Below are 67728 nucleotides of genomic sequence, written 5' to 3'. Positions count from 1 at the left end.
TTTTCGTCCAGCAGCTGGCCGCCCGCCTTGAGACTAGGCACCTGTTCGATTTCTTCAACAAAGTCGGCCGAGTCAAGGAGGCCCAGATTGTGAAGGACCACGTCTCGGGATGTTTGAAATGGTATGTTTATCTTACTAATTCCAATTCTATTTCAAGCACCCAACTAACGCTTGCGCAGTGTTGGTTACGTCGAATTTTACGACGAGGAGTCTGTCGCGGCCGCAATTGAGCTCACATGCCACAAGCTGAAGGGTGTTCCAATCATTGCGCAACATACGGAAGCCGAGAAGAATTGCCAGGCCCTGAGAGCGGCGTTCCATTCCACCGTCTCTATGTCGGCAACGTTCACTTCAGCATCACCGAGACGGACCTCAACAACGTCTTCACTTGCACAGTGTTGGCTACGTCGAGTTCTACGATGAGGAGTCTGTCGCGGCCGCGATTGAGCTCACAGGCCAGAAGCTGAAGGGCGTTCCAATCGATGATGGCTTCGTGCAGTAAGTAGCCCTGCCTCTGTTCAACTTCCCTCACTAACCATTTAGATTCCGCGATCCTGCCCAAGCCTAAGAACCTCGAGACGATGCACGGATTCGAATTGGCTGGTCGCCCTATCCGCGTCAGCCTCGGCAACGACAAATTCACGCCAGAGTCAACCGCCAACCGTGAGCACCAGGGTCGCAAGCTCACTTGGCTATGGCACATGTACAAGGGCGAAATGAAAGCGGGAACCCGGAGTGTACCAATGGCCAATGCACCTGGGGATCCTGGGAGGAGGATGAGGCTCAGGTGAAGAGCAGTTGAAGGTGCTGGTGGAGCGGTGGTGATGCTGCTGCGTCGTGCCTCAGGAATTTTACAAACTTTAAAAACATCTTCCCATGAATCTACTATGTGATAATGATATGTGTTCCCTTTTCTCCTCGCCTCTAAAACTGCTGGTTCTCCATTTTTTAGAGGTTTAAACCGGCCTGCTAGAGCAGTGGCGAGTGCATTGCTAATCGCGTGCTAGACTCAGCATGGCGCGTCAACAAACTTCCTCACCTCGTTGTCTGTACACCTCACCAATTCCTCTCGCCACTACCTTGATCCCAGCGCCTTCCTCTCCGTACCTGGAAAGCCCTCCGCCCAGGCCAACCCTACGACCCACGACCCACGATTTCGCCGCCTCCACACACGCCCCTTGCGCCGGACGACGCTCTCGTAGCTCATATGGCAGGCGTTTGGGAGAATACAGATCACAACTGTACTGTCGAAGGGGACGAAGCTCACGAGCTCATGGGACTTGCAAGGCTTGCCTATGGCGACCTCCAGAGTAATCTGAGCGCGCTCTATTTTCTTTGGTCATCGCTGATATGCATTCGAGGAAACTTGTAGGCCAGACACTCTTTTGCTCTTGGAACAAGATACACGACACCTCTATAACATCCTTCTCATTTGGTGTAGACGTGGAGACAGTCACGCTGGACCCACACTGGGGTGTGGAAATAAACATATGATCCGGGGACTGCCTCTCCACGGCGCTGAAACGGCCGCTGGAGATGGGCGATACGGATGCAGTTATCGACCCTTTCGTAGCTCGTGTACCTATGGGGGTGAGATACCGACTGCAGCGATCCTATAGAAGATGAGCTAGCCGGCCGTCTCGCGCGGCCTGCAAACACGATCAAGGATGACTCCAGAATGCGGCCAGAGGAACTTGCCCCGGCCAGACCTGGTGGGTGTAAGTTCTCGAAGCGTCCCTTCAGGGTAGGTGGCCATTCCCATATCGACCGCGCCTGCTCCTACCGTGGCCGCTCAGTCTGCCCGCCGCCGCGCTCGATCGACCCGCCCAGTCGGTCAGAGGACTACATCCACCCTGTCAGACAGACTGATAGGTGCGAAAACGAGGATACAGCGGTCACAATCATCGCGGGGTCGTAGAAGCGCCAATCGTTCTGCTTCGCTATGGCATGTCAACGCGGCGGACATGCAAAAAAGCGAGGATTCGAGCCGTCACTTCTGGCTCCTCTACAGCCTCGCACCCCACGGCACCGACCGTGTCAACTACCGCGTATGGAAGAAGCTGTTTAGAGCCTTGAGAGGTAGCCTCGTCTCTAGCTGGCTGTCGGCATCTACTAGCTGGACCTGCCCGGGGACATCACCAGCCTCAGGAACCTACCCAGCGACGACTTCCGGGACTATCAGCGCGGGAACGGGTCTTACATCCCACAAGCTCGCAGGATACTCCTGCAGACCAGGTGTTCGTTTGACCACCGCTAATCTCACTGCCATCGTGGCCCATTCTACATTCGCCGCGACTGAGACCGCTCCTTTCTGTTAGTCCCGAGATCAAGCATATTGTGGAGATGGTGGCACTGGAGATGAAGTTCATGAGACCCTCGTTCGGTATGGTGACCTATTTGGTTAAGGCGAAGACGCACGAGTTCTATTGTTTGTAGACAGACAAAAGACTGCCGCTCTTGGAGAAGTCTGCTTGGCAAGGCTATTAAGCAGCGATATGCCGCCGGCGTTACTGCAGTGATAAAGAGCAGATCGATCGCGATGATGCCATTGCTGAATTCAGGATGGATCGACGAATAATTTGCAGCAACTCGTCGCCGCGATGAAGCTCATGAGCGCAAATCTGGAAGCATTGGCCGCGTTCTTCCCCGTACTCAAAACCGAGCCAGCCGATTGTTTTTCTTTTTCAAATAACCGGCAACTAAATAGAATGGGACCACGCATTCTTTGTCGACAACGTCAAGAACCCCCAAGCCCGAGCCATGGAGTTGCAGTAGCTATACAACTGTAAGACTGCAGGTGAAGCAACTATACAGTTAGACGACCGCAGGTAAGGCAGCTCAAGCTCAGCATCAACTACGACCCGCTGAAGCTCGGCGTCCAAGTGAGGAACAAGGAGGTTGGTCCATCCTACTGCACCCAAGCTACCTGCGACCGCCCGATATCAACCCTCCTACGAGACCAGGTGCTCTGAAGAATTAGGACGTCCCTATTCCTGGACGATCGTCAATCGGAGGGCCCCGAAAGCGTACGTATAATGATCGAGAGCCTAGCGAGCCTCGGGATGGCCGCGACATCCACTACGGCCGCGGTGCTGGCGACAACGGAGTGGTCAAACAAATGCACGGAGGTGGGTTCAACACTCTAATATACCCGACATATCGAACATGCCAAAGCCAAAGCGACTCCTCAAGATAATTTCATCGGCTAGGTAGTCCGTCCATGTCGACTGCGGCTATTCTTACCGCACTCCGGCCCAATCTGCAAACGCCGCGCCAGGGAAGACAGCTGCTGCAAGGAGAACGCCTCTTCATCTAAGCCCTAATTCACCCCGACGTGCGCGCCCTTCACAACGCGATTAGAGAATCTGAAGGGCCTGACGATCTGGGCCGATTCGACACGCTTACAGTCGCGGAGGAGGCACAACAGCGTCAAGAGAACATATGTGGCTGTAAGTTTCTTGAGCCGCTGTGGGGAGTAGCGGACGGGAAGAAGGCTAGAAACAACTATCTCAGAGCGTTCTTACCAGCAACGTAGACTTTTAATCCATGCTCTTCACTTCCAATCGCCTCAGTGAAAGGATGTTCCTCCTTATCTGCATTCGATAGAAAGTGTACTAAACGGACCGAGCGCGCTGGGCTGATATCAACTGCTGAGCAGAAAACTCCCTTTGGCAACTCGCTTCCTATTCTCGATGAAACGACAGCAGTCCACCTTGGCCAGTCCGTGAAAAGTAAATCTTACAAGCTGCGAGTACAACACTACTCGCGTGGTGAGCTTGTCTAGTGGTAGTTCCATCTCAGAGGATAAAGCTTAAGAGCTTCTGAGACAACGGCCTGATGCGAGCCGACAATGCATCATCACCCATCTCGATGAGGTTGATCCATCCACCGTAGGCAATTGCAAAGTCTTCTTAGGTATCAGAAGTTTTCTTACTGTCCCAGTTCGTCCGACACCACTCGCTGACGGCCACCACCCGTCGCCTCAATTATTTGCTTCTGAACTGAAACAGACAATCCAATATGACCCACGTTGTCCAGCCTGTTTCTTACCGACACCAAATGCGTAGGATTCCTTAACGACAAGGTGGCCATGGACACCGCAATTCTCCGTAGCACGCAAACGCCGCATTTCGAAGTTTCCGCTCGTTACGACGACTCTACTCGGCACAACATCATTGCCATCTTTACGTATGGAGTAGATGTGTTCTTACCTCTCCTTTGAAAGCAAACGCTAGCTATTTCAAAATAGAAATCCAACCGAGATATAAATACTAAGCAACAAGAACCGTCCTCCAACGCCACCAGGCTCTTGCGTATAACTATGCAATGGTCCTGCTTTTCAACATCTCAATCACGCCCCCGCGCCCCCATCACCAACGTGAATCTGATAGCTATTGTTCCTTTCACAGTCTGCAGAATGTACCCCGTCGACGTCGAAACAGCGCATACGTAAACTATTCGACATCGTGCAGCGCGCGCGCCAGGGACAGCTCGCATACGCTACCTACTCTCCAAGCCCTCGCCAAATCCCTCCACTCCGCAGCCCCGGGCCAGCTCGTACCATGCACCGCCCAGTTTAGCACCTGTTCCCAGTGCTTCGCAGCATCGCGGTTCATATTAGCCGCCGGTGGCAAGCGCCCTATCTGGCCCGTCGACGCCGCAGAATAACTTCCCCCTAGATCCGTTCCTGCGCAACCGCGCGCCGTCGACGAGCGAGTCGGAGGCGTTTCAGCACTCCCCACCCGGCCACGCTTAGGTGAGAGCATATCCGGACCCATCACAGGTGAAGTGATAGATTAGTGAAGGCTGTTGGAGCTCGTTGCCGCGCCGCCGCCACCCACTCGATCTAGACCTAAGTATCCGAGGGAGAGGTTTCGGCCTCAGCTAAAGTCCTCCAATTTACAGCCTTATAGCACTTAACGAAGTAAGGCTCACGGATAGTATTTAGCTAGATTTTGGAAGCAGCGCACCGGCAGAGTAAGAAAAGGGTTCGTTGGAAGACGGCATTGGCCTTCCTGTAGATTTCCCTGAGATATATAGTAAGCGACCTAAGCCGTGGTGATTTTTGCTATTCTGAAGTGCAGCAACCCTGTTTTCGATTAAGAATTGCGCTATTAACTACAACTTCGGAGCGAGCAGTCCAGAATCCACGATATCTAGTCGGTTTGCTCGGGTTTGCTTTACTGTATAAGCTTGGACGATACCTCCTCTCGTAATCAATCTTTCGCCATCGATTATGCATGCTACCCCAAAATGAGCTCCCATCCCCAGTGCCTGTAACACGGACGCCAAATTGAAAACACGTTAAAAGGGAACTGGAGAGCTGAAAAGGAGGTAAATACAGACAAGAAGGCACAAGAGGTATGCCAGCCGGAAGAGAAGTCTTTCTCGTTCCAGAATGGGAATATTTGGGGTCTGACATCCTGACTCTTTCTCGCGCCCTCGAGGTCGGGCTTCTCGAGCGCGAGATTAAGGAGCACGAGTCGAATGATATTCGAATCGCACAAAGCTACGGTACATAGTTACTCTCTCGGGGAGGACATCTAGTCTATTATAGCCAAGCACGGGAGTCTCTTTGTCCACAAATAAATCTATATAGCAATTACAAGTTGCAGGAGTTGCGATGTGAGTCTCGCAAGCTACAAACTGTCTCTTTGGGCCTGCTTGCCCATATAAGCTCCGGCGATACCAAAGGGAATGCCGCATCCGAAGCTGCTTTGCCATAAGCTGCGGATACTAACGGATCATCCGAGAATTAGATGGAGAAGTAGTCCATGAGACTTAAAGTGGCCCTATATAATCACCCATTTAAGGAGGGTCTCACCGCTACCGTGTCCGAGCACAGAAGGCTTACCAGTGTCTGGCTAGATCAGGCCACCAACTACGAATTCAAGGACTTACGGCTGGCGTTTCCCGGTATGCAGTTTGATTTCTCGGGCTTGCTGGGCCTTCTGTGCTTCCACACCAATTTCAATAAAGACGGCAAGACTAGTGAAGAGCTTATGAAGCAGCACATCGGGAAGTGTAGGGGCTGATCTATCCGGACTCTAGGTGACGGGTCGCGAAAATATCATTTTTGCAATCAATTTAGGAGGAGTGGAACTCTAGGAGAAGCTTAGTTAAGGTCGGACTTCTGGCATTAAATGCTTTTGGCAATAGTGTATTCAAGAGGATAGTAGGCTTCTATGCCAGTAAGGCCCAAAGAAACGCGAATGCTGATTTGTCTACCTGCTAGCACCCCAATGTGACTAGGGAATCTGTCTTATTACGCACGACTTCGTCTAATGGCGTGCTATAAGGCGCCATAGACTTTCACGTAAGGAGAATATACTAATACAACTATTACGCCATTTTAAACCAGGCGGCAGTATTACTATGGGCTCCCCCAGACAGAGCGGCACGATGTCTAGAAAAATGGATAAGGTAGGTTCCAAGTGTATAAACTTCTTTGTACTGTAGATTACGATAGTTTAAAGACTTGGAAATACATGAAGTCGCCCAGCGTGTTTTATTACAGCTTTCTTTACGGAAATTAAAAGCTTGCTGTGACGCAGTCCTAGGTAGTTTCGCTTAAAACGTCAGGGTGGCGGGGTGGAAACTCGTTAGAAGTCTCTACAACCTCACTCTCAGCTTCTACAACCTCACTTTTAGCTCCAGCAACCTCTCGAGCTCATCCATCCATGAGACCGCTTGCGATATGACTATCACTATCTTCCCGCGCCCGAGCCTGGTGCCAGCGACGCTCAACTACCGGCGACACCTGGGCACTCCCGACGCTGGTACGTGCATGGAAGTTGCATTGCGAGGGATTTTTGACTCACATTGGATATAGAATCACGGCCTGCGCCACTTGCATCCTCTTGCGCGCTAGGACGCACCACCAGTACGCATACTCAGGCTACATTACTAGCTACCTCCAAACTAATGGACCACCTAGGCTCCTCTCACACCGTCTTTCGCCGATCAATACACTTGTCACCGGGACACTACAGAAATTCAAGATCGTCCAGATTGGTCGAAAGAAGATGGCACTGGACCACGTCGCCGTAGAACAACCGGACGCTGATGATATGGAAAGAACACGACGTTAGGTCGGTTCTCAGAATCTCAAGCACGGGGCTGCAGAACTTTTCGAAGATGACGGCACCGATCACGACATCCGCTACGACAACGCCTCCATCGACATGCTTTTCGATCGCGCCAGATTGAGGACACTAAGGCGCACGAAGACGACTCTGCAGAGCCGCAGTTCAGTTTCGCCAGAATTGCAGCCGGCCCCTCTGCCTGATGTGTCTGCCAGAGACTCCAGGTTGGACGTGTGCTTGAAGCGCATTGAGAACAAGGTGAAAGCTAGCTGGCAGGCGCATGAGGCCCGTCAAAATGACCAAGACTTCATGACGTTTGAGGATGGAGAGAATTTAGACGCCGAATTCAGAGCTCTTGCCAGTGTCCTTCCAATCGGAGCTCTGGAGAGTGACTTTGGAGAGAGTGAAGAGGATGCTGAGGGTACCTCTTGAGGAGGTGAAGAGCCAGGAAAGTCGACTCGTGAAGAGCCAGTGTGGGCCAATGATCAAGGCGCGCTACTCAAGAACATCGAGGCTCCAGACAAGACACCCCCGGATCCATCAGTCTGGGAGAAGATTCTGGAGGAGCGAGAAGCAACCAGAGCGGCAGAGGTGCTAGCGAGAGCAGAAGCTTTTAGTAGGGGTAAGCGTGCTTGGATGGCTACTATCAGCTACAGTGTCAACGAGCAAGATGTGGAAAGCATATGAGGAAAATTCAACTTTGCTGGGCACACAGCAATCAATACAAAATCTTCAAATTCCTAAGATGGGGTTCTAGAACACTTGCTTGTACGCTAGAAGCTCGCAAAGCTACCAAGTGTCCGTCCCAATTCTAATTTTACATACGTCAATCAGAGGTCGAGGACTCTGATTGTGATGAGTCTAGTGGCTGAGGAAGTTCCTCCAAAAGCTTCATGTAATTATAGTGCCCAAATGCATTGAATGCAGTGTCTCCTGTGGATCGCTAACTATGTCTTCAGCAATTATCTTTCGGAGAGCAGAAATGTACATACATCATGCAATCTCCTTCTCCCTATACTTTAGTTACGGTGCGATATGCGGTATTGTGACCCAGCAACCTCGATGCCACCCCGATATGTAGTTCTCGTTCGTAGACTCCAGGAATCCGATGAATGTTATAATGTATTGCAAGAGTCTTCAATATCAATAATTGACCGGCATGCTGAGCCACTATATATTACGGCTATATCCTTGGTATTCCTGGCACAAGGCTCATTCCGATCATTTTGTAGGTGAATGCTGGCATAGCTCCTGCGTTCTATTTGCCACACAAAAGCCACAGACCCGAAATGACGAGTTCCTTGGCTCTCCGAGTTCGGCGACTCTTGACTTCCACAACTCAGGTTGCAGCACTACAACCTAGGATCAACAACTCATATGCTAGAAAGCTACTCCGAACATCAGCTGTAGAGAACACAGCTGAGATCTCAGCTGTGGAGAGCCCAGCTGAAAACTCAGCTGTGCAGTGTTCAGCTGAACTTACTAGCGCGCCACCCAGGGGGTGGCCCCCCTTCCTTCCCCTAGTATATATACAACTAGCTAGACGTCTATAGAAATCAGAGTTCACATCAATTTCAACCTGAGTCCACATCACCGTTTCACGAGAGCCTTGACCCACACACGACGGCCACCTTCAATCACCTACTCTCTACATGTCGCCCGTCAACTGCCACTCGATAGCACCTGGCCAAGAGAACACGGTGTCGCCATACCTGGGAGTCATGCAACCCTCGCTGTCGGTTAGTCCGAGGAGTCCGTATCAAATTGCATTCCTAGACTAACTTGCCTAGCAGAATCAGAACATGTCTCATGCCGCTCCCCTGGTTCGTCTCCCCTCAGCATCCGTCCATCACCTCCAGACTTACACTCAACCAGGCTCCCAATTTGCTGGTTGCCGCCATGCACGCTTCTGCGGGAGTGAATAGCCCTCCGGTGCGCCCTCTCAATTGCTTTCCACCGACTCTTGAAGCTAATGCTCTTGATAGGATGAGGCGGCATTTCGATTTCTTTCTCTGCCGCGTGAGTTGAGGGATATCGTGTACGAATTCTCGACCACGAACGGAGGTTCTACCCGCGTGCTATGGAAAGCCGGAACGGGCAAGCGCGAGGTCCAACTCGTCAACCTCGAAGACCAGACCGCTATTCATACTTTTCACGGCCTGGCGATGTCCAATCTACAGGCCTCCGAGGAGGCTTCTGAACGATACTTGGCCAAGACCACACCTGAATTCGAGGAACCCGGCCAGTTCAACGTCCTATTCGAACAGCTCGGCGAAGAGCGCGATGGCGGCAAGCCCAAAGCCTACACCCGCTTGTCGTCTATCGCTTTCAGATCCCTCGCGGGACCACAGGCCGTCAAAGTGTTCAGGAATATCCTTGACATGCCGAATATCCGCCGTGTGGTCCTCGTGCCTCGGAGGGTTCCGGACTATATGAACCCGGGCGCCTGAGCATATAACGCTTCGCAGCGGATGTGGATTGACAGGCTTCTCTCATCTCCCCGAGTCTTGAACTTCCTCCTGAAGCTCAAGCAGAAGCGTGCGGAGGACGGCCGTCAGACACATCTCATCTTTGAGGCAAACTGGTTCAACGCTGCTCACGATTACGAAGCCAATCGGCGTAAGTGTCGAATGTTGGCGCCAGCGGGACGACTTGATCCAGATGCAGTTGAGGACGCTGTCGATGCTTTGAACGACTACTGGGATACTGAACTGGCCAATCGCCTATACGACCATATTACCCGCCTTGTCCACGCTAAGACCGACCGGATTCGTGATCTCCGAGCCGGAACTAGTACTCCGCGCATCCAGGCTCATATCCGACGACTTCGTCAACAGCGTAGAAACCTCCGCGACCTGAGGGCCTCTAACGCTTAGTGGCGTGGATCGCCGGTCCGGCTGGTCTAGTAAGTCCTATCCTTGCAGCAGCTACGATACCTACATGGTGGTATAACTACTGACTATCGTATAGCCACGCCGACTACGATTCCCCGGGGGTTCGAGACATCAATTTGTTGGGGCTCGATGGCGGCTTTGACGAGGTGAGAAGGGTGGGAGCGAACCCCAGAGCCATCCATGTTTCGTAGAGACAGAAAAACTATTACAAACCCTTTTGAATCGAGCGAAGGAACCTGGAAACCTGTGCATATTATTGATGTCCCCAACGCTGCTAATATCCTGGCACCGCTTCCACTACATGCCCGTAAAGTAGAGGGCGCCGCCAGTCTGACCGCATGTATCGCGGTAAATACCTCACTAACTTACGGGGCGAGATGCGTCACGATTTCTACTAATTATGCATATACATATCCATTCTACGCCTATACCATAAGTCTATGACCCACGCAGTCTCTATCACAAGCACTAAATTAGCCACAAACATATCCCACGCCATCAGCACTCTCAGGCTTTGTTACTCAATAATGGCTGTACTGCAATGTCGACAATTCTCCGTGTAGCCTAAATGTTGCCTCCGCTCTAGAACAGCATATTCCTACTCTAACTAAGGAACAACAGGTAAGGTCGCTAGATGCATCCTTGCTAAGGCTCCGAAAGCTGACAAAAAAACTAGATCTTCCGCTTCTCCAAAAATGTGGCTTTGGCGGAAGCCTTCTAGGATCCGATATCCTTTCATATGGTTCGTTATATCTGCGCGCATTTATGCTAGAGGTAGGGCTAAAAGGGACAAGCGCAGTGGCTTCAAGACGGACATGGGGCTTTTCGTTTGTCAGGGCCGGACGATGCACTCTGTTTCGAGAAGGCATGTTGCGTTCAAGCGTATGTCAACAGGTATGCCATGAGTAGGTCATGTAGAATTTGGTTCAACGTTACTGGCTAATGTACCTATAGGCTCCAAATCTTGAACAAGAGCGATCTCGTGTGCATATTAGGAAGCCGGATGCAGCCAAACGGCCTGCACCAGGTTTCGAGGAAGTGCTCAGTACGCCTGTGGCGCTTACGAAGTTGCAAATGCAATTCCCTTGATAACACCAACAAGGTCTCAATTTCCACCACCTCCCTCACGAGATCAAAGACAGCATCCACGAGATAGATGCAACAAATGATGGCATCGCCAAAATCTCGTGGAAGGACATAATCCCTCTCGAGGGTCAACTCGTGCAACCAATTACGAATACTTACAGACACTTCGCACGCTGAACCCAGTAGTTGTCACAAGTAATAAGGCCACTGTTATAGCTCCAGACCGTGCTTGTAATCATCAATTACTGGAATTCGAAGGCCCATGCTAATTTACGATCTTCTATTAGAGAGCGGTAGAAAGTGAGAGGGGCATGAACCGAAGAACTGCGACAGCCTCCGCATCATAACTTAGTAGATCGCCATGGACGAAGGATTTCTCGTGCTTTCTAGTAATTTCTAACTGTATGGAAAGTTAAGAAGGTTGTCGAAGCTGCTAAGAAAGCCCTGCATTCAGTCCAATGCATTCAAGAAGCAGAACGAGGCTTAGTTTCGAACTCTTGTCTACGGCCCCATATTCGTAAAGTTTTGAGCAGAACTACGCAGGTACTGAATAAGGATGAAGGACCGACATGTGTTGATTCTAAGGGAAACTGGGATCGCATTTGTAAAGGTAGGGCAGGAAGCAAGCCGGGCTGGTGAGACACGCTGGGCCAGGTGGAACGCGAGACACGGCTAGTACTACATTTCTTTAAACGGCAGATGGATCAGGTAGTGAGGGCACTATTCAAGGTACGAGCGGATGGACTAATGCCTGAAGCTCAATGGTTTGATACGGCGAGGGACGCTGTCAAGTAGAGTTCTATTTGGCACTGAGCTAGCGGTTTTGGATAGAGAGTTTTCAGAGTTCGTGAGGCTGCTGATAGCTTTATTGAATGTTGCTTGTCTACAATTTTTATAGACCACTGGTATGACTGCGCGATTTAGGTAAAACGAAAACTGTATGTGCTTCGAGATGCTGAAATGCTTGTTATTTGCCTTCAATGGAGCTATGTTGCAACATTTGCTATGAAGGAGCACGAACTGAATTCTTCCGTTGCGAAAGATTGATTTGACTGTTGAAGGCCGAAAGGCTGTATCATAATACATGATAACTCCGCGGAGCCTGACCTGATATGTCCGCGAAATAGTACTCATTTGCTCTGCAATGGTATATAATTCCCTACAACAATATAGAAGGTCTACCCCGGGCTTCTTCTGGTCAAAATGCTGGTAATTCAATGGGTATTATAAGAAATAGGGTACTGCTCAGGACTTTCGTGCTCATTGTCAGGCCGCTACAGCCAGACTCCCAGATCTCTTATCAGTAATACGTTTGGATGCCTAGCGCTCCCTATCGGGATCCGCTCTCGGGGATGCTATCTGCTCAGGTATACGTGATACCGAAGATCCACGTGGCTGGCGAGCACGGGCCTGAGGGGTCCCTGGTGCAACTCTTCATGCTCGCGCAATTGGCGCCCGCTTGACTCGCCCACAACACATCACACCCTCGAATATCTTCCGCATCCAGCCTTTGCCTAGTCCTACGGCAAAGAGGCAGACCTCTTTCACTCCAATGGCTTCTTCTGGCATGCACGCAAGTCCACCAAGAACCCCTGGCCCGGCACCGCCGTCCGCACTCGCACCCGCAGCCGGCACGGTTTTGCTGCATAATGGACCGCAGGTCAGAATCCGCGATTTGAAGATGTGTGCAACCTTGAAGCTGACCGTGTCTATAGCCCGGCGCTAGCAACCGCCTTGATCCCGGCCTCGGCCTCCTTGTCGACAGCGTTCGCCGCTATGGCAACGTTATGACTATCCGATGCCGCACTAAATTATCGAGTTGCACAGAGCTCGTCGCGAACAATGACAGCTACGAGCATGATCTACCGACAATGCTACCTAGTACACCAGAAGAACTAGAACAAGCATTCCCGGCTTCATTCATCGAAGCAACAACTTTCGAGTTCGTCGACGATGCAGCATTTAACCTGCTCTTCCGCCACATGGGTGGCCACAGGTTGCGCGGCGAGCGGAAGCTCTGGGATCATATTCGCGCGGTTGCATTCAAGACACTGAGCGGTCGGCATGACCGTGTCGCCTTCTACAATCGCCTGAAGAGCATGTCAAACCTAGAGCGCATCATACTCCTTCCCGCGAAGGTTGTGCGCCAGCGAAATGAGAACCCTTATGCTTTCTGCGAGCAACAGGAGGCATACGTCCAGGAACTGAAGAAGAACCCAACGTTCGGATACCTACTCGTCGAGCTCGCGCTACAGAAAGCGGAGGTTGGACGTCTCACCAAGGTCGTGTGTGAGCCGGGTTGGAAGGATGCGTTCTCCGTGCACGAACGCAATCGGCGTTTCTGCAACGCCCTCGCAGGCACGAACGGTCGCTTGCCCGAGGTGATGGTGGAGCTGTTCGCTCCATATCTCAAGGAACACTTGGACCGTCTGCTAGAGGGCATCGTAGATGACGAAATGGAGCGACAGATTGAGAGTCATCGTCGCGGTATTCAGAACGCGTCCGAGGAGCATCAGAACAAAGTGGAGCGACATACTGAGACTTATCGTCGCGGTATCGAGAATGCGTCCAGGGAGCATCAGAACAAATTCCAACACCACGAAAACCACATCTCCCGGCTCGAAAGCGCCAAGGTGTCAAGGCAGTTCTCCTCCTAGTTCTTCCTAGAAGGCTGAAGCAAGCACAGTCGAAGGGTCAGAGGTGCATTTCGGGCGAGCACGGAAGCAAGTCCCCTTTAAAACACAACACCTTTCTCTACTCTCTTTTCAAAAGGCAGGTCATGCGTGGGTACATGCATATTCTCAAATCGGGTCTGATACATCGATATTGATTCTCGGAGGCTTGGTTCTACTTTTCATTGGGTATTCTGGGCACATTTGGCGGTTGAAATTGGAGTCAGGCGAGATGTCAGATTACACACAGACTACAAAGCTACCTACCTACAATGACTAAACCATGCTCCCAAGCCTAATCACTTTCTTGCCAGATCTTCCAAGCCCGGGTGTAGTTTCAAATGAGGGCCTTGTACTTTGGTGAACCAGTGAGCATTCGCAGGCAAATCATTCATGAGAATCAACCAATCCTTGAAGCTGACAGAGGGACTGTACCGTTTGCGTAGCGTGTTCTCACTATCGTTTCGCCTATACTATAATCGATCAAGCCGAGTCTCGCAAAGCCCTGAGATGAAGGCTTTTTGAAGGTGATCTTAGTGAATTCGGCCAACCTCCACATACGCGCGAGCATCACCTCAAAGTCAGCCCACGGCGCTCTATATACAGCCATCTGATTAGAACGTGCTAACAACTATAGCCTCCCCTTCAAATAACAATGAAGCCCTCCTTTCGCTTTTCCCCTTTGGTGCTGACGAGGATGAAGCCTCAGGAAATGAGTAGATTAGTTCCATAAGACCCATTTGAATGAACCGATAATCTAACAACATGAATGCAGCCCCTGCCCCCTCTCCTCTACATGACGAGTTGGAGAGAAGCTCGACCTACTAGCGAAACGCTGACAATCAGATCATCTGCGTTAAGTAGCACGCAAAGCACGGCTTGGGCGACACCTACTTGAACAATCCGTTCAACGTCTAACTTGTTCAAGACGCAACGGAGGAGAACACCAATAACGGGATATTCGAGCCGGTTCCATCGCACACAATGACCAAACTACTCTGAAATTGAAGCAACCAGAAGGCACATCGCGAGAGGAAGCTCGGGACCACCTTCGTGCGGTGGCATTTCCGGAGCCACCCTGGTATGAGGGTGCGTAGTGATGCGTCGAGCACATGCGGCCGTCAATATGCCTCAACAGGTGCAAGAAGAGAGACTCGATGGAGCAAGTGCGTCCGAACGAACGCAAAAGGCGTACATCAAACAGCTGGCAGGCTATTCGAGATATGACCAGGGCCTGATCTCCCTTGAAAAGCTGAAAATGAAAGACTAGAAGAAGACAGTGGTGGCCTTTGAACTAGACTTCGACGATGCGTTTGTCAATTTCGAGACTTCTCGTCCTTTCTGCGAAGTTTGGAGTCGAAGCGCTAGACGACGACGATAGTCAGTTAGCGACCGAGGCCTTGGAACGGCTGTACATGGAAGAAATGAAGGCGGCTATAGCTCGAGAGATAGCAAGCCTGGTTGAGAAGACGAATTGTGTAATCGGTATTCTCAGGCGGGCCATCATGGACGGCGATGTGCAACTCGGCGTGCTGGAAAAGGTCTAGTAAACGAACGACGAAAGCGAAGTCTGAGCAAAATCCTACAAATTCACCAGCCGCATCAGGAAATTGACTTTTCCAACCACTTGACTGCTTTCCACGTTTTGTCAGAACTTTAGCAATAACTTGAGAGTTCTGCCGAAACAGGTTCGAGAAGAAAGGTGTGGTTGTAGACATTTCCAGTGGAAAACACGAACGCTTGTTCTGTGTAGATGAATCTAGATCGCGCTTCTAGACTCTTTGTCTGTAAGCTTGAGTTGGCGAAGCACGCGCGGGGATCCAAAGTAGGAGAGGGACCTTGTTCCTATCAAGTATAGATTCCATGTCGGCTTCGGGCAACGACGATCATACCAGCTTTCCGGACTCGAATGTCATGCACGTGATCAAGAATCCAAAAATTGCAATCGAAAGAGACTAGTGTTGTATAGCATCCAAAGCATCGGAGTTGTTTCGGAAGAGATGAGCCTCTCCTCCAAAGATTGTTGGATGCGTGGCAATATGATGTGTAAGAAGCGCTACTTCAACGACGGGGCCGGGTTGTCTGTGGTAAAGCATACCAATTTGAGTATTGCTTTAATGCCTTATGTCGAGATCGAATTCACCAACTTCCAAAATCGCGACCGTGAGTCTCTAGTATCTATTCCTGGATGATTCACCACCAACCAAGCTCCTCTTTCTACGCTTGCTAGATGCTTCAAGCATAGTTGTCGTGAAACCTGCTCTATCATGTATCTGAACCCAGTGAAAGCTGCCATTTCAAACCAGGCGCCCTATATAAGTCTACTACTCCACTCATAACTGCCTCTACTTCATCAGAAACAACTTCCACACCCTCACCACCCATACCACCCATACCTCCTACCCCTCCTGCTCTCACATCTGTCCTGGACATCCACGCCTCCCAAGTGTCATCGGCATTCACCACCCCTGCAACTTGACTTCTGGCTCTGCCACCCAGTCTGCTTCAAATATGCAGTCCCCCAACGACAATCAACCGGTTCGTTAACATTCTTCCCAAACAAGTTGTCCTTCATTCGATATACGAATAAAGTCACCAGGTAGCGAAACCACTCGGTTTCAAAGATCTTCCCGGAGAGTTGCGAAATATGGTCTACAGCGAACTTGGAGGTGGAGCTGTCATCAAGTACAGCTACGACGAGGACGAATGGTACCGATATCGGAGACCCCTCATAAGCGAAACTCCCAAGAATCCTGGCGCTAGGACTACGTTGGCAGCACTGATGGACACGGATGCGGACCTTGGAAAAGAGGCTCTAGCCCCGTTCACTCAAAATACCAACCCCGAGTTCAAGGACATCTACCAGATGGCTCACATCTACAACAGAGAGGGTTACTATTCAGACTCCCAGGAACGCCAGCTTAAGAAGAATCTCCGATTCATTGGGTTCCGGAAGTTGGAGTCCTACCTCGTTGCAGAGCTCCGGAGCATGCTTGCAAATATTCCGCTCCTCCGCGAACTAGTCATTCTTCCCTCAAAGGTTCCGAAGAATGACAATTGGAACCCCGACGCTTTCTCCGACCACCAGCGTCGATTCATCCAGCGCATCGTGAAGAGCAAGGAGACCGTTCTCCTCTTCCGAGACCTCAAGGTGGCGCGAGACAATAGTGAGCGGCGGACGAAAGTGACGTTCCGCGCTGACTGGGACGACGCCTTTGAAGAGCACGAGAACAATCGCCCAAAATGCCGTAAACTAGCTGCTAGTGGGGGAAAGCTGACTGTGGAAGTTCGCAAGAGGCAGACGGAGGAGCTGCGCGTCTATTTCGATGAACAGGTCAACGAAGCTCTCAACGTTTTCCTGGATGCGGATATGCAAGCCGACAATGAGCGAATTGCTCGCATGGAAGCGAAGGTCGCTGAGGCGCAAGCGAATCTCGTTGAGGCTCGGCAGGCTCTACAGAAGAACCAGAAGCTCCGAAATTTCAACGCCTAATGAGTTTGTGAGCTTTTCGTTCCTCGTGGCATTCTTGATAGCACACAGCGTTCTTCCGGGAGGTACTCTGGTGATGGCGTGGTCCTGGATTCAGATCCCTTCTCTTTCTTATGTTTGTTGTATTTTTGCCAAATGATAACTACTTATAAATGGTGATCGTCAGTGCTTGTCTCAATAATGTATAAGCCATAGGATCTGGATCCACTCTCTCCTCTACCCGCTTGTGATAGTGACGATACAGCGATTGTATTTTCAGTCTAAGGGCTGGCAATGGGGTGTGAGCAGTCTATCGAGAAGGCACCACGGTAAGGCACGCGGGGGTGCAAAATTGTGTCGTCTCATAGTATAAACTTCTGACTTCACTTTAAATAGTGTGGGTAGATTGTGGTGAGAAATGCCACCGTAACCCTTGAGGCATGCTGCAACTAATGTTTGGTGAAGATATCTGGACGGAGAAAAGCACAAAATTTAATGAAAGGGGTTCCTAACGAAAGCTAACAATGGGACAAAATCTCGAGCGCACAGAGTGTTAGGGCTCAGGTAAGACTAGGATTGACAATGCAATCACAAAGCCATAGTCAATTTATGCGGATACTGGGTGGGAGCAGACCATAGTCAAACTTTATGTGGCCTGGGGTACCTCAACAGTTCTACCCACTCGTCAAAGTACAAAAAATATGAACTATGAACGCGAAAAATAGCAATGTTGCGAATAGTTCCACATCACGACGTCCACTAAAAGCCCAACACAGCGCGAAGACCACTCGACGAGACCCGGATCTTGCTTCAGGTTTACTAATATCAATAGGCCCACTTCATTGATTTAGCAGCTTTCCTCTATGTAACTCTCCACTACCTCCCTCGATCTCTCAGCCTCTGTATTCTTGGACCATGGCCATGAAGATGAATTGTCCTTCCCACTTTGTAAGACTCACTGGCGAACTGATGGCCAAAAGTTGGATAGCGCCAGATGAAGGAACACATCCTAATCGTGATGCACACTCTTTACGTGAGGCTACTAGATATGAGGCGGGCCACGGGGTATGTTTCCATATCAACGCCCCACGCGCGCAGGGCATATGACGTCTTCTGCAAGTCCGCCCTCATATTCCTCCTCACCTCAGCCAGCCGCCTTCACAGACTGATACGACTTCTGCGCGGCACGTGATCGATTGGGCCCCGTCACGCCTCAAGAGGGGCAGTTTCGAGCACATCCGTGCGCAGCTACACCTCGCAGTCTCCTCTTCATTCACCTGCGCCAAATTGCTCGCAGTTCGCCAGCTTCTCCGAATGCCCTGCGCAGCGGTGACATATCGTTGACTGCAGACCGCATTGCCATGGCCTACGGTGCTGTCATCGTGTTAGTCCGATTCTCGAACCCATCCGTTGTCGACTTACCATGTTATTGACGATCCAAGAATCCGAGCACGGAACGAATATGAAGAGGTGGCGGCCGATGAGGTCTGAATCGGCTCTACTACATGACGTGGAGCGTACAGCGTGCCGGGCTAAGGACGCTGCCGTGACGGACGCTGTGGATGCTACAGCCGCAGGAAATCTTGTCGACTTGGTGTCACGGTCACTGACGGCGATACCTGCTTGGAGAGACGTCAGTGTGCTAGATTTCCAGAAGAATAGGCAGTGCGGAAGAAAGAAAACTCCTAGTGTCAGAAGTAGAAATGACAACACCGCCGTATGGCGTATCAGTATGGATTAACATTGCTCATCATACCAAACATTCAAATTTTGGCCGGTTGCATATGGAAGTCTTGCTTGGAGGTGCTTGAGGGAGCATCAGGGATGCCTGGAAAAATACTCGAGTGCTCGGGAGACTTCGAATTGCACGAGCATCCCTAGTCACCGCGAGACACCCCTGGGGTGAATAGGGAGTGGATGCCATACTTCGACCAAAGGGCCTGGCTGTACCGATACCTATTCAGAACACTTATGGGTGGCTGGGAGCATCTATGTGTGCGATATGGCTAGGATTGGGCTAATTTTGACTTACTTTCTATGCCGTCGACGCCTGGCGCCCCTTGGTCCCGTTCCCTGGGCGAGATTTGGCACTATTGCCCGCACAGCCTAATGAAGTGTACTCTGAGGATGGTTACACCTATGGGATCCTCCCCAGCAAGTTTCGTAAGAGGGAGACGCGAATTGCTGGAAATATAGCCTCCGACGCTTCACGGTTCCCGAAACGAGGCTCCCCGCGCCCGGAAGTTGGCTCAGCCACGGCATTATCAACAAGCTATCGACGAACTACGCATACGAGCTAGTTGTATGGACCTATAGGAAACTCCTCGTGCGTTATTGGGTACCTGTTTGTGTTATTGTGGTTGAGTTGTGGTCCGGGAGGGGAGGGCTGTCTCGACCGCTTCTGTGACAACACCACAACACCATCAAAGCTTGGGCTGGCATCGCCAAATTCAGCACATCGCTTCTCTATATCATGCAGTAGATGCTCATCATGTGCATTGGCTTCCTGGGGTGTGTTGTGGTTGTCATATTCAGCATCTGGAGTCACATCTCACGCCTGCATCCAAGGACCATTGATTTAAGTATACTGTAGCCTATGGCTTTGGAATTATTTTTTTTGGCTTTTCTATTTACTTGTCGCAATACCCCGTTCCGGTCGAGCTCATCAAGTCCTGAAGTAATCCAAGTCCGCTTGAGACTCAAAAAGAATCCCTAGCAGTCCTAGCATCAAGACAAGATACTCGCCGATTTTCAACCGTTCCTCCAAAGACAGACCCATTGCAAGAAAGGAAACCGCATACCGAGTCTGGAAAGCCTGAGTAGACTCCCAAGGGCCCGTCCACCCCGTCCAATACCAGCATGCTCGCCAGTGATAGAGAGAAAAGAAATTCATCGTCGGAAAGCTCGTTGAACTTCTCTTCCGGCTCCGATGCAAGTCCAACTCTGGGGGTAGAAAAACCACAGAACAAAAGGAAAAAGGGAATTGAGTCTCGTCGTCGTTGACTCCCAATTAGCCGCCAATGGGTGATGCAAAAAGCAGATGCAAAAGCAGTTTTCTCTCGTGGTCCGTACAAGGTGCAGAAGTCTCTCAAAGCCAAAAGTCGAATCGTGGCAACCGTGGTTGAATAACCAAAGCTGCAGCAAACCCGCTGTCGTTCCTCTCATGTCGTTACGATCCAAGAACACCTCTTGCCCAGTGGTCTGAGCAGCCGTTGCATAGTCATAAGCGTTCAGCCGATTGTCGTAATGCTCGTAAGACTGTGTCTTGTTAGCGGCTGTTGTGGGCTTCTTGGACGTTGGAGCGAGCTTACAGGAAAGACGATCAGGTTTACCACTGCTTAAGCGTCCCAGTAGACCTCGTCGCTATCCCATGCGAGCTCGCTGGCTTCAATGCTGGGCACGTCCGTCATGTCCCAGGGAAACATCTCTGCTAGCTCTTCCTGATCATCGTCGATATCGGCAGGAATGATCTGAGAGTCTGGTCCGAACATGGCAGCGAAGTATGGAGCAGCCCAGGCGGCGCGGGTGTTTGCCTCAGCTCGGATTTGGCGGTTCAATTTGGGTACCTCAATGCGAGCGGGAGTCGTAGCCGGGCTTAGAGATGCTATGAAAGCATCTAGGTCTTCCTCAGTGACTTCAAGGCCTGTCTTCAGTCGCTTATCGGAAGTGTTCTCATCGTCATCGGCTTTCCGCTTCAGGTCCGAGGTCGTAGTGGACATCGTCTCATTGGGTTGGGCTACCATGGTGAACTCTTGGCCAGGTGTAGCCATCGTCTCATTGGATTGGGCTACCATGGTGAACTCTTGGCGAGGTGTAGCTGCGCGCTTCTGATTTCTGGGTGCGATGAGGTCTGGGACGAACCCGATGTCGTGACAGTGTTTGACTAAGTCTTTCGCAGAGTATGTTGTTGTGAAAGCCTTCGGGCCGAAAGACTCGCGAGTGGGGACGCTCGTCCGTGCGAGCATGGGTTTGCCCTCGGGATCGTAGACGAGCGACCATCCAAACTTAGCGAAATATTTGTCCGGCGATGTGATTCCCAAGAGAGGGCACGCAATTGTCAGGAAGCCTTTTAGCGGAACTGCGTCCTTGCCATACTTGTCGCGCAGCTCGGACCAAGCATTCGCAATGAGAGCCCACAAAGCGCGCTCGAAGCTCTCCATCCACAGAACCGCGATGAGTCCGGAAGCAGTCTTCATCTGCAGATGAGCGAGCTCAGGGCAGCGTAAAAACCAGGCTGTTATTGTTAGTGGATGTCTCAACAGTGCGACATAAGGAAACTCACTTCGGCTGGCGATGTAGGCGTTCAACGCCTTCCTAGGCTTGTAGCCTGGGATCATCGGCGGCGGGATGGGCGCTGGCAGGGTTGCGCGGGCAGTGACCGGGTCGGGAACTTGAGGAGCGTCCAGGATGTACTGCATACCTCCTGGTCGGTTGGGCATGTCCTCCCGATGGATGCTGAAGAGCAGTTCAAGCTCCTCAGACGAGAGTCCGGTAAACCACTCGAAGAAGCGGTCTGCAGTGGAGACCTGTCCACGGGCGACAGCGTCGTAAAACATGTTCCAGACAGCGAGGTGGCTCATTGGTGCAAGACAACAAAGAAACTTCAGTCGATGTCTCGGCGTAAAACAAAGACAAAGAACGGCTACTGGTAGGTTAGCAGAAGCGAGGATCTAGGTGAACAGACCACCTTACCTATATTCGGGTGCTACGAGATTGATGAGCCAACTCGGAGGGTGGAAGCAGGAGAGTGGAAGCAGTCGGGTGAGGTTGTTGTTCGGTCGAGGGTTTGAGGACGACAGTCACTCGGGCAACGGCAAGTTAAGTACTCTCGCACCTCCCAGCCCCCGAGCAGAAAACCGCTTCACCGCCGCAACTCGGATGGTTTCCACTCCTGACTTGAGCCACGGGTTCGACTTCGCCGGTCGGTAAAATGAGCGAGAGTCGCCACTCCGCTGTCCTCGGCCCTCTCCGTCTCTTCATGGTTTTGTGACGAAGCATCACGAGTTCTCCCCACCGAGTCACCAACATGCTCCAGTATGAATGGACCAAGACACGTAGCAAGGTAAGCAGCGCCCACCCACACTATGCGAACATCAAGCTTGATAGCCACTTCTTCTATCTCTCATCGCACCCAGCACAGCCAAGTCGATGCCATCCAGCCAATCCTTCTCATTACCGAACTAGGACACCGCACACAGATACTTCTGCGCCATTTATCGTTATCGGGAGGACGTATGTCAGTGCCTCGGGGTTGGGCATCTTGGTTCATAATCCAGGGTCCTGGCTACTACGGTAGGTGGGTCAGGACCGGGTAACTTCGATGTTGTGGTAGGTCTTCTTTACTGTTACTCTTTTCTCTCCATTGCGATGATTACAAATGTTACTCCAAGGTCTTAGTACGACCAACTGCATTCCGGCAGTTCGATCGGCTTTGAATCTGATGAGATTAACACTTGCATCATATGAGCAAGACCCAGCTTTACTTCATCTACGTACACATTACCTCGTTGGACTGCGCTGACTTGTGCTTGCGTACCGCCACAGGTGTCGGAACGAATGAAGGCTGAGTACCTGCAGCGACGAAGACAAACTCGACGGTAGCCACTGCTACACATCAAATTCCTACAGCTCGGAGCTTCACCTCCATCTTCGGCCACCTCCACCTCTCTCTCTCTTGGTGGCTAAGCATCTCGAGTCCTCTCCAACCAGACGCTAGCCAACACTAACATCAATGGACCAGCGCTCGGAGCTAATAGACAGCTCCCACTCGCACCTTGCCACCGTCAAGCTTGACAGCTCCTCCTTCTCGTCCTCATCGTACCCGACCCAGCTGGATCGAGGCCTTCCGGCCAATCCTTCTCATTGCCGATCGATTACACCTCACACAGAGCTTTTCGTTGCATGCGTCGTCTCTGGAAGTAACATCTTGGTGGCTCGGGACGGGGCAACCCCAATACAGTGATTAGGCCCCGTAAGTTTCCTAGCTCGGACTTGCCCCCGCTCGTCTGCTAACCATCCCTCATGTCGGCGGACGAAGACGAGACGACCAGGCAGGCCACCGCCACCGGAGTCTCTTTCCTCGAGGCGAAGCGCATATCCTAAGCATCGACAACGACCTCAGATTGAGTCTAACCATAGTCTTCTATCGTTAAAGTCCAAAGGCAGCGAAAAGGTCAGCTCCCTTATTTCTTTTCTCTATCTTTTGGTTTCTTATGATATCCAATATCGTGCTAACATTCGCCAGTTATAGCTGAGACTTTCTGTTGATACTGTCCCTGGATAAGTCTGAGAGAAAGGCCTCATTGCGTTTGCTCTGCCATATCAGCATGAATCAAGCTGACGTTCCTTGAACAGGCTGGAACTGTGAAGCTTCTACCGCCATCGGCAAAAGACTTGAGCAAAAGTACACTGCGCTGTACTTACCAGCAATACGAGAGAATCCATTTTTTTCGTAGCCGTGGCCACTGCCCGACGAAGATAAACTTGAGAGGCCGGATTTACCATGGTAAGAACCTAGTTTGCTTCGCGAGTGCGTTTATGGTTAGGAATGATTAAAAAACCTGCACCAACATAACCTTCTAAGGGACATGGCTATCAGCTATGAGACCGAGGTCTATAGTTGCTGTGCTCCCACTGAAGACAGTACAGACAAATTCTGATCTAGCACGATCCTTCGTTTTGAATTTTGGAAAAATTTTGAATTCGGCTGACATCATCTCCAATTCAGATAGCGGATCCTCTTTCACAGCGACATTTTATCGCTTTCCGGTTCGAAGATGTAAGATCAGCATTTTCTCTTCCATTTTCTCTCTCTCTTTATGATTACAAAAGGTTTGCGCGAACAGAAATACTCTTGGTGAGATCAAAAGCCTACTTACTATGAAGAAGATCCCGCATTCCATTTTGGCACTCATATCTCTGATATACCAAGCGGACATCTCATGATCAATCTAGGGTCACGTTAGATTTATCAGAACTCCTTCCCAAGAAGGGCAACGATCTCCAAAGAGAAAGAGATATTATACCACATCCCACGGAGATGCCTTGGATCATTGGTCTTTTTGGCGGAGCTGGACTTCTCAAACTACGGTATGGCTCTCCTAGAGGCTTTGTGCGCCGCTAATGATGATATTCGGTCTTTTTGGCACCTTTTCCCAAAGTGTCGGAACGGATTATATCCGAACCATGTAATGAGGCATGTTAAACCCCTTTCTGCTTTAAGCTGCATGGAGTCTGGGCAACTGACATTCCGGCTGTAGGTACCATGATAGTTGCAGGGACCGCGCTCTCGAAAGATCCCATGTTGAGACTTCCTCATAGAACAAAGAGAACGACTGTTCGGTGGCTTTCTGATGCCGTTTGAGGCCAAGCTGAGTTTTGTTCATCAATCCAGGACCGCGAAGTGATAACGTCGAGCGCAGATCTTTTTGTTAAGCGTTTTATGGGAAGCAAAGCTACGGTATCAAAAGGTCAGCTCCTTTTTTTTTTGTTCTTTTCTTGCTTCTAATGATGACACCACGAAAACAACACACAGTTTGATACAGAATCTTCTATGTTGAGAACCATCCCCTATACCGTCTGATTGCTCTTTTTCGTTCATTTTGGCAAACACCTCTTTCTGAATCAAGCTGACCCCAACATGATGATAGGACCGCGAATTTGCAGGAACTTCGTCGAGCGCTTCGGCGATATCTTGCGCAGGATTATGATGAGGCTGACGGACATCGATTTTCCCATGTCGCGGCGAGCCCTCAACGACACCGGCCCGCGGGGAATCAGAGCGGAAAAGTAAGTTTCAGCTCCATTCCCTCGCTGCTTTGACGTTTCCTGTGATTCTATATTTATTAGTCCGAGTGATCGTGCTTTTCAATTATGCATGGTCTTAACTCCTGAGGACAAACATTTTGCCGATATGAGGAACTCCATCAGACCACTTTTACGTACCCATAGGATTTTGAACTCAGCTAACATGATCTCCAGGGGAAAGATGGGCGGCATCGTAAGGCGATAGCGGAACGATTCAGGCTGCGGACTGTGAGAGCCGCCTCCTAAGGATGGAAGAGCCTCCCATTACTGACTTCCTCTTCTAAAACCCGAGCTAACGTCTCCTCGTCCAGCCTATGGGTGGCATAGGAATCGGGCCGTCTGCTGTATCGGCTACCTTTAGTGTGAATGGCATAGAGTAAGAGTCATCCTTGGAAACAACGACCGTAGAATCTCAATCATCGCGGCGATCTATTGGGTGGATTCTTCGTATGACTGAGAAGTAAGTGCATCTTCAATGTCTCTTGCTTCCATTTTCCCTGATGATTACATCAACATACTATCGATTTACCGAACACGTTATGTCGACAACCCTGTCACGTCAAAATGTATGAGGGAATGAATGTGCATGGCCTTGATCACAGTCAGCTGGTGCATGAATCTAGTTAACACTTTTGCATCCAGATCCGTCAACTTAACGAGAGAAGCTTTCAGTCCAATCAGCAGCCGGCATCCTGCCAGTGATGAGCCAAGGCACCACTTACTATTGTACGAAGGACATTGGCAATCTAGTCTTCGGCTATCGTTATGGGCAAGAAACAAGGAAAATGGTTCCAAGGGGGCCGCCTGGGTATTGAGGAATGCGTTTGGGACAATCCTCAAGAACCTTTGAGAGTACGTCGCTGACTACTACATAGGTACTCTTCATTTCTCCGATCGGAATGCGAAAACCTCGTTCCTAGCAATTATCCAGCAGGTGATGTGTTTCCTAGCGGTTGTCTAAATGGGGCGAGCAGGGCCATCGACTAGCGCGTAGACTCAGTACAAGTCTCCTAGTTTTTGAAAGCTTCACATCTCACTCTACCCACAACGATGAACCTAAGTTGAGTCTATACGGCCGGACGTTTCAAGTATCCGTACCGTAGCCGGCTCGTCGTAGAACAAAACCGCCGTCTGGCTCTAGACACAGTGCAAGTCACTGTGTTTAGGCTGGACAAGTGGAACAAATATGCGGACATAAGTAGGCCTTTGGCTGACTTGTCCGTGTTTGCTGCTCATTTAGTTTACGGTTGATCGAAACCGGAAATAGCAATCGACTTTCCTGTTCTGTCATTCTCGTGAAATGGGGACTATAGTTCTGGGGTTTCGGCTCTCGAAGGTAAAGCAATCTTGCAATAGCATCGCCATACGTGATGCCCGGTTCCACGCAAGTTTCCAATAGCGGCTTGGGGAGCTAGGTAGAAAATGAAATTTTGTATACAGCAGAATATACGCGTACGTTCAATGCAGTGCATTTTGTCGTATCGTTAGGCTTGCAAGCTGAAATGATTGGTCCCTTTGACTCACGAACATGCTTTTAAACGATCGTGCATCGAAACACTCGTTAGCGGGCTGGCTGCGGTACGTCTATTGCATTGATTGCTTCCATCTGCTGCTGCGGCGGATTCTTGGGCCTTCCTAGATCGCGTCGTATGCGCTGTCCGCGCCGATGGGGGCCGGCTGCTTCATGCTGGCGTAGTGACGGTCATGCCAAACTAGCCTCTAGCCGCGGCTGTTGACGACTCCGCGCACACTACCGCTCCGTCACCAACCTCAATCCTGGATAGCCTACCTTTAGCATTCGCGCTGTCTTTTCCCTCTGAGCTCCGCAGCGCAATACGTCGCTTCAGTCCACATCCACACGTTGTCTTGCCCGCAAGCCACGCTGATGACAACCTAGAGCGACCGCCCTTGGCTCGACATCGCACATCCGACTAGATCCCCATCGTCATGAGCATCGTATTCACCCTTGCCGGTGATCGAACCGCCTCTGGCAACCCCTACGTATGGCAAAGTCCGCGGCCCGCGTCCAAAACAGCAACGATTGCATAGCTCTGGCCATCCCTCAAATGAAACAACGCGAAAGCCACGCCGAATTATCCAAACGCTCACTCCCGCAGAGCCGGAGGCCTCTCTACTCTTGTCGTCTCCAGTCCCTACACAAGCTCTAGCTACCTGTACGATACTTGATTGCTACGTGTGGCAGCCCAAAGTGGAAAGCATCGATCATATGCGACCTGTAACTCGGAGCTCTGCACTATCTTTTTGGATACAGCGGATTCTACTGGAGCTGTGTTATATCCTTTTTGAGATGGCGGATCATAGATGCAGCAACTTCGCTGTACATCATGGAGAGGGGCGATATTCGGTCGCCACCAAGAATGCCCGCCATGCGCCAGACCCGCAAGCGCGCGACGAGTTCGAGGGAAGCCCAGGGAGTAGAGGTACCAAGTTCAGAGACCAGCACCTATGGCGAACAACGGCGGCTGTTTTCAATCTCATAAGCAGTACCGACTGCTAGCTTAGCGATCTTCTAGGTCTCCCGCTTAGCCAAGCAGCCTGCCTCTACGGAATGCTCCGAATGGCGTCCTGGAACCATTGAGGTTCTACGCCGGCCAAAGTCCGGAAGTTAGTGATGAGAAGCGCCATGCGAACCCGCAGGCTCAAGGAATCGGGGTTTCCGACGACGACTAGGGACGACGTACCCATTGTGAAGCTTCTGATTGCACCTCCTCCAACACCGCTAGCTAATCATATCGCCACCACGCGCGCAATGGCCCGAATACCTCCACCTGCGAAACCACCACTGTCGTCACGCGGAGTTTTGCCGAAACCTGCAGGCACACCATCAATTCTCTCTGCGGTTCCGATTGCAATGTATTCTTCTCGACATCGTAATTTCACCATCTTCGCAATACCTGTCCTCATCTGAGCACAAACGATCCTGCAAAATGCCTCGAGTTCAACTAGAGCTAAAGAAAGTGTGCTTTTAAAGTGATTGAGAGTTTTGCAACGTTAATGCTAACGTCAAAGCGCAGTACCTCGACAAACGTCTCTTCGTCTGGAGAAGTGCTAGCCTGGAGGCTGCCACGTTGACAAGGACGCCTGTAAAGATGTGAAGGGCTTCGTCATTGGACTGGAGGCCATATGCCCAGTCGATCAAGATCAGGGCGCTCTAACGCATTCGAGCGTCTGAAGAGAGAATATGTTCGCTAAGACGGCCGTCCCCGGCGAGTTCAGTCTCCAGGGCAGGTACGAGGTGACTTGTGGACAAGGCTACTTCCCGATGACCGAGACATCTACGCGGGACTAAGCGGCAGACTTTCGTGGGGATCATGACCTTCCAGAAGCAGATGCTACGAGTCGAGGACAAGGGTACTTCCCCATGATGGCGGTATCTACTCCCGATGAAACAGCAGTCTTTCGAGAAGATCATGAACTTCCAGCAGAGCGTTCTACGAGTCTGGGTCGAGCGATTGAGCTGGAAGGCGTGACCACATGTAGTGGAAGAGGTGTCCATGTGTGTGTGAAGGTTGGCGGTGCACCACGGCATAGTGAAAACCAGCAAACTGCACAGCAATGCCTATTGCACTCAACATCTCGTTTGGGCTGTCAAAGACAAGGCTACTTCCCCATGATGGGACTTGGCAACAGATACGATTAAAAGAACAACATGGTGTTGGGACTCGTGGATGGCAGATGGTGCGGGTGGAGTTGGGCGCTCGCTGGGTATATTTAGAGTGCCGCTTTTGCTTCGAGGGCGACATTCTTTTGAGACCTAGGATAGCCTTACTCGATCGTAGTGTAATACAACAGGTTCACGAGGACAACAGCCGCTCTCGCTGTGTTCACGAGTAGGGAAACGATCGAAGTCAATTGGGCAGTAAACGCAAGTTACTAATAGGACGTACTCAACCCAAGGTAAAGGGAACGGGCGGGGGTGAGAGAAGACGAGCAATGCTTTCGCTTCCCACACAGTACATTCATCTTGCGCAAGGGACTCAAATCCACGATTTCCATTATAGCTGGAAAAAGCTGGGAAAGCGAGGCTCGACATTGCTAACAACGAGCGGCTGCGGCGTATCCACTCTGTCCATTCATAGAAGCTCAGCATCCATTACGGCGCAACCCGGCACAGTTTCAGCAGAAGAAGTCCGAAGAATGGGCGATAGACGGTAAGACAACCTCAGCAACGCCATCCACTTTCCGAAGCGCTCCTCAAGGCAGGACTCCAGCAAGCAGAGTGGGTGTGTAAAGTGCAGGTGAAGGAGAATGGGCGTAGGAGCGAACTCAGTGGATAACGGACTGGACGAGCTCATACCTTAGCTATCGAATTGAAAGCGTTATCTACTAGGACCTAATTCAGTGCCTGTTCCTCCAGAATGATGCAGTAGCCCGCTGTGATGCATATTCGCAAAGAAATCCCAGATCCACATGGAGACGGATAGTATGTTCTTGAGGATATTGACCAGCATGCAGTTTCAAAGGAAGCTCTATCTATTCCTCCAAAGCCAAAGTGGAAATATCACCAATTCCCACGAGAAGAGGCATTGGCTTTACTAGGTTTTGCATGATTTATGATCTGCACACGTCTGTACGATCTACAAGCAGTGATATCGCGGAAATATCTGCGGGAGGGACATCAGTGAGCCCTCCGTCGAAAGCCGGGGTGAAACTCAAGCGGCTCATCTCCCGCAATGATTGGCCAATGGTCGTTGAGCACTGATCGCGTGATTGTAACTGCAAGGGCCGACGCTGCTGGCAAGATCGCCGACTTGTTGGGCCACTAGCGTAAGCGAATTTTACGAAGGGTATATCTTTTACGCTCAAGCCCCAGAGGAGAATCAGGGTGGACAGTGGTAACTTCGTCGCTGCAAAGCAACGGAGGGTGAGGATGGATGGTCGAGAGGGAGATCAACAGGCTGTGCGAAACGCAGGTATGGTCCTGGGAGTTGGCGAGTGGTGTCTGCAAATGGCGTATTCCGCAGGACCATGGTGGGAGGTGCAGAGATCCTCACAGCTTGTGGTGCTGATGGCCAACTACTCTCCTTAATGCTGCACACCTACATGTAGGGTATGGTGGAGCTGTCTGTCACGACGCGGCGTTAGTATGCCGGGGCGCAGCAGGAAACAAAAGTTATGTATCATACACTTATAGCTATGGGCGTCATCATCATCAATGTGTCTTAGTCCCTCCATTGATCTCTATTTTGGTAGCTTTTGCACTCCGGCCATCGAACATTTCGGACCGTAGTGTTGATACTCCCGCCCGAGATCAGGCTCCATTTTCCAAGTCGCGATCCAGTCCTGACGCGTGAGTAGATTGAAAGAAATTGTATTTTATGCTCCACTGGGAAAATCCTTATTACTAAGTTGTTACACGTGCCAGCCCCGCGAACAGGCCTTCGGTCAACGCCTTGGGCCACGGCATCGGCAGACTCGAAAACCGCTCAACACACTCTCGTTCATCACAAACCGCACTCTACAGACACCCTAATTACACTGCTTCAATACCACATCCTCGCACACGCGCCAAAAATGCTGCCCCTCGACATACATACCGCCATCGCGCTCATTTTGTTTTTCACGATCGGCATGGTGCTTGCGGTCGCATGTCTGATCCCGCGCCGCTGGCGTGTCTTGTGCTGCGGAGTCGGCCGTCAAGGCCAAGAAGATATCGAGATGGACGACATGGCGTAGAATTAGCATAGTTCGGCACCACCTTCACAAGGTTCGTCTGTTCCAGCACGCCGTAGATTGGTGTAGTTCTTGTTTTCTTCCTCCGCGCCTTGCAACTGTCTGACTCAGGTTGAAAATTGATGTGAACTCTGCTTGTATTGTAGTGGCCGTACGGGCCGAATATATACTAATAGGAAATGGCCCACCCCCTAGGTCTTATCAGCTCAGCTGAATAGAGGCCAGCTGAAAGGAACGAACCCAGCTGAGAGAAACCTGTTGTAGCTGAACAGAGGACCTCGCCACGCTGAGTGCGCGTTAGCAGCAACCAATCAATGAAGAAGAACGAGAATTAAGGAGAGAAAAGAGGGGGAGTGCCTGTACGTAGGTGACCGTGAACCGTATGAGTTGTTGATCCTAGGTTGTAGCTGTTACAACCCGAGTGTCTGGGGTGGTAGGCATAAAGCTGACGATGCGCAGAAAGAGCGAACAGTCGATGCGATTCCGGTGTTCTAGACAGTCTCCGCTCCAAAAAATCCTAATCAACACTCTACAATTCGAGCGGGGTGCTAGGACGCGCAATCGAGACGTCTGGAGATGAGGTTTTGCTGCGGATTTGGAGACAGTGGGCAATCCCTCGGTGGTCTTTCTTGAGCTTCATTTTGTAATAAAACACGGCCTAGTTCAGCTTTTCCTTCTCACACCATGAAATCCGGAGCGAACATCGTAATGTAGCCCGAATTGTGATTCAAGTCTTGCGCTTTTGGTCGTGACCTGCATACTGTCTGCCACCCCTGCGCCTGGCGGTCTCAGACTCAGCATCAGGATCACCGCCGCAGTTCAACCGCGCCATTGTCACCTACACGTCCCACGCATCAGCAACCACAACATATACACCCACCATTAATCGCCTCCACCAGCCGCATTGTCGGATATCTCTCTGCGCCAAATGCCAGAACCTTCCTCCCCGAACCTCCACCCCGATGCGCACGCTCCCGAGGCCGTCCCGACGACGTCTACCAACAAAGAACCAATCACCAGACGGGAAGCTGTGTGGCATCTTCATGGAGCGAGGCGGTCCCTGAGCCATGCGACAGAAGTGGTGTATAACCAGCGGTGCGTGGGAGCTGAAATCCTACGGCTCACACTGTCGCACTTGCCAAACTTCTCCCCATCGGCGCAAGTCATCTCCCGTCATCCTGCGTGGCTTCCAGTTGACTGACGAACGCGTAGGTTCCAAGCCTTCGACAGCCTCCTCTCACTCCTCTCATACCTCCCGCACAAACCGTCCATCGCCTGGCAGCAGAATACAGCAAGAAATAAGATACTTCGAATCAAGCTTCCAAGCGGCCGAGACGCTCTTCCGGGAATGCTATCTATGCGGAGGTCAGGAATGCGCGTATACAGTACCAGGTCATACATGTGGGCACCTGGATATGCCACTGCACTGGTCCGATTCTTGATCGCTTGACACCACCGCAAGGAATAGCCCAGCTAAGAATCGTACAGCTAGTCAGGATAGCCCGATTGCCACCACATCGGCCTTTACGTCCTTAAGAAATATTAAAGCTATGGGTTCAAGCGTCAGCTCGGATGTCTCACTACATGGCTTCCGCTATTGCTCGCCATCACCGCGAGTGGCCCAGCTGGAAGGTGCTCAATCAGCCAAAAGTAGCCTGTTCTTCGCTGGGTCTACGCTCTCGCTAACACGCCCACGATCCCGATTCAAATGGAAAAGGCCATGCTGATATTTATCATCCACCCATCACGCGTTGAAAAGGTTGCCTGGAATTTGGCCCAGGTTTCCAACAAACACGCGCCGCAAATCTGCGGGAAACTTCACACAGCTCGCGCACGTGACCGTATCCTCCATCTTGGGCGCGCTCCCAACTGTCACGCACAGCACAATCCCAAACCAGCCTTCCTCACGACCCTCCTTCGCATGTCAACGCCGCAGACATCGCTGTCACGCACGCCACCGTGGCCTCGACACGCCGCACGCCTCCCGAGACAGGAATCCCGATCGCGCATCCCATCCCCACGAGCACCTCGGTGTCGTACAGCATATTGTCCTTGTCGTTTCGTCCCTTGGCTTGAGCAGGATGGTGGTCGCAATAGGGTATGACAAGCCTCGCCAATCGCGCCGCTGCCGCCCGAGCGATCCCTGAGTCCGGCCCGCGCCGCGCAAAAGCTTATTTCGACCTCACAGTCGCGACAACGTGTCCCCTGTAACTGCGGCGATGGCGGCGATGAGCATGGCGTTTACGGAGAAATTCGGAACGGAAACCTGGGCAAAATCCGAGGCAAATCTGGGCCGGCAGTCTGAAGGGTAAAATTTTGAACTTTAGCGTTGCAGCGCTCCGGCTTGACGGGAATCAGATATCCACTTGGCTAACCAGCTACCTGCTGGTTGAGCCATTCTTCACGGTGGTATCGAGTGGTAAAACGTAGTAACTAAGTGCTAACATACACGTGTTCCTCAACGTATGACTTGCGGAATCCAATGAAAATGTGAATTTGACGTCGACGCCTCAGGAATCAGACAATATTTTGACCGGCCAGCTGCGTGCTTGCTGGGCTACTCCCTACGATGATATCGAGAATGCAAGAGCGGCAAGCAAACGGGAATTCCACCTCGACGCTACGGGAATCACACAGTCTTTTGACTGGCTAGCTACCTGTTCGCTGAGCTACTCCCCATGGTGGTATCGAGGGCGCAAGAATGGAGCTCGAGCAGCCTTATATTCGTTTCCTCAAACCAATAATGCGGAAAATTCAACAAGCGGCTACCTGCTCACTAGGCTGTCCCTCATGGTGGCATCGAGCCCGCAAGAGCGGAGCTCGAGTAGTGGTATCTCCGAGTTCTTAAACTGGCAACCTGCAGTATTCAATAGGAACGAAATCTGACATCGATGCCACAGGAATCAGACATCCTTTTGACGAGCCAGATCCATGCTGGCTGAGCTACTCCCCACGACGGCATTCAGCATGCAAAAGCGGAGCTCTAGCAATCAAATACCATTTTCAAACTGATAACCTGCAATATTTAAAAAAAGACGGGACCTTAGCATCAACGCAACCGGAATCACGCCGCCTTCTGGCTATGCGGATATCTGTGGGCTGAGCTAATCCCCGCGGCGGTATCGAGCATGCAAAGAATGTAGTTCAAATAGTGCTATATATATCATTCGAAGCGTATTACCTCCGCTCTTTAATGAAAATGGGAAGGTCACATCCCCGCAATTGAAATCAGACCGCCGATTGGCTGACCAGCTACGTGCTGGCTGAGCTACTCCTCACAGTGATACAACGCATGCAAGAATGAAGCTCGAGGAGCGATATACCTGTGCTGGAGACTTAGGGAAAGCTTCTAAGATGCGAAATCGTGAAAGGATAGTCTGAATACCAAACATCTGCTTTCTCATTTCTGTCATATTGACCCATATCCTTTCCCGATCTCAAGGACCCCTTACAGTATGAAGACGGCAGAAAACCGATTCGTTTGCCAGGTATTAAATTGGGGCTCTGTTGCTTGTGACATGCATCTTCAATCCGAATGAATGCATCAGAGAACTCCAAACGGCGTCAACTGTGAATCAATCATGATCAAGGTAGCCTACAATTCAGGAATGAAATTCACTTCATAGCAGGCATCACGATGAATAGAAGGATGTGTGAAAGAGAGGGCGAGGACGGTTCTATTCTAGAAGTACGACAATTATACAAAATCAACAAGCCCGAGGGCGCTCCAGACCGTCTTCCGTCCCCCCAAAACACCAGCTCCCATGATGTAAATGTCCCCCTCTCGCCGCACGCCGAGCCCAAAGAACCTATACTTAGCGTTAGTGTACTTGTATTACGGAATGAATGAACGCAGAGCGAAGCTCAGAGTAGAGAATAGCCTTACCAGCGACGCCAACACCCCGATCACCACCCCCAGTACGCCGCGATGGCCTCGAACTTACGCACGAGCTGGTGGCACAGACAGGTTAGCTATTGAGACATATTACGCGCAAGTCCAGGGGCTATTACCTTCTTCATGTGCCAGAGGATGTCCTCCGTCTGGTCGTTCAAATTTTTGAGGGCGGTTTCGCGCGCCTCGACGTTGTTCCACTGCGTCATCTCCCCCAGGGCGTGCGCGTGGTCGACCAGCACGGGCGCCCCTGTCCTGAAGCGGGCGGGGTCGTCTGTTGCCACGATGGCCGAGGATCTGGTGTTGCGGAAGAGTGACATTGTGTGTGTGAATGTGGTTCTTGATGTGGATGTGGCTGTGACGGTCGTTGTTTTGACAGCGAGTAGACAAGCTGGGGTGGAGGCTATGAGTTGCACGCTTTAATTGACCTCATTGTGGGCCCGGAAAAACTCTACACCGTGCGGAGCTATTGTTGCCTTCACCCCATGCTTCACCAGTCACATCTGCTCTTACTGCTGTCCACCCTACGCTACTTCCTTCAACATTTACCCTTCGTTCAAGGTCGCACTATCTGACGAGCAGAGCTCAGTTTAGACGAGATCACCCTCCTCTAGCTTCCCTTGAGCCCTTTCACCGGGCGGTTTGAGCCAGCAGTCATGTATCGTCGCAACTCAGGCCCCAACGGCGAGGTCGTCGAGCGACCTGTCGAGGCTGCGACAAAAGTGCTCTCTCGACCTCAAACCAACACCTATGTTGATTCATCCTTCGGATTCGCAGTCACCTAGTCCCTTCAATGGAAAGCCCGAGCGCTACCGATCCAGATCTCGATCCAGATCTCCGTACAGACATCCGACGACCGCCCGTGAAGAACCTCGTGGAGAAAAGGGACCCCGCCAGAGCAACACCTACCGCGAAGACGGCCGCGTCGACAACCGCCGCTTCAAGATTAGGCACAATGACTGTGGAATAGGCCGCTGGTAGGACGGAGATGATAGCTTTTTCGCAAGGATGGCGATACTCCGACCTTGTCTTGTCATCACCCAGCGCGGTGATGGATGAGGCGTTGTTCAACATCGTACCTTGTCAAAGGGTCACCCACCAACTGGTGCCCCTCTCCTTCCCGATGGAATCTTGGTCTCCGGATTACAAAAGTCGCTGCGTCAACCGGCATCGTCTAAGATACTGAGGGATATGAGCCACCGCCTGGGGAGGTGAAGAGCAAGGGCTACGAGGCTGTTGGAGATTTGTCAGGAGAGGGTTGAAGAGCTGGAACCGGTCGAGCAGGGCTAGAACCAGGGCCTGCCTACACACTTGGCGTGAACCCAGCCGTGTCCGGGCATCACTCGGTACGATACCGAAGGAGGCCTTTTTCAACATCGCGTTGTTTCGTCACAGTCCCATGTGAGAACGATGGCCTTGGAACCGCTGCTTCGCCGATCAAGCCAGGCGAGCCATGAACCTTGGACCCATTGTGCCATCTGCATATGGCCTCGAACCGCTTCTACACCTCGCCGCCTTTCCGCGATCGCTTTACTCTCTTGCCTGACTGTCGCGTTCTGTCGACATCATTGTGCCAAAGATGTTCGCCAAGACTGCTACCCGAAATTGAACGGTCTGTTACCTCTCTTGGACGATTTCTCCCACTCGAAATCGTTTGATTCCACGGCGTCGCCCGTCCACACCAGTGAGCTTTGCCGTCACGTGAAAGACCTTGAGGAACGCCTGGAAGCCACAGCCAAGGAGCACGCCACGATCCAGAACTGGCTGCTCGCGCAATTGGTTGCTCAAAATGGCGTGAAATCGGCCGCCATTCCCGATGTCTCTGCGGGAGACTCCAGATTGGACGCCTGTCTGAAGAGGATGGGAGAGCTTGAAAAGGAGGTGGAGGCCAGACGGAAGGCGCAGGAGGCCCGTCAAAACGACCAAGACTTCATGACGTTTGAAGATGGCGAGAATTTGGACGCAGAATTTTGGGCTCTTGCCAGTTTCCTCCCTATTGGACCTGTGGAGAGTGACTTTGGAGAGAGCGAAGAGGGTGCTGAGGTACCTCTTGAGGAGGTGATGGGCGAAGAAAATAAGACCCCTGAGGAGCCTGGATTGCAGCTTTCTCACGTCAGCAATCCGAATTTCATGATATATCAGGAAGAGGTGGACTTGGAGTCGGAGATCTTTACTTCGCCCTTTGTACCCTAAATTAGGCTCTTCGAGATTAAAGCACATGGTGAAAAAGGAAGGTGCAGGCAGGAGAGGGAAAGAGGATACGCGTTGGGGGCCTGTATCAGAGATAGCTAGCTCAATGATTCATTCGCAGACCTCGTCACTCAAGATATAATAGTAGCCGCCAGGCTCATTAAATCGTGTTAGACCATTCACCTTCTAACATTCGCACTAACCAAGAGCGACGCGGCTTTCCGGGCTGTGAGCATCACACTCCAGATGGATGTGCTTGCGCCACCGTCGATAGTCCGAACACCCAAATCGATGAGTACCTTCAGTTAGGACCCGTAATCCAGAGCGTCCCCTCTTCTCACTCGATTTCTGTGTGATTGGATTGCCTATTCCCCAAAAGCTGCCAATATCCTTACAACGGCCTACCTTTGAGGCGGATCTCCCGGTTGATGGGGCTTCCAGAACAAGGATGGATGCAGTTATGGCTGGTATCCCTGAATGGCGAGCTGGCACTTGGGTTTGACAGAGATCGGGCTAATAGATGCCAAATTTCCGTGCAGGACTTCCGAGAAAATCGTCGACTCTACAATTCTGAGTTCATGGTGGTCATGTGCTTTATATCATCCCCTAGACTATGCGGAATGCTTCTTGACTACCATGACCTGAAATGAGTTTAAGACTACTCCACAAAGGGAACGGCTGAGTAAACGACTCGGAGGGTCGGACGTAAAACGTCGCCGAGAAGATTCGCGTGGAGTAGGACACAGCCTTACATGTGCGCCAGGAGCAAAAGGTTTTGGTCCAGCGGCAGCAAAAGGAGGCCCATGATGAATATGCAGAACTCGATGTGCTCGCGCCCCACACTGCTTATTTTAGAGGTAGACGGCAATGCGCCGCACGAATTAGCAGAGACCAAGTTGAGAAAGAACAATCGAGATATATTACGGGTGTTGAATTCACGGAGAAGCATTCTCTTGGGATATCGAAGCTCACAGGAATGCCATCTCCTGATCAACAAGGAGCACCGGGATGCGGACGACCAAAAGGATGGGTCTTCACCTTTGCACTTCACTTTGGATCCTCAAGTGAGGCCATACTGTCTACGATGCCTTCCGTCCATAACCTTGTGGAAAAATCAGCCCCTACCCTCTACCTCGAAACCCATGGCCTTCGAGGACATAGAGCGAGTCGGAGTGCAACCGGCTCGCTCCTGCCTCGTCCTAGGGCGCAGCATAGAGGGAAACGTCCACTTAAAGCCTCTCTTAGGAAAGGTTAGCCTAAATAGCATTTAGGAAGTAACATCCATTCGTGCTGGTTAGAGCATTTTTGATTTGACCCTCCATTTATTCTTGGTTCTACCAACCGGCCTAGACGAGACATTGTCCAGTGAGACCATCGGGATACACATTGAAAAGCTGGAGGCTCTACTGGTCTGCCGCTTTGAGGACATCCCTATACCCCAGATGTTTGCCTCCAACTCCTCCTACGGGGCCACTACTGTCGCTGCTCGCGCGGTTTGCTTGTATATGTGGTAACGACCCCTTTATACATTCGCCGACCCAACAGCGGCTCCGCGTTAATTGTAGCGCAACCTACAGCCATGTGGTCACAAGTCATGCACCCGATTTGGACCTTGCGTTCTTTCTAGTTTTGTAGCTCGTCGGCACCGTTCTCTATACACAATCAATTTCGCCCGCCAACCGCGGCACTACCAACACAGCGGATGTGAGCAGCCCTGTAGGTTAAACGGTTAAACGGCGTACGCCGGAAGTAGTTCATCAGTAGAACGGATCCCCACCATGTTCTTCTTCGATGGCACCAGTATTTACATTAAGATCGTGCTGTTTCAAATTTCCGACTGTATCAATTCTGCAAACTGGGGGAAGAATAAAACTGAGACACTGCTTGAAGCACGATCAAGACTTTCACTCCCATCCGTTTAAGAATCAAGACGCGTAAGGATCTAGGAAGACCGCGAAGCGTCGCCTTTTTTAGAAACAAATACTGGGCACTACGGGTACTAGTTCAAGCATCTGTTGCGAGATCTTCGTTCATAAGCTCGGACTTGAACGCGGTCGTGGTAGAGGCAGTTCGTGGGTGTCAACGATACGAGAGAATGTTGTCCGATTAGGGGCCTCGTATCCGAAAAGAACACTCCCTCACCTTCCTCACTTGGCGGATTGCTCACTCCGAAGCGATCGTCAACGGCCTCAAACGCGACCTCACCATCGTCGATCTTCCCGCCGTTCTAGACGCTAAACTGGCCGGCTGGCACGATTTCATATATAGGTGCAGATACCATATTGATTAAGCACAATGACTTCATGCTTACTGCCGCAGTCAGGCAAAAATATTAGCTCATTAGCCTCTCATCAGCAGTCAAGAAGTCAAAAGATGATTTCGACATATCCGCCAACGGTGATAACGAAAACATTATACGGTAAAGAAACTCGCCGCACACAAGACTTCTATGATCATTCCCGGTTACACGTTCGGTTTGCTGTTCTTGGGTTTCCAGGGTTCCTGCTCGATGCCATATTGCCTGTTGAAACCATGATAGGCCGCTCAGCGCCCTACCGCCAGAGATTATACCTAGCAGCTGGATAAAATGATATTGAAACATGTTGACGGAGGAAACCAACCTAGGTGTAGATTTCGCCCCGATTCTAACGCTTACCCCGGGCAGAGTCTTGTCTTAATCCAATTCTCAACCCGATCCCGACCTCGCGATACGATGTCGGAGTAGCACATACCCTCCCTCAAGCCGTTCATGTCAAGGCTATCAGACGCTCTCGTTATGTCGACTGCAGCAGGTCAGCGGTGTACGAAGAGACCGGAATTTGAGGTCAAGATGGAGCCCAGAAAGGGACTAAGATTGCCATAAGCTGGCTATTGATGAACCTTATCCCGCCATTCCGATGTGTCTAGTTGTTTACCCATCAATCCGGATTTTTTTTTTGGTACTGAGCAGAGAAGCAATGTAACTCTAGTTTGTGACCAAAGCTGGAAGAGTTCAGATTGTGCGTCGTTTCGTGTGAAACTTTCTCCTGGATGACCGCTGTATCTTCATTATGGAGTCTATCAGGCAGCAGTTTGAACTCTTTACAGCTGTGAAAGAGCGATATGGGATCGAAAATGGACCCCCTGATAGTATGCATCAATCTCAGCACATCACATATCCTTTCCCTGTCATCGCTGCCTCCACCGCTACATCCTCCTGCAGTTCTAGCAGCATCTTTAGGTCCGCTCGTTCCTACTGAGCCTGATGTGACCACTCCGAGAGCACCGCTTGAGAGCTTACCGGCATTTGGTTCTGCTCTCAGCTTGGTGGTGTGCCTTCTTCGCACCCTTACAGGTTTCTCCTGCATCTCCGCCATCATTCCTATGCCCCTTGCAGCTCCTTCGGCAAATCGACTGCTGCCTGTGAACAGGTTTAGTGTTGCCCTCATCATCACAACGCAGAGCTGCGGCTCGGGTGATGTCCTGCTACGTCGACCTTGTCCATCATCACCGCGCATGTTGTTCCCGTGGGATCCAGCTCGAGGCCTCAGCATCCATTGCAGTGGAGAATGACGGCACAATAGCGAAGGAGGACATGAGAGTGAGGACGTGAGAGGGCGACTCGAGAAAGCGAGTGCTGGAGGGAGGATCGTCGATTTGTAGTTTGACAAAGAGTAAAACGGGGAAGAATTACAGGATATTGCGAATACTCTCTTCTCGCTCTGGGCAATCTCATGTTTTATATCTGAAGCGCTCGTCAACCGGACGGCGTGAGCAAGATCTAAGTCTTTGAATTTGATACTGTCGCTCCCTGGTCGCCAAAGAGGTGGTTCTTGTAAAAATGAGATGAGAGAAGCTGATCAAATGTAAAACTGTGTTGAGATTTCGAGGCTAAATCTGATTTGAAATGAACTTGGACCTTTCCACCGTCGGGGAGGGACAGGATAAGGCCTCGACGAGGAGAGTTCCTTCCCAATTTCAAGCATTTGTGTTCTCCGTACTCCTCATGGGCCGTAACAATGGCGCTGTGGAGCCCTCCATAACTATATTCGACTACCTTAGTACTGTTTTGGATACTCACTCTCAGGACTTCCACCTCTCCGACTAGAAACTTGCTCCCCTAAAAGATTTATGTATCACCTTGGGAAAACCTCCGCCGCCTCCATTTATGAGCGCGGCGCAGTATCTTCAAGACGTAGTATGTTCCGCTCGCTCGCGGTGCTATCTTGAATGTCGTTGCGGGTCTTGATAAAAGTCGCGTCTTCCCCTTGCCAAATTTACTGGAAGCCCCGGAACCCACCAGTACGACGGACTTGTTTGATCTGAGCACGTGGCCTCTGCGCGTCGTCATGAGAGGGAAAGTAATGCGTGCCCGAAGCTTGAGGCGGATGAGTTGCGAAGGAGGAAGAGATGGAGGACTGGGAGAGGCGATGATAACTGGGCTAGTACGGGAGAATGTCGAATCATAAGGCCATAACACGTTGCACTAGGCCCCCATGTACTCTTTGAAAATCTATTTCTATCTAGAAAATATGTTCTCGTGGTTATGATACCTCCACCGTCGTCATGAAGTTGCTGGGCAGAGCTCCGACGTGGTACCTCATGTACACCACGTGCCGTGCTGTTTTGGTGTGCTTTCTCCAATTGCCGACGCCCTGCTGCCCTGACTCGACTGGAGCATCTACACTTGATCCAACCCTCGAGCTCATTTGCACGTCCCCCTGGACTCCTTTTGCACGACACGTTTGTTCAATCTTGCTTGCAGAATCGTGATGCGTGGCCTCGGGCTACCATAGAAAGGTGTCGGGCGTCATCTCTGAAGCTGATGTTGATGAGACGAAGAAAGTGAGAAGCGACAGCGCGCAGATAACCGACAACAGAAACCTGCTAGTTCGAAGTAGTTAGCGTGTTTTCTGAGGTTGCTGAGAGACAGTCAGAGGGGAAGCAGATCAAGACAAGCTGTGTAGTCAGAAGGTGTTGTGCTGATGAATGTAAGGAAGCAGGTGATGAAGGTAAGAAGCAGGTGATGAAGGTGAGGAAGCAGGCCAAGACAAGCTATGTAGCAAAGAGATATTGTATTGATGAAGGTGAGGAAGTTAGCTATTGAGCGGAAAGCGGAAAGATATACACAAGAAGCTTGCTGAGTAAGTGGCCCACATTGCCGCGGCCACCACAAAATCCGCAGCTGCTGCGGCCAACAACCTGCCACCTTCATCACCTCTTGTTCAAACCACGACTACGCTCATTGACCACCTCTTCAGCCCGCCCATGGGGCTGAACGTCCTATTTTCTCTGCGAAGCCGGAAATACGGCAATATCACCTAAGACGGCATGCCACATCCTTTCAGCCTCAAATCGAGCTACTCGTCAGGCGAAGATACGGCAATATCACCCAAGACGGCATATCGCATCCTTTTAGCCTCAAATCGAGCTACTCGTCAGCCGGATCTTCGGTCAGTAACGTCTGGCCACTCTCGGCGGATGCTTCAATTACTAACGCTTTGAGCAGATCGCCACTTTGCGAGACAAGCTCGCAAAGATGAAAGGGTGCGTTGCACATCATAAGACACTCGTTAGGAAGCGCATGCACGCTGCAAAGTCTGTGCAGAACGAGGACCAAGTTGAACGATTTGTGGAGGAGCCGCGTCAGTTCAACAAGCAGAAATTTGACGAATGTTGTCGTTGCAGGAATTCGTAAGTACAGCCTCCACGGTCATCCACCGCGCTCATTCGCTAACAGCACTGAAGACATGTAGAACTCTCGCCTGCTACGACGTGTCAACGCTGAGGTCACTTCTTTTTCAGTCTTCGCAGTAAGCTTCCTTTTTCCTCTTTATCAACAACACAGTCACACCCAAGACGCTCGACTCTCCCAGTGGATTTTGGCGCAATCGTTGCTCGGACGACTGGTTGCGTACCGCCCAGCCGTGGCGAGAAGACAGAACCCAGACCATCTCATAACGTTACATCTGAGGGACAGCAACCCTTCTGCGATCGATGAGTTGCATTCTTGAAGATGGAACACAAGCTGACTTGGTTGGACTCCAGGTTTTCCGGTGGTGTAGCATCTATGCCACGGCAACCGCGAGAAGGAGAGCCCTTTTACTGCGACTCCCAAGCCTCGAACCCCAATGCCTGCTTCCGCGATCAAGTAGACGAAGCGAAAGAGAGGGCCCGCAAAGGTATGGTCACCAAGTATTCCATGTCCGCGGAAGAGCAGTCGCTATCTGTGTTGTAGGAGGTTCAAATACCTCCCAAGTTACCTCGCTCTTACACTCCATTGCTGGCAAAACCGACTCATCCGCACCAGAACCACAGCATCGCAACGGCATGGATCGCCCCAAACGTAAACCGTCCAAGCAGCAGTGCTATACCGAAGAGGCTTCGAAGGACCGTGGCTGACGTATATCTCGCTTCTAGCGGTAGGACGCCTTCTCAGGACAATTGGGGGTGGCTGGTTTGATACTCAGGTACGTCCTTGTCTGTTTTGTTTGCGCCCACCATTTCTTTCTCGGTTCATTTCTTTCAAACGGCCCCACGAAACCTTCCTGTCTGTCACAGTGGCTTGAGGGACGAAGTGGGGCCAATATCAAATACCAACGGGGCAAAGTGAACAATGCCTCTCTCAATTTCGGATACTACCTCGGTAGATCCTTTCGACGGAGAGGGAGCGGCCGCCGACTTGTTCGGACTGACTGCACCATGGATGGCGTTCTGCGGTCCTTGAGAACGCCAACCCCGACATTTTTATTACCTTTGCATTCCTTTATCGTTGCGGGATGATGATGGCATGATAGTATTTTGTGGCTAACTCTGGTTTCCTAGACTGCTGTTCGGTTGAGCCATAGTCGATCTGGCTGACGAGGTGCTTGTGCAAGAGCATCTTCGCAAAGCCGCTGGATGATGATTTTGGGAAGGACGAGGACATGTCGGAGGTGTCAGCTGGCTCGAGTTGTTCGGTTATGTGGGAGAGGCTGATGTAGCGTAGATGGTTGAAGTTCATGCTGTTTCGCATCCTCTGCGCTCTCTTTACAAAGCCTTGGTAGTCTGGTGAACTATTTGAAAAGAAGACGATGGAATCAAATTCCCTTTTACATTCATATTTCCCTGTGAAGAAGCCTTGTTTCTGAGCTACTGATGATGCTGAAACGACTTTGCCTTCGTGGTTGCGAGCCTCAAGTTCACATCCCACTGCAGTACTGCATCATGAACTGAACCTCCATTCATGTTCACTCGATGCTGTTATTAGCAGTACTCCGAATAGTAGTTGATCGATGAATATATAGGGGAATTCACAAGGAAATAACTCTAGATCCCGCCGACTTGGTCACATTTGTTACTCTTTCGACGTTTTACCTATCGAAATGATGTTGGTAGTACCTTCTCCTTTTCCCAACTCCATGTCTCTTCCCGCGTTGGGACATCTATATTTGTTACTCTACGCTCTTGAAAGATATCAGTATTAGCTTAGTGAATGTCGGTGGCATTCGAGAAATGGTATCGCAAAAGGCATGATGCATAAACCCGAAATAGAGCTAGTGTGAGAGGTCCGCTGCCGCAACCCAAAAACAGAACACGACCTCGAATGCCAACTCCGCAACAAGAACTCATCGGCACATCCAGGTATGCTTGCTCGTACGTACTTCTTGCGGCTAGTACTAATGGCTCAAGTCACGATGCCAGTCACACGTACGCAGAATGGGAAATTGCCGCCTCCACGGCAGCCGTTTCCCCCAAGTCAAGCTCAAGGACGCGCTGGAGTGACGAAGCGGAGGAACCCAAAGTCGAACCAAGAAAGCTCCCCGAGCTCGAAAACAATGCCCCAGGCCGCTGGCGCCAATGAGTCCAATGCAACAAACCAGCATGCTGCACCCGCTCTTCCAGTCCCCGTGAACGCCCAGCTGCAGGGCACTTTGCACGCCCAACCCACTGCTGCTCCATCTCTGCCACTCTCAGCACAGGCGGTCGTCTATCCAGTTCCTTCGCCGACGAGTGCTGCTACTTTGGCACCTCCCCCTACCCTAGTGGCGCCTCAACCCATCCCAGCAGTACCGGGTCAAACCCAGCCAACGTCTTCTCAGCAGCCTCCTGCCCCTCTAGCAACACTATCAGGCTTCTCCCCTCCCTACATGAGGGTATATACGGAGAGCGAAGGGCCAAATGGCGCTGTGAATCCTTACTACAAACTATCCAGAGCTATTGGTACGGCACCAGCGTATCCACTCCAACAGCGGGTCATGGACACATCTATGCTATACGACAACGTCAGGGGATATGTATTTCCGGTGCCGCAGCCTCACCGGTCACAGCGTGCACAAGACTCCGCCCAGCCCAGCACACAGGCTCCTGCGCAAGGCGCAAACCCGGTTCGTGTGTCCGAACTGACATGACGGCATATCAACGCATGGCTAATCTTTTGACTAGGCTGGCAACACTACATCTCCTTTGCTACTGCTTCCCACTGAACTTCTAAAGCGAGTAGTTGGTCACGTCGTTGGCCTGAAAGGCCCACTGGGGCGTAGAGCGCTTGGATACTCCCATCTACTGGCGCGCCCTCCCCCGCGCACTAACCTTTTGCTGAGATATCGGGTCGAAGACTCGCGCACCCCTGAGTCGGTTATCGATTACTTGGCTTTAAGCTTGACCTGCAAGCCACTTTACGCCGAACTTGGTGAGGCTTTCTGGAAGCGCAAGTTTCCGACAGGGGACTGGAAAAGAGTGTACCACACGCTGCGTCCACTGTTTGATTCCCCCACAGAATCTGACTTGCAGGATTTGGTTCGTGCGATCATTATCACTGGTGGCAGTAGAGCAAACTTGCAAGAGGTGTGTGACATCATCTTGACGATGCAAGGGCTAAAGTCCTTAACGTTTGCCGGCCTCGGCGAGATTGATCCCACTGTTCCAGTGCCGCCCACGTTCCTAAATCGAAACGTATGCTACGTTGATCAACTTCTTTGCCAGGACTCTATGTGGTTCTGGTTTCTCCTAAAGGAGAAGGGGGTTAAGATCTCGTTCAATGCCGACTATGAAGGTGCCTACGAGAGTCACGAAGTGGCCTGGCGCAAGCTTCACCTTCTAGGCAAGGTTCAGACACCCTGTCGATCCACGGCTCAGAGAGAGATAAACTCCGTCACGCTCAATCAATATTTCGAGTCTCAGATGGCCCACCGCCTTCAGGTTTTCATGAATGCGCTTGACCAGGCGTAGCGAAGACGACATTACACCTTGTGAGCAGAACACCTGGCCTTTTTCAGCTTGGTATGCCGTACAGCGAACATACAACGATTAGTCGATGTCTAACGCATCCATCACGTCCTTTTACGACGGCCCTGGCGCTTCAACCTCACACGATCAGACCTAACATCACGCGACTCCTTCTCAACCCGGTCCTCACAAAAGCTACGATATACGATGCGATGGTCCTGGTACGGGCGAAGCTTCACGGTTGTCCACCACCCAAAAGTTGACAAGGGAACGCATGAACGAGACTACCTTTGGAGAGCAGAAACCATTGGAGACCACTTCTTTTCTCCTTGCTTCATTTTATTCCACTTCTCTTCCCCCCGTCCCATTCCCCTTCATGAAGCCCCTCCTTCCTGTAATTACTTTGGCATGGAAACTTGTGATCTCAAAAAAGGCATTATTGTGCCTTTAAGTAATTCGGAATTGACTGCGCTCTATCGAGCGAGCGAACAAGGAAACGTGAAAAGGTAGGAACCTGCTCCTTTTCTCTTTCTGTATTTGCTTTGATGCTTGGGCAACACTACGGCGACATGTAGAAATGGATGATGACAGATTGATCATGGCAGTGTGTAAGAAGTACTGCAAATGCGAATTTTGGATTGAAAACCTTGGTTCCGTGTATAAAAATGTCCCGAGATGTGGTAGAACAATCAAGTTGGCTTCAACAACCCCCATCACCTTGAACCTCCACATCCTTCAGCAAACAACCTCTTATGCCTCGCCTCCCTAATACACGATTACGCTCTTTATCCGCGCTCCAAAATTTACGCTCGAGTTCGACATCATCTACTACGATATCGTCGATGCTCGAACACTTGCCACCCGAGAGAAGCTCAGAACAGCCAAAGAAGAGGCCCGCCGTCGAAGCACGATGACGCCGGAAGAGAAGATCGCAGCGGAGACGGGCGGTCCGCTACCCCGCAGAAATTATCGTACATTCAAGGCACTCTTGGACATCATGGCAGCGCGATACACTCGCTTAAATCGCGTCGGCTTTTCTCCGGTTCTGGCTGCGCGAAAGTCAACCGCGACCACGTCCACGACGTCAACCTCACAACCTCACTATCTTCACAACTCCACTGTCTTCACCACACTTCTTCTAAAAGTGCTTCCCCAGCCTTTACCACGGCACCATTCGAAGACACGTACCTGGTAGTGTCTTTCTTGGCAAGCTAATCTTGCAAGATGCCGCAAGCTCAACCGGAGCTAAAGAAAGTACGTTGCGGCATCGAGGATACTGCAGACCAGATTGCTGACCACAGTGTACAGTACCTCGACAAGCGTCTCTTTGGCTAACTGAGCGGTAGCTGGAAGGTCATAGGAGCGTTGCGGCTACGATGCAACAAGCTCAACCGGAGCTAAAGAAAGTGAGGACAGGAATTGATGATTCTGCCGACCTGAATGCTGACCTGAGTGCGCAGTACTTCGACAAGCGTCTCTTCGTCCAACTGAGTGGCAGCCGAAAGGTCATGGGTGCGTGAGGACATTCAGAACAGTGCAGACTTGAATGCTAACTTAAGTGCGCAGTACCTCGACAAGCGTCTCTTCGTCCAACTGAGCGGCAGCCGGAAGTTCATAGGAGTGTTGCGCGGCTACAATGTGTGGGACTTCTACTTTCGAAATCAAGATGCGGCAAGCTTAACCAGAGCTAAAGAAAGTGAGTAATAAGTGAGAACTCTGCAGACCTGAATTCTAACCCGCGCGCGCAGTGCCCCGACAAGCGTTTCTTCGTCCAACTGAACGGCGGCCGAATGGTCATGGGTACGTGAGGACGTTCAGAACAGTGCAGACTTAAATGCTAACTTGAGTGCGCAGTACCTCGACAAGCGTCTCTTCGTCCAACTGAATGGCAGCCGGAAGGTCATGGGCACGTTGCGCGGCTACGATACGTCTGGTAGTCTCTTCGTGCAACTGAGCGGCAGCCGTAAGGTCATAGGCGCGTTTCGCGGCTACGATGTGCGTGTCCGTCTCTTCATCCAACGAACGGCAGCCGGAAGGTCATAAGAGTGTTGCGCAGCTACGATGGTTGGGATCTATCCTTCGAATTGAAGATTCCGCAAGCTCAACCAGAGCTATAGAAAGTGAGTAATAAGTGAGAACTCTGCAGACCTGAATGCTAACCCGCGCGCGCAGTGCCTCGACAAGAGTCTCTTCGTCCAACTGAACGGCGGCCGAATGGTGATGGGTGCGTGAGGACATTCAGAATAGCGCAGACGTGAATGCTAAGCCGCGTGTGCAGTCCCTCCACAAGCGTCTTTTCGTCCAACTGAACGCCAGCCGGAAGGTCATGGGCACGTTGCGCGGCTACGATACGCCTAGTAGTCTCTTCGTCCAACTTTACGACAGCCGAAAGGCCATGGGCGCGTTGCGCGGCTACGATGTGCGTGGTGGTCTCTTTGAACGGCAGTCGGAAGGTCACAGGAGTGTGCAGGGCTACGATGTGGGGATCTATCCTTTCGAAATCAAGATGCTGCAAGCTCAACCAGAGCTAAAGAAAGTATATAGCGGCGTCGAGAATTCTGCCGACTTCAATGCTAATCCGCATGCGCAGTACCTCGACAAGCGTCTCTTCGTCAACTGAGCGGCAGCCGGAAGGTCATAGGAGTGTTGCGTGGCTACGATGTGCGCGGTCGTCTCTTCCCGGAACTGAACGGCAACGGGAAGGTCATAGACGTGTTGCGCGGCTATGATGCGTGGGGTCAATACTTTCGAAATGAAGATGCCGCAAGCTCAACCAGAGCTAGAGAAACTACGTAACGGCATCGAGAATTCTGCAGACTTTAATGCGAATCCGCGTGCGTAGTACCTCGACAGGCATCTCTTCGTCCAACTGAGCGGCAGCCGGAAGGTCATAGGAGTGTTGCGCGGCTACGATGTGTGGAATGCAAACTTCCGAATTAAGATGCCGCAATCTTAACCAGAGCTAAAGAAAGTGAGTAATAAGTGAGAACTCTGCAGACCCGAATGCTAAACCGGGTGCGCAGTACCTCGACAAGCGTCTCTTCGTCCAACTGAACGGCGGCCGAATGATGATGGGTGCGTGAGGACATTCAGAATAGCGCAGACCTGAATGCTAAGCCGCGTGTGCAGTCCCTCGACAACCGTCTCTTCGTCCAACTGAACGCCAGCCGGAAGGTCATGGGCACGTTGCGCGGCTATGATACACCTGGTTATCTCTTCGTCCAACCGAACAGCAGCCGGAAGGTCATAGGAGTGTTATACAACTACAATGTGCATAGTCATCTCTTTGTCCAACTGAACGACAGCCGGAAGGTCATATGAGTGTTGCGCGGCTATGATACGCCTGATCGTCTCTTCTTCCAACCGAACGGCAGCCGGAAGGTCACAGGAGTGTTGCGCAGCTACGATGTGGGGATCTATCCTTTCGAAATCAGCGGACTTCAATGCTAATCCGCCTGCGCAGTACCTCGACAAGCGTCTCCTCGTCTCACTGAACGACAGCCGAAAGGTCATAGGCGTGCTGCGCGGCTACGATGTGCGTGATCTATCCTTGGAGGGGAAGAGCAAGGGTTGGCAATAATTCTGACTCTCTTGCGCCTAGGTCTTCCTCAACATAGTTCTAAACGAAGCCGTGGAGGAGGAAGAGGGCGGGGAGAAAGTGACAATCGGCATGGTGGTAGATTACACACACCTCGTGAGGGTTCATCGCTAACGTTCTCAGCAGGGTGTACCATGATTCCAACACTCACTAGGCTGATCCAATATTCATAAAACCCTGTGGTGTCGGGATGAACGTGGAGGCATTGGAAAATTGGCGAGCGGGGCTCGGTCCAAGGATGATCGGTCCGCTCGCTGCGGAGAGCGAGTTCTTGTGGAAGAGGTACGGATATCATATCATGGCATGGTTCTAGAGTTTGTCTGGGGGTACTATGGATGAGATTTCACGTGCGTGGCCGGAATACACAGTTGGTTCGCGTCTCGATGCATGGCGGACATAAAACAACAATGAAAAGCCGAATCAACTTGAAAACCAAATCTGGGCTATCGTCGTTGCAGAATTTTCCTCGCCATGTTCATAACCATGACTGGCATCGAGGAGCTGGCGTCCAGTGGGCTTAGAGATCTAATCGACTTCTCCCAGGGCGCTACCCCAGCCTCTGGTGCATTAATATGAATCGCGTCGATATCATTCTCCAAGATGACATGGTCCGCGGCCTCCTGCAGCTGGGCGCGAATAGAGTTAGGACGGGATTTGATGCGGATGTTTTCAGAACCAGATCACAAGCATGAAAAAGCCTAGCGGGTTTCTCCTAGAACCGCTTCCCGTCCCACGGCTTGATGGCATCCAAATGGAGCAGAGCGATGAGCATTTTGTGGAACCGCCTCGCCCTATCCAAGCCGAACAACATGGCGGCGCTAGGCGGCATGATGAACGAAGCGTTTCTTGCATCTTTGCCGCAACCTCCACGACTTCATAACGCCCAAAACTTCGCCGAGGACTACGGGAACATCATGGTTTGATTCTTCGAGGAGATTTTAGTGGTCTCCTGTCCAAATTGAATGTGATGCTACTTCGGGATTAGCCGCCTGTGCTCAATTAGGGATGACGACGGAGAAGACGAAGACGAGGGAGAGGCGGAGGAGAGCAAAGTGGATAAGACGCAGAGAATACGGATGGCGAAGAAAGAGAGTGAAGACTCTACTAGGTCGTGGCATGAAGTCGTGCAGAGAACGGTTTGATGCCGCTTATGTTTCCTTTCTTTCTGTTTCGACATCCCATCCCATAGCTGCGCTCTCCGAAATCGCATCTAGATTGGACAAAGCTAGTAGTGTTTAGTGTTTACGCATTCCCTTCTTCATACTCATCTTGTTTTTCTCTCTCCGTTCTCTTTCCTCTCTCATTTAATGGGGGATGCCGTCCAGTGCAGTTACTCCACTCTCCACTCCGTGACCCAAAATCGCTCATGACAAATGCACCACTCAAACTAAGCCTATGGGACATGATAAATGCCAACTATCTAACGCCTTCAGCAGTGCCTTGAGTATGGGAGGCTACTAAGCGATAACGGAGATGTGCTATTAGCCGCACCATTCTAGGGAGCCTCCGTGAAGACAAGGCGTTGGGCTGAGCAAACCATCTCAACTCATCTACCTTGGGGATTGAGACATGGAAGTGATGCCGTGGAGTATGATCACCTTACAACGATTTGAAGGTCCCACTGGCCCTCCGACATCGCAAAAGGGCGAGCAATCCCGCTGCGGTTTTGAGCCTGTTTGAAGCGGGTATGATTGTATTGCTTCTTTCTTACATGCAAATTCCGCTGCATTCGTCATCGACTAAAATTGAGCCCTCGTTCAGGACAGTTCTGACGACGGGAAGGCACTGCTGGGAGTGTTCACTACATTCAACTTGTGGCTCAAACGCGCCAGCGAACTGTTAGTATACAAGACATAGATCTATGCCGGTCATCAATAAAGCCCCTCTCGAAGATCATCCTGGAATGCTGCAGAATCCAGGCCTGAGTGATGCTACCTTGGTACTGACGTTCGAAAAGGTGTGAAGCACCTTGAAGTTACAGGTATGATCGCAAACAAGCGATGACGATGCGCGTATTCGCCATTCGTATAGGGAAAGCACCGACGGTAGTGCCCTAGACGGGTCAACCCCACCAACATGCTCCCCACAACCCACGATCCCCAACCGCAGCCTCCAAGGTGGGACGGCTTCAAGATCTCTCATCGGATGTCTAGCAATCAATACACATAAGCTGCGAGATTCATCGAATCTACAAATTAAAGGTTGAGTGGCGCAAAGGTAGCGCACCCGTCCAGTCTAATATTAGCCACTGGCTGGGTGCCGACGGGAGGTTGCGGGTTGAGATCCTGCCTTGATTGATCCCGCAATTTCGGCGAATTTGATACGAATGTCAAATTTAGTCTTTCACTCGATTGGCGTATGCTTGAAGCTATTGCAGAGAGCGTGGCTCTGTCTGCATCATTATCTCCCTTGTTTTTGCCTTTAGGATACTAAAGATGTGGAATTTCGGACAGACATAGCCATCGTGAATAGCGAAGTATGCTCTACGCAATCTTAGACCAATTCTTTAGAAGCAGGGCAGCGGAGTCGCACATTCACATTTCAAGCAATGAATACTAACTATAGCCTCAGCGTCTTATAAATCTGGGGGCGTTACCTGCTAATTTGATCTCGTTGAAGGGGGTTACTAGCGAAAAAAACCAAATACCGATCTCACCGCAGTGCTATGATATCACATTTTTGACCCGAGATTTGAGACTGTGCTTGATTGAGAGTCTATCTGAAGGAACCACTATTCTCTAGAGGAAGAGTCCGGGGAATGTGGACGGCAACGAGGCCGAACGACGCCCAACGTATCTTGTACGTGCGCCGAACGTAGATAACCTCCAACCGTTTTCGTCTAGGCAGGCCAGAGGGAGTCATCGGCACAGGCCTCGATGTTAGCCCTTGCCGCCCAGCTAGATTGCGGAAAGATGCCTAGAACTACCGGCAGGATTGTGTCCAAACGCCGGCAACGCCGTGCGACGGTGGCCGCATCCAAGCCTGCAGCTGGGCGCTGGCCCAGGCCGTGCAGCCTAGTCACCTCGGCCTCGTTCTTGGTGTATACGCCACCGTAGTCGCCTTCGAAGCCAACCATCAGGTTGCGGTTCAAATTAGCCACATGCGCGCCGACACCACCAGCGAGATTCTCCAGGTAGTCAGCGAGGCCACTGAGGAGGAAGTCAGAAGCCTGATCCCAGCTGTCGTTGACCTTTCCGGCAAAGACGAGTCTTCCGAACTTTGGTGACGACTCGAGGAGGGCGATTGCCTCCTGGGCTTTGCTGATGTTGGACTCGAAATTTGGAACGACTACTTTCTGAATCTTGCCGGCGGGCAGAGTGGTGGGCTTCGTTGCCGAAGCCGCGGGCTTGTAGAGACGAACAATATCCGCCCAATCTCCCTCGAAGTGTGACACCAAGGCCCAGAAGCGGCGCTCCACCTCCCCAGACTCAAAGAAGCTCTTGATGCGCAACATGGTTCTGTAGCTGATGACAGGCGTAGGATCTCCAGATACGGTGAGAATTGAGGCTCCCGGGCTGGTCTTGACGTATTGCAGGATGCCGACCTTCTCCTTGCGAAAGACTTCGTTCAGGATCATCATGCGGAGCTCGGCTGCCATTTCGCCGTGCCAGGGAAACGGGATGCCTAGTCGTCGGATGAGGAATGCAACCTGGTGCTGCATTAGCTTGGAACTCGTCTTGGACGTTGAACTGCAGGACTTACCGCGTCGATGATATCAGAGGCCGCCATATTGGCTTTCGAGGAGCGGCCGCGGCACTTCGCGCTGCTCTTCCTGCTGCTCTTCGCACTGCCCCGCTTCGAGATATGCAGGATCGGAGCCCCCTTGGACAGTTGGCGGTGGAGGACGGTCTCTCTCTTGCGGTACACGCTGGCGCTGAAGACATGTCCCTTCGCAGTTCGGCCGCGGACGACACCTGCGGACTCTGTCGACGACTGGTACGTATTAGGCCAAGCAAACTCGCAACTCTCGTCCTTGATAGTACGTACGGTGGAGGCCGGTTGTTGCGGAGCCAACTCTTCTTCACGACCTTCAGCGATGCCCTCGACGACGCCCTCGGCGGCGCAGGTTGGTGAGGCCATGCTAGAGGCTGACATGGCGGGTGTGCGGAGAGTGGCAGGCTTGTACAGGTGTGGGGGACGTGGCCGTCGCAGGGAGGAGGCTGAGTAGAGAGAGGGGTGCGGGACTGGACGAGGAGTTTGAGCTGGACGAGTGGTGTTGAAGTTTCCGGGCGCGTGTCGGTCACTGATCCCCCGAGACACGAAGCACTCGGTATGCCGAGAACACTCAACGGACGCCGTGAAGAGTTACATGAACTGGACCAATGCCGATTTCGGCGACCAAATGTGCAAGCTACAAATAGCGTTGGGCAGGCAACTACGGATACAAGGGGTTCACTCAATAGCATGATCATTATCTCAATGGTAAAAATCGAGCTGCTCTGCCTCGATAAGTGTGGTCAAATTTTGGGTAGAAATTGAGGTGTGGAGTAGCCTCGAGGGTTACTTGACAATGTGCAGCTGCGTTGTGTTCTGAGCAGAGGGTCACATTGAATGCAATAACCGTCAATAGTCTTACGTCGGTCAGACAAGAAGGTTCATTCCATTTCTACTTCAAGAAATCTCATCGCCCCAACAATCCATATGCTCAGCGAGAACAGAGCAGCCCCGCCTAAGCTCAACTCCTCGTCTTAAGTCTCCTGCTTTGAAGCAACCGTACCCTGGGGGAAGCGTGGAGACTTTATAGAAGTATCTCCGCATGGATACTTATCCAGCCCTCTTGCCCTTCCCCCCTTGTAAATATCCAGGAAAAGCAAAAAGGCTCCGTCAAGCCGCTGAGTCTGGAGGACAATAGTCTGCTTATCTAGTGGTTCCCTCGAACTCTCCCCTGGAATGAGCCTCTGCGCTACCCCAGCCTCATACTTCGTGTAGATATCGTCGTAGTTGGTGTCATAAGCGATCTTGCCGTTCGCCTTGGGGGCTCCAAGTATACGCCTATGGCCCCGATAAAGTCCTCGATATAGCCCTCAAGTGTACTGTTGATGAAACCGGAGTCGCAGAAGACTCGAGTGCTGCCGTCTCTGGTGTTGCCTGCGAAGGTGAGAGTCTCAAAAGCAGCGGAAAACTCTAGTAGCGTGAGCGCTTGGAGTACTTTCGTAATCCCGAACAACAACATTCTTAATCATCTTCGCAGGGAGAGTTTCGGCTGGGTTGGCGGAAGCTATAGGCATATAGAGGCGAACGATGTCTCCGCCCAATCACCCTCGAAGTGGGTGACCATGGCCTAGAAGCGGGGCTTGACGTCTGCGCGCTTGAACTTCTTCGAAATTCGGAGGAGTGCCCTGTAGGCGATGACTGGACTGGGGTCTCCGCCTATGGTGAGAGCAGATCTACCGGAGCGAGTGGTGATGTATTTCAGCGTTCCCCCACGAGCCGTCGGAAACAGCTCATTGAGGACCATAAGCTGCAACTCCGCAGGCAAGTCAAAATAGCGAAAGGGGAGGTTCAGCAACCTCGTTGCGATCACAATCTGGTATAAGGTCAATCTCGGTGCCCTTCATAAGTGTTCGGTGTGGAATGTACGCACCGTGCTGACTACCTGGGAGCGGGTGAGGGAGATCTTTGAGGGACTGCCACGGTGCTTAGGACCAATCTTCAAGACGCGCTTCAGGCTGGGGCCAGTCACCGCGCCAGAACAGTGACGACACGGCCGTGCTGGCCGAGGAAGATGTTCCGCTTTCTGTATATGCTGACGACCAGGGGTGATCCGCCGGTGATGGGGTAGAGCCTATAGTCACGGCGACTGGCGGCGGTTGCGGTCTTCATCCTTGGCTATCGCTTGTATCAGCTTGACGAGTCCCCTGACTTAGTGTTGGGCTTTACGTACGGTAGGAACCAGCGACGACTTCACCTAGGTCTCGTCGGCGGCCGCCGTCTTTTGCTGGCACTCTCCTTTGACGAGTTGGTCTCGTTCAGCTTGCGAGCTGTCCTCCATCCGGGCGAGCTTGCGCATGAGGGAGTCTCGGGGGTAGTTGTTGAAGTTGACACCCGCAACATTGGTGTCGTCAAGGGCACTAGCTCCACCAGCTCTTCCGCGGTCATTGTCTCGTCCTCCGCCTCTATCGGCATGCAGGCGAGGGGAACTTCGTCAGGGCCTTCGGCGGCGGAGGCGGACGGGTTTTTGGACAGCATGGTGTGTGATGAGCAGGTCGATAAGGCGCTGGGGTGGAATGGAGGAGATCCGCCAGTGCATGCGTAGAGAAGACAGAGCAGAACATGATCTTTTCTGCGGGGAGAAATGTGAGCGGGGGTGGATAGTGGAAGGTGAAGGCGTTGAAGCTGGCGCGATTCAACTTTCGGCACTGCGTCACTCACGGGTCGGCGGACAAAGCTCTCGGTATGCCGATGAAACTCACGATAACAGACACCACGTTATACTACACGAAGTAAGTTTAGTAATGAGAAGTAAACGCTTAAGCAACGGATTGCTGTCGATGACATGAACTACCATTGAAGTCAGGGGGTACACTTAACCGTAGGACTGTTCGGTGTGAGTTCAATCCTGAGCTACAAAGTCTTGGAAGAAATGCTGGACGCGTAAAGAAAAGGTTGAGATTGGGCGGGCTGCGCTGGGGGTTGAGCATTCGCGAAAGTGCGCGCTGCTACGGTCAAGCGGGCTTGCTCGAACACTATTGAAAAGTCGAACTAGAGAGGATACAGTCTGGTGTGGAGGTGGAGGGGCTCTTGACGACACGTGAGTACTAGTCTGAGCTCAGATTGTCAAAACAAAGCCCCACTCTGGAGGTATATATTTCCAAGAAATTCAACGCACTTCGCCTTCGGGCATTTGGTCAATTTGAAGCGATACAGAGAAGATTAGCCTGGCCCCTGCACTAAGGATGACACGCTCTATCAAAGAGTAGCTTCAAAAATTTTTTTGCACTTTGTTTCCCGTGTGGTAGGACCTGGTTCGAGTCCTGAGGGTACTACTTTTCTTTTTTTATATCTTTAGACGCCACGACACCTCCACACGTCTGATGTCACACCAAAGAGTTCTGCATTGACACGGCACATAGTGTCAAGAAGTAAAAATTGCCTTCGTATCTCCTGTCTTACCTGCAGTTCAGTGACGGAGGCGTCGCCGGAAGTTCCCCGTCACAGCGTAGTCTCGAGCCCTCCGCAGCCCCTTCTCGTTCTTGTAGGCCGCCGCACGGGCGGCGAAACAGTGCCTCTAGGTCTATTGCTTAGGCCACACATCGGTGCGCTACGTTGTCGCCTCTGTGATCCAGCTCACGAAGTTCTTCCAATATCTCTCTTCCCTTCGGTTGACACATCTCGCACAGGTGCAAAGTGCCCGCTTACGACGACGTACGACCTCATTTCCATTTACGAGCCACAATCAAGTGTTGATCATTAGCTGAGACGAGCGCTGCATCGGTCCACCACTGCGCGCTGAGAGCGACCTCTGCGCGCAAGCCGGAACCCGGCATACGACCACCCTCCGCCCGTTTCCTTCATACCCAAGTTCATCCTGGCATACCCGCCCATCAGGTCCGCTGCGATGAAGTCTCAGGTGTTCCTGAGCGATAATGGAGGTCGCATGGGTTCTGGAAACGTGATAAAAGCCGGCGAAGCCTAAAACACTATGTCTTCGGTCGCCAACGGCAATGGCAATTGCGCACCTGCCGGCCAGCGTGACAGAGCGCGACTCCCTTTGCAACTCGAGCGCCGTCCAGCTAAGAAACAGAAGAAGTTTGGGAGAAGCGGCGTAGCGTGTCAAAAGAAGGCCACCCTAGGAAATGTATGTCGAGCCCCCATTCGAATGCTTGTCCAGTCAAGGGTGTTATAAGCTACATTTTGGATCAAGTCGCCCGAAGTGAAGGCCTCTCTCAAAGCCGAAGGCTCCACGGAGGCGCTCCCTGTGGAACTGGAGCTCATGATGCTTGAGAATCTGTTCAAGAAGATGAAGGGCGCCACGCCTGAATGCACATTACTCGAGTCCAGTTCTGGTGTCCGCTCTGCCCTGACCCTTTCTGGAGACTCAGCACTGGTGGCTACTTATCGCACCCTTCGTAGGATTCGTGGACTGTCTCCTCTTGTCAACAAAGTGTTCTTCAAGACTGTAGGTCCTTTTCGTGGCAATTGGAAAGACATCTTGAGGCTGTACAAGAACAAATCGGTACCAAACGCTGCAGCAAATACCATTCCATGGGAGCACATCGGCAAGGACATCCTCGAGGATGTTCCGTTCAGCTATATATACGCTGCGTCCGTCCTTAGCTATCTACAGCACGCTACGGGCTTGCAGGCCGTCGTCTTCGCCAGCTGCAGCTCCACTTCGTCTTGCCCAGTAGCCCTAGACTCCTTCTGTGGCCTGCAGATTGGCCGCATCTTGTCCATCGTCGCAAGAATCGGCTAGCACCTCAGTCCTTTGCGTCAGACGGGCAAGGAGTAAGCTTCGACGCAAACTCCAACAATGTCTACGTCCGTTACGAGAGCAAGGTCGCCAGGCTGCGTGATTTGGGCTAGACCTACACCGAGCCTCTCCCAAGATCGACAATCGAGCAGCGCCGTGTGCGGCTTAACGACTACTTTACAAACTTATGGACGGGGTTCAGTCGGTCGTGAAGACGGGATGGGGCACCGAGCTGCAGTCCGTCTGATCAAGGCGGAACTGTCACACTATTTGCAGTCCTGACTATCTGATGACCTGGTATTCCCTTCTTACCATCATCTATCCAGATTATGAATCACAAGGTCAAAGCGAGCGGCCTGCGCCATTATGAGCCAAGTCGAGGACCGTCCTCCTATGTGAAAAGTTTGGCACTGTAGGAGGAACTCGTCCCACCCCAATGTAATAGGTGCGGCCTATCAAAAGTGTTTTCCCAGCGTGGGGACTGCTCCTAAATCTCCCTTGCTCCCCGCATTCTTTAACTAGATACTCTAAGGCGTATGTGCTCCCATAATAGAAATTGCTAGGCTCTTTCTGCCACCTGAAGTGAAATATCTAAGCACCCTCCTAGCGCCGCTGCCAGTAGCCTGTACGCCCATAAAATGACTAAATATGTGCCACTACCTCTCACTCCTCCTAGCCCGCCTCTATGAAGTCAGAAAGTGGGGCCCGGCCGTCCTAATCAGGCCAAGCGCCCCTCGCTTAAAAGGCCGCTCACACACCCATAAAGACCTTGTCTTGCCCCACCGACCTCCGTCTTCATCATCACGCTTTCCACAGGACAGCGAGGCAGGCCTTGTAAGTCAAACGGCACCAGTTTCCACCACTTCAAACGTACTGACAACTTCCCAGCTTCATTTGGAGGTGGCCGACCTCTCTGAGATGGGTGGACGCAAGCATCCCTCGCACGGAGTAGCCTTGGAGCTGCTTCGTGCGAGGGTGCTTGCGTCAAGTCTCTGCTCTCGCAGTGATTACTCCCCAAACTCAAAATTTCACTTCCAACAATGGCTACTCCAGGACTCTCTGATCTCGAGGCCCTGCTCGAGGAAGCTGCATCGGCTGCGGCAGCTCTCGACCGGGAGAAAAATTCTAGCTCCGTCAAGAACGAACATCGAGACAGTACGCGCTGCGAGGATAACCGTGACGGGGATCGCGCCCATGGTCGTGATCGTAGCCGTAGCAAGGTCAAGAAGGAAGACGGCGATGTCGAAATGAAAGATGCTCCTCAGAGCGGTTGAGCGGTCTAGGCCGACCTCTCTGAGATGGGTGGACGCCAAGTACCCTCGCACGAAGTAGCCTCGGAGCTGCTTCGTGCGAGGGTGCTTGCGTCAAAGTCGAGATCACCGTCGCGATCGTAGCCGCAGCAAGGTCAAGAAAGAAGACGGCGATGTCGAAATGGGAGACGCTCCTCGTAGCGGCGGAAGCGGTGACTCTCACCATTCCAATAGGCACCGCTCACGATCCCCACGACGCAAGATCGCTAAACCCCAACGCGGCGACTTCAGCTTCATGGCCCCAACAAGCTTAGTCCGATCGACACTATGGTTCAGCGCCAGCGGGTCCTCAACCAGAACAAGCCGCTGCCACCGAAACCCCTCTAGCAGTCCTTCGCTCAGCTCTAGCGTACGAGTTTGGCCCGATGCCGCAACAGTCTCAGTACAGCACTCCTGCCTACGCACAGTATGATCCTTGGCTGGTTCCCCGCTCTGCAACCGACAACTCTCCGGCATCGGCGCCAACCACGGGGCCGACGAGTCCGGAGTACTATGGTGGACCGGGTTTCTGAGCCGCCCCAGGACTCGTTCGGGTAGATAAAGATCCATGGCGTCTCTGGCAACTAGGATGTTGACATACCCGAAGATATCCCCCGAGCAGATCCATGTACCTCCTATCCAGCGTCGATACTGTCACAGCGGGATCACTTCACGCCCGCCAAGTACGCCCCGCGGAACACGTCCTTTCGAGGCACTTGGGATCTATTTACCGATCAAGCGATTTTTACTCACTCAGCGAGCAAGCCGCCATCAACGCCAAGGTGCGCTTCAAGCACGCTTTCCAGGACACCGTCGCCGCGTTCCAGGCGGACCGCGCGGCGTTGCTGGAAGAGGGGAGGAGGACGGGCAGTCCGATCATTCCGGTGGAGATAACGAAGCGGATGATGTAGACGTCCTTCAAAGACGTCGGCATCGATATGAACGACAATCACAGCACTATCAACCCTGTCTATGACATCGAGCCGATCGAGAAGATTACCGATGCCTATGTCGACCGGTATCTCTGGTCCTAGGCTGATCAGCGACGTCTCTTTCCTGCCTGGATCAGGCCTTCGGACTCGGCAGTACCACCTCTGCTGACCTACAAATGGGCCCAAGGCATCAACAACCTCGAGATGGTGTGGGAGTATCAAGATGGCGGGTGCAACGGCATTCGGTACCTCTCTCTCTCTTTGTCGGTGTGGGGCTATCTTGTCGCGTCCCATTGCTTTCCAAAATCTACGAGAAGTTCGATCTAACATGGCTGAATCGACTTCTGCGATTGATCATGGATCACAATCTGGCTGGTTACATCACATCGAAGGACAACGTGCAGCCAGACTGCAAGGACATGGACCATACCAACAGCTATGGCATGATTCGAGATCTGCAGTTCTCCGCCAATGGCCTAATGCCAACTCCACCGGAAAAGCGTCATTGCGGAAATCACGAGCATCGCTGATCGACCTTGCGGGGCACGTATCTGGGGCAGCTGCCGGAGCCACCGCGCATCTCGACGCGCAAGGCGCATGTCTGGAGTCTCGGGACATGCGTGCACTACCTAGCGACAGGCAAGGCGCTGGTGGAGGAGCAGCAGGAGTCCATCGGCTGGAAGTGGGCTAGTTGAAGGAACAAGAATCCGACGGGCGTGCATGCGAAGGATAGGCACTACTGGGATAAGCAGTGTCCGCGGAAGCCGACGCATATCAATGTCTCGAAAGAGGCGCAGCTTGAGGAGGACGTGGAAAAGGGAAGTTGAGGCAACAGGATAGCGATGAGCTGGACAAGTGGATGATGAAGGCGTTGAGTATGAAGGCGACTCAGCGACCTTTTGCGGAGGATCTTCTGAAGGGAGTGGAGAAAGACGGGAGGAAGTTGATTAAGAAGATGTCTAAGGCGAGTGAGGTATTGCTGTGACTCGCATTGCCTGCGGTGGCCGACGCATGTCAATGTCTTGAAGGAGGCGCGGCTTGGAGCGGGCATGAAGAAGAATAAGTTGAGGCCGGAGTATAGAGGACAGTGAATGGAAAGCCCAAAACCATAAAGGCGGCGATCGAGATTGAGGCTGTAGGAACATCGAGCCGGCGTGTACCACGTAAGGGAAAGAGGATGAGGGTCCGTTGAGATCCAAACGCTCAGTGATGAAATTAGACTGGAGCTTTTGGAAGGTAGACTAGATGGAGGCACTCGTGAAAGGTCTAGATTTCCTCTTTGTAAATCTAGTGAACTTGCAAAACGTGACTATGCTTAGGTGATACTCCTGGAACATAATGCCACTGTCAGGAGTAACCCAGCTAATAAGTAGCTGATTAGTCAAGAGGAGGCCCGATATCTAGCATTTTAACCCCTACATCTTGTTTTCTGAAGAAAAGGCTAGGCACACAGTTATTCTCCTGCTTCAGCGACACTCTTGGAAGCCTAACACCACTGTTAGAAGCACTTTAGCTGGAAAGTAGCTGATTGGTCAAGAGGAATATGCTCAGTGTAAAATTTACTTACTAAGGGGACGTTATACCTGATTTGGACGTCACGTGATTTTTTGGGGTTGTTGGTGGCCGCGTGGATTGAACGCCCCATTCAGTCCACTCCAATCCATGTCCATCATCGCAAACACTGACAACACCGCACCACCGAACCTGCCAGATCACGATTCATCTCCCGGTCAGTAAGCCGACCGGCCAGGAGGAGTACTCGGCCATGCGTGCGAGGGGAGGACACGCGGACCGGCAAGGGCTTCCTGCTCTTCCACTCGATAACAGATCCACAGTCATTCGAGGAGATCATGACCTTGCCGCAGCAGGTTCTACACGTCGAGGACAAGAGACAAGGGCTACTTTCAGATGATTGCACCGGAGGACGAGACAATGACCGCAGAAGAGCCGGTGGAGCTAGTGCCCTTGACGACACCGATGTTGCGGGTGTCAACTTCAACAACTACTCCCGAGACTCCCTCATGCGCAAGTTCGCCCGGATGCAGAACCCACAGACCGCTGGCGCCAACTGAAGATGTGAAGGAAGAGTCCAAGGAGTAGGATTGAGCTAGTGCCATCGACGACACAACAACTACAATCGCATGTTCTGGATCGGCCGCTGGCACCTGGAGACGTTCGTCAGCCTTTGAGGTATCGCCTTCGGGCCTTGGACCAGACAGGGTGGGTTGGAAGACCATGTTTGGGCAGCTGAGGAGGACCGCCAAGCTGACCAGGTACAAAGAGCATCTGTTTCGTTTGCATTCCACTTACTAAGAGTCTTGTAGCCGCTACCCCAGCACAGTCACAGCACACATTCACTCCTGCATCCTTCGGCCGCTCGGTCTCGTCAGCACACCTTCCTGCCTCTTCATCGGTGAATGCCGAACTCCGAACTGAGACCAGATCTTGATCCACCGTGCGGATGTGGCTTCGAATGTCTCTTTCTATGTCGACTCTCAATGTCCTCAAATTCCTTGAATACGAGAAGCCTACTCCCATCTAGACGCAAGCCATTCCTACTATCGAAGCCGGCAGAGTCCTCAACTCCGTGGCATGGCTCCTCGCCACCTCGTTTGCGTCTTCGCATGCGATGCGGACCGGTGAACGCTCGCTGATTGTCCACTCGATAACAACCAATAAGGAGATTGTGACCTTCCAGCAGCAGATTCTACGAGGACAGCTGGCAGAGCTCAGGACAAGCCATGGGCGGTTAGTGCTGAGCGAAGCCAGCCCACTAGATCAGAATGCTTCAAGCTCTTCGAGAGCTTGACTCATAGGAGACACAAACTGGCGATAAATGGTCACCCGTCTCGGCGACTTCTGTGGGTTGCAGGACACGCCTGCGTGCGGGGAAATACCGATTGGCACGAGAACATCGAAGAGGAGCTAGACCGGGACCTCATCCGCCTCGCGAACCTAGCGAACGATGATTTCCAGAACGACCCTTCCCTCACCGCCGCCGAGCACTACCATTGCCGCTTGTTGCGCTTGATCTCCAACTCAGACTTGTGGAGCTCGGGAGAGCAACGGGACGTGTGCGCCAGGTAAGCGCAACCCACAGGGTCAGAGTGCTGCAAGCTTGGTGTGAGCTTAAGTCCTGCTTTCGTCCCTTCCATACAATTCCCTTACGCCAGTCGGCCCTTTCATGCCTCATGTGCCGCGGGACATGCTAGGCGTGAGGGAGAATACCGATTGGTACGAGAGGAATTAGAACGGGGGCCTCCCTCACCTGCCTTGCCGAACTGGCCAGCGATGATTTCCAGAACGGCCCGTCTGTCACTGCCGCCGAGCACTACCATGGCCGCCTGCTGCGTTTGATCTCCAACTCAGACTGGCGGAGGTCGGGAAAGCCCAACCAACCCACAAGGTCAGAGTGCTACAAATCTTTGAGTCAGGGAAGACTCAACCAGCTAGCTGTGCTACAGGCTCAGGAGAAGAAAGCTACTCAGCCAGAGAAATGGTCTATCGAAAACCACCCAATTCTTGGCAAGAAGGCCGAAACCCCGGAAACCCCAACTGCCGACGTGCAAGTCATCAACACATTCAAGGTCAACGACATGGTGATGGCACGCTGGATCCACGGAGACCGTGCTTTCTACAAGGCGAAGATCACGATGGTTATGGGCTCCGCAGCAGCTCCAAGTTCCGCGTCAAGTTTCCTGACTTCAACAATGACACGGACAAAAGTCTAGAGTTGGCCGATATCAAAGCGTTGGACCCCTCAAAGAAGAGGAAGGCTGAAGAGACAACGGCACCAGCGCCAGTCCCTATCAAGACACCTGTCGCTACCAACGTCATCTCTGCGCCGGCCAGCGTCGATGTCAATCTCGCCTCTCAGGCCCGACAGGAGTCCAGCAAGGTCAGCGATGGCCCTCCCAGGCCCGCCAAGATGGCTCGCAAGGCGCCGCGGCGTTTGATCTCCAACTCAAATCGGCGGAGCTCGAGAGAGCTGTGGGTCGTTCGCGGTGGGCGGGCCCAACCCACAAGGTTAGAGTGCTGCAAGCCCCGTGTGAGCTTGGTTTACAGTCACTCAAACCGGCGCTACATGCTCCGGCGGGTGTGGCCCTCCGCCACCATGACTGAACGTGGAAGTCTCGCTGACGTCCGACCTACCATGGTCACCAACTACGAGTTTCAGGTTCTACGATCCAAGGTTCACGATATCCAGAACGTCTTCTCTGGCTTGCTCGCACACAACGGAGGGAGCGACAGCGAGGTAGACGAGTCGAGTGAGACTCTCGAAGTGCTCATGAAGCAGTACATCGGCAAGTGCGGCGGCCAAGCCCAGCGGAGGAGCATGAGCACCCTTTCGATCGTTTCCTCCCCCGATGAGGGCAAAAGGCTAGAGCTCGGGACACTGCTCCCTACTTATGGTGGAACTCGACTACCGACTATGAACGCGTCGCCCAGGGATTTTTCAATGCCGTACAGATATCCAATCCCGATGGATGAGCACGAGCACCCCTTTGATTCCTCGCCGCCAACCATGACTACCAGCAGAGCTCGAGAAAGCTATGAGCTATTCACGTTGGACAAGCTCAATGTCACCCCAACGCCGAAGTTAGGCTCAGCGATGACAGCGAAGTACCTCGCTCACCAACACGAGTATCAAAGCATCGTGATGACCTCGGGAATGGTGGCGTGCAATACGAATTGACCGAGAAGGAAATGCTAGATGCTGGGCTTAACGACGACACCATGTACAGCAGTCAAGGTCTTCCCTGATCGAGCCACTATGGAGATAGCAGGCCGTTCTCGTTAGCTCGCGCTAAGCCTGGAACAATGAGCATAAGAGCGAGAAAACTCATTCGTGAAACTAACTATTCTGCAAAGGCAACTTGACTGGATTGCCTCTCGGTACAGGAATGCGGGAGGTTAGAAGCAGGATGGCCGACTCCAGTATGATACAAATGCTAGATGCTGGATCTAATAACTACATTATTTGCAGCGGTCAAGAACTCTCGTAGTGGGATCTGTCGGGCCACTATAGACGGAGTAGGCCTTTGGTCATGCCATAGATTGTGGTTTTGAACGTTTAGACACCTAAATAAGTAGTGTGAGTGTTAGGCTCTGCGGTAATGAGAACCCTTAAGCCATATTCTGCGCCCTCCAGTGAAACTTACGTTCCGGACAAAGTGAGATGGCAATAATACTTAATTTGACAGAGATTACGCCGGCCCGGCCGGTGGTTTCGGCAAAACAAGGCAGCTAAGCGAGGCCTCACACCTTCATTTAAAAGCTCACTCCTTCCGCCCTCCGTCTCACCTTCATCACACTCCTCACCACCTTCGTTCCTGGTTTGTTGGGCTCCGAAACCTCCTCCACAAACTCGGAGACCCAGCGTTGCTACTTCTGCCCCATTTCTCCCCCAGCCCCTGGGAAGATATACCGCACTGAGGACCTCCAGTACAACCCTCCTAACCCCCCCGGCCACCACCGCGCGGTCCTGATCCTCGGAATCCCACACTTCTTCAAGCTTTTTGGGGTTCTTTCAAGCATCTCCACTGGCGAAATCGTCTCCGCGAGCCTCACAAACACTGGCCCAATCGCCGGCTTCCAGACGGCCCACATCGTCTTTGCGACCGAAGAGGCTGCCGTTGCGATGGCCCAGGGCGCACCACTGCTGGTCAAGAACTGACGTCTCACCGTGAGCCTCATCAACAGCCTCACTTGGCGTAGGAGCCGAGAGACGCAGGAGGGCGTTGAGGGCAAGAGGTGGACCCGCTGCTGCAAGAACCGACGCCTCACGGGAGCCTGATCAACAGCGCCACCTGGCGCATGACCCGTGAGATGCAGGAGGGTGTTGAGGGCGTGGCGGGATGGACCCGCTTCATGCGCGTTGCGGGTTGGTCCCGCTTCATGCGCATTGCGGAGCGGCCAGACGACTTCGGACCTGCAGACTTGGAACATCAACTCCGCCTGATGACGGGCGCGTGTGAGAAAAACCCAGCTCGCGCTACTGGCACGCGACGGGCAATCTCTGGATGGAGTTCCCATGCGGAAAGCCGCCATGGAGCACTTCGGGAAGTTGTTCAGGACGGTGGGCTCGATTGCTTGCGGAACGCCCGACGATTTCGGACCCATGACCTGGAGCAACAACTCTGCCTGATGACGGCGAGTGGGAGAAGAACCCAGCTCTGCGGTACCAGCACGCAGCGGGCGATCTCTGGAAGGAGTTCCCTGGAGTGGTGGATGCAAAGGCGGCAGCGGAGCACTTCAGGAAGTTGCTCAGGCCTATGGGATCGATTGTTTGCGGAACGCCCGGACGACTTCGGACCTTTATACTCGGAGCATCAACTCTGCCTGATGACGGGCGAGTGGAAGACAAACCCAGCTCTGCGGTACCGGCACGCAGCGGGCGATCTCTGGATGGAGTTCCCTGGTGTGATGGAGGCAAAGACAGCCGTGGGGCACTTCGGGAAGTTGTTCAGGCAGGTGGGCTCGGTTGTTGGATTTGCGATGGATCCGGCCATTACTGATCGAGAGAATGCGGAGAAGTGGGCGAAGGAGGCGGATGAAGAGAACGGAGGGGTCAATGGGTACGATGGGGATGGTGAGGAGACGGCGGTCCAGGAGGAGGCCAAGGTTGCGGGAGCTGAGGAGCACCCCCTCATTGAGTTCTAGGCGTACCGGACTGTGGAGAGAGATCTCTAGATTGAGTTCGCATGCCACTGGTTTGAGGAGAAAGCGATCGAGCCAGAATTGCATCCGGATCAACCTTGTCAAAGAGCAGCGGTGAGAGCTACGGCAGGTGCATGACACTTCTTGTATATAGCCTCACTTTCCTCCAGACCTCACCTTTTCCTCTACATCCTCATTCTTATCATCGAATACAACACGTACAGCCTCTACTCTTACCTGCTACGTGACAAACTTTGACTGCTCTAGGGCCAAGGCCGGAAGTTTCACGCGCCACCTCCATGACGTCCTTCGTCTTACAAAATGCCGTCGAGCGCATCCTCGTGCCGAACAGCAGCTGATGATCGCCTGCAGCCCCAAGACAGCGCCGTCATGCATCGAGCTTCCGCATGATCGTTCTCCTCGAGTGCAGCAATTCGATTTCCGCCGATCAGGGCTTGAGGATCCAGGCCCACGAATTAAACAGGGACGCTATCAAAGTTGCTTTGCAAGTCAAGTTCTAAAAACCCGAACGGGCACCGTTCACATCATAAGAAGCTCACTAAGAGTCGCACACACGTTGCCAAGACTGTGCGGAACAAAGGTGAACTAAAACGACTTGTGGAGGTGAAGCGTCAGTTCAGCAAGCAAAACTTTAACGAATATGCGGGCAAGGTCCTCACCAACATCCTGAAGAAGCAACATACCGCAGAGACTCACATGCTGGACTATTTGTTTGATATATCGAACTCACAAGCTTCGCAGAAAGAGGTGACTGCCAACTTCGCATTATCGATCTCTTTAGGAGTGGGGACTGCGAACACCACACTTCAGCAAACCCTGGATGCCCCACCGCTATCGGCAA

At 52.0% G+C, this 67728-nt stretch overlaps 18 protein-coding genes across 18 annotated transcripts in view; 15 read left to right on the top strand and 3 right to left on the bottom strand.

The window, feature by feature from the left end:
* Positions 1-791, top strand: part of BDZ99DRAFT_493555 (uncharacterized protein) — a gene marked incomplete at both ends in the record, with an annotated part of 1671 nt that extends 880 nt beyond the window's left edge. Inside the window, 3 exons of the mRNA XM_033723245.1 lie at positions 1-121; positions 180-397; positions 544-791. The exon at positions 1-121 is cut by the window's left edge and continues 187 nt beyond it. Of these exons, the coding sequence (XP_033584854.1) occupies positions 1-121; positions 180-397; positions 544-791 (587 nt within the window). The remainder of the gene's footprint in view (positions 122-179; positions 398-543) is intronic.
* Positions 792-1667: 876 nt separating this feature from the next.
* On the top strand, positions 1668-2519 carry BDZ99DRAFT_470838 (uncharacterized protein; the record flags this gene model as incomplete). Its single annotated transcript, XM_033721668.1, has 3 exons — positions 1668-1718; positions 1749-2313; positions 2437-2519. 3 exons carry the CDS (start codon positions 1668-1670, stop codon positions 2517-2519), a joined length of 699 nt encoding a protein of 232 aa, XP_033584853.1.
* Positions 2520-6697: 4178 nt separating this feature from the next.
* On the top strand, positions 6698-7772 carry BDZ99DRAFT_514110 (uncharacterized protein; the record flags this gene model as incomplete). Its single annotated transcript, XM_033724807.1, has 5 exons — positions 6698-6783; positions 6833-6883; positions 6938-7040; positions 7092-7506; positions 7558-7772. The coding sequence occupies 5 exons, from the start codon at positions 6698-6700 to the stop codon at positions 7770-7772; spliced, it is 870 nt and encodes a 289-aa protein (XP_033584852.1).
* A 965-nt stretch (positions 7773-8737) lies between these two features.
* Positions 8738-11242, top strand: BDZ99DRAFT_565504 (uncharacterized protein; the record flags this gene model as incomplete). The annotated part of the gene is made up of 8 exons (XM_033727481.1): positions 8738-8824; positions 8879-8908; positions 8961-9017; positions 9071-9505; positions 9554-9960; positions 10056-10125; positions 10934-11024; positions 11082-11242. The coding sequence occupies 8 exons, from the start codon at positions 8738-8740 to the stop codon at positions 11240-11242; spliced, it is 1338 nt and encodes a 445-aa protein (XP_033584851.1).
* Positions 11243-12617: 1375 nt separating this feature from the next.
* On the top strand, positions 12618-13722 carry BDZ99DRAFT_514108 (uncharacterized protein; the record flags this gene model as incomplete). The annotated part of the gene is made up of 2 exons (XM_033724806.1): positions 12618-12725; positions 12781-13722. 2 exons carry the CDS (start codon positions 12618-12620, stop codon positions 13720-13722), a joined length of 1050 nt encoding a protein of 349 aa, XP_033584850.1.
* Positions 13723-16384: 2662 nt separating this feature from the next.
* On the top strand, positions 16385-17230 carry BDZ99DRAFT_470833 (uncharacterized protein; the record flags this gene model as incomplete). Its single annotated transcript, XM_033721667.1, has 1 exon — positions 16385-17230. The coding sequence occupies one exon, from the start codon at positions 16385-16387 to the stop codon at positions 17228-17230; it is 846 nt and encodes a 281-aa protein (XP_033584849.1).
* Positions 17231-21036: 3806 nt separating this feature from the next.
* On the bottom strand, positions 21037-21528 carry BDZ99DRAFT_371203 (uncharacterized protein; the record flags this gene model as incomplete). Its single annotated transcript, XM_033714821.1, has 2 exons — positions 21037-21440; positions 21489-21528. Coding segments are annotated over 2 exons (444 nt in total), but the record flags the coding sequence as incomplete, so codon positions are not given.
* Positions 21529-36008: 14480 nt separating this feature from the next.
* Positions 36009-36791, top strand: BDZ99DRAFT_514103 (uncharacterized protein; the record flags this gene model as incomplete). The annotated part of the gene is made up of 1 exon (XM_033724805.1): positions 36009-36791. The coding sequence occupies one exon, from the start codon at positions 36009-36011 to the stop codon at positions 36789-36791; it is 783 nt and encodes a 260-aa protein (XP_033584847.1).
* Positions 36792-42098: 5307 nt separating this feature from the next.
* On the top strand, positions 42099-43169 carry BDZ99DRAFT_514102 (uncharacterized protein; the record flags this gene model as incomplete). Its single annotated transcript, XM_033724804.1, has 5 exons — positions 42099-42224; positions 42277-42461; positions 42524-42580; positions 42816-42949; positions 43006-43169. 5 exons carry the CDS (start codon positions 42099-42101, stop codon positions 43167-43169), a joined length of 666 nt encoding a protein of 221 aa, XP_033584846.1.
* A 1274-nt stretch (positions 43170-44443) lies between these two features.
* Positions 44444-45977, top strand: BDZ99DRAFT_470826 (uncharacterized protein; the record flags this gene model as incomplete). The annotated part of the gene is made up of 2 exons (XM_033721666.1): positions 44444-45133; positions 45192-45977. The coding sequence occupies 2 exons, from the start codon at positions 44444-44446 to the stop codon at positions 45975-45977; spliced, it is 1476 nt and encodes a 491-aa protein (XP_033584845.1).
* A 1221-nt stretch (positions 45978-47198) lies between these two features.
* Positions 47199-49686, top strand: BDZ99DRAFT_374381 (LSM domain-containing protein; the record flags this gene model as incomplete). The annotated part of the gene is made up of 3 exons (XM_033714918.1): positions 47199-47228; positions 48817-48888; positions 49576-49686. 3 exons carry the CDS (start codon positions 47199-47201, stop codon positions 49684-49686), a joined length of 213 nt encoding a protein of 70 aa, XP_033584844.1.
* Positions 49687-52411: 2725 nt separating this feature from the next.
* Positions 52412-53667, bottom strand: BDZ99DRAFT_470824 (uncharacterized protein; the record flags this gene model as incomplete). The annotated part of the gene is made up of 3 exons (XM_033721665.1): positions 52412-53221; positions 53275-53505; positions 53560-53667. The coding sequence occupies 3 exons, from the start codon at positions 53665-53667 to the stop codon at positions 52412-52414; spliced, it is 1149 nt and encodes a 382-aa protein (XP_033584843.1).
* Positions 53668-54853: 1186 nt separating this feature from the next.
* Positions 54854-55761, bottom strand: BDZ99DRAFT_514097 (uncharacterized protein; the record flags this gene model as incomplete). The annotated part of the gene is made up of 4 exons (XM_033724803.1): positions 54854-55099; positions 55157-55199; positions 55256-55396; positions 55481-55761. 4 exons carry the CDS (start codon positions 55759-55761, stop codon positions 54854-54856), a joined length of 711 nt encoding a protein of 236 aa, XP_033584842.1.
* Positions 55762-57214: 1453 nt separating this feature from the next.
* BDZ99DRAFT_470822 (uncharacterized protein) lies at positions 57215-57988 on the top strand (the record flags this gene model as incomplete). Its single annotated transcript, XM_033721664.1, has 2 exons — positions 57215-57370; positions 57437-57988. The coding sequence occupies 2 exons, from the start codon at positions 57215-57217 to the stop codon at positions 57986-57988; spliced, it is 708 nt and encodes a 235-aa protein (XP_033584841.1).
* Positions 57989-59025: 1037 nt separating this feature from the next.
* Positions 59026-60308, top strand: BDZ99DRAFT_514095 (uncharacterized protein; the record flags this gene model as incomplete). Its single annotated transcript, XM_033724802.1, has 4 exons — positions 59026-59254; positions 59572-59782; positions 59882-60181; positions 60230-60308. The coding sequence occupies 4 exons, from the start codon at positions 59026-59028 to the stop codon at positions 60306-60308; spliced, it is 819 nt and encodes a 272-aa protein (XP_033584840.1).
* Positions 60309-61951: 1643 nt separating this feature from the next.
* BDZ99DRAFT_531120 (uncharacterized protein) lies at positions 61952-62278 on the top strand (the record flags this gene model as incomplete). The annotated part of the gene is made up of 1 exon (XM_033726435.1): positions 61952-62278. A coding segment is annotated over one exon (327 nt), but the record flags the coding sequence as incomplete, so codon positions are not given.
* A 1370-nt stretch (positions 62279-63648) lies between these two features.
* BDZ99DRAFT_24548 (uncharacterized protein) lies at positions 63649-64152 on the top strand (the record flags this gene model as incomplete). Its single annotated transcript, XM_033713631.1, has 1 exon — positions 63649-64152. A coding segment is annotated over exon 1 (450 nt), but the record flags the coding sequence as incomplete, so codon positions are not given.
* Positions 64153-66023: 1871 nt separating this feature from the next.
* Positions 66024-66960, top strand: BDZ99DRAFT_531117 (uncharacterized protein; the record flags this gene model as incomplete). The annotated part of the gene is made up of 1 exon (XM_033726434.1): positions 66024-66960. The coding sequence occupies one exon, from the start codon at positions 66024-66026 to the stop codon at positions 66867-66869; it is 846 nt and encodes a 281-aa protein (XP_033584837.1). The 3' UTR covers positions 66870-66960.
* Between the last annotated feature and the right edge of the window lie 768 nt (positions 66961-67728).

Source organism: Mytilinidion resinicola (assembly GCF_010093595.1).
Source record: "Mytilinidion resinicola strain CBS 304.34 unplaced genomic scaffold BDZ99scaffold_1, whole genome shotgun sequence".
Classification (NCBI taxonomy): Eukaryota; Fungi; Ascomycota; class Dothideomycetes; order Mytilinidiales; family Mytilinidiaceae; genus Mytilinidion; species Mytilinidion resinicola.
This window is presented reverse-complemented; position numbering and strand designations above follow the sequence as displayed.